Genomic DNA, 60,948 nt, shown 5'->3' on the forward strand with positions numbered 1-60,948 from the left:
GACATCTTGTTAATGAGAAAAACAAGGCGGAGCTTATGCAGAGGGCTGGGTTGTCCTTGCCTAATTATGCTAATGTGTAGGTGTGTGCTCTATGCTCAAAGACTATATAATGAGAGTCAGAACAATCAATAAAGAGTCTCTGGTATAATTCACATTGAATCGTCTGGAGTCCATGCGGCATTGCTTATGATCACACTGATCTGTGAGGGCCTTGACCACATCTCCTGCAGCAGCTAACAGGTAGCTGCACACTCTATAATTTATTAAGAAGTTTCTCTTAATGATGCAATGCAAACTTTCCCAGCCAAGCTGTGTTCACTTACCAGCAAAGGACACATCTGTGATCCACTCTGTGCAACCACTGTTCTTTGCTGCCCCTTAGCAACATCTGACCAAAGAAGCACTGGCTCTCTTTGGCTGTTTACAACATGCTACCCATGAGCTGTGAGTTTGCAATCATAGCCACAGGGGAGCTAAGGAAACTAGCAATTTATTGATTAGAAATGGATTCCTGCCTCGATGTATGTTTTATACTTCAGGCATTTGGCAGTCTTAAAATCCTGGTGGTTTTGCTGATGTCATATCCTGGAAGCCTTTGCACTCCTTCATCAGGTTAAAGTCTTAGAGCATGAGCTGTGAAGAGTTGTTATAGGTCACTGATAAAAAGCTTTCACGATCTGAAAGTTTGTGCTGAGAGCAGAGAGTTGGTGTGTAACCCACTGAATTTTATTATTGCTGTACTTTGGCCTCTAGATAGTTCATGTGTGCTCTGGAGTTGTGGAGACTGATGCATGTGTAAAGCAAGTGTTTTAGCAGAAATGGGAAAGATTAGGGAGAGGTTTTCTTTGTCTGCTTAGAAGGAAGTATATATGAGGAGATGTTTCCCTGACCTGGGAGATGCAACCTTCTGTAGTAGTATTGGAATACATTTTGCTGCAATAACTGCTGGGTTTTTATGTTCTCTGCTAGTATTGAGTTGATTTTGCTGCTTCTTTTTTTTTTTTTTTTTCTTTTTTTCCAAGGAAACATGCGGGGCCTAGGAGCAGATGCCAGTTTAAAACTAAATTCAAGTTTATTATACATTGAAGTAATAAAATTCACTTTCTGTGCAAGCTACATCATACCCCTGTATAGGTGTGCAGTTTTTAGTGCTTGGATATTTCTTGTCCTCTCTTTGCCATCACTCACTATGTGTTCTGTCTGTTTCTATACACAGCAAATCGCCCTTCACTACTGTGTATCATCCTGCTTCTGTAAGCTGTTTATCCAAGATTTCCAAAGCTTCTGGTCCTTACCATATCTACACACCTTAATAGAAGTGACCCTTTGCAGTCAATGGGAGATGAGTTTGCTTAGCACCTTTTAAATCAAACCACTTCTGTTTCAGTACCTAAATATGGGTTTTGGAATATAGCTTTATATGTTCAGTATAGGTATTTTTAAGGTAGGATGGGCTTCACTTGGAGACCTTTTTAAAGAACCTTCCAAACTTATATATGCTGTAGTTCTATTAATAATCACAAGAACCTTCCAAACTTATATATGCTGTAGTTCTATTAATAATCACAAGAACCTTCCAAACTTATATATGCTGGTTTTGTATTAATAATCACAATTATAATACTTGTCTTTTTCAACAAAATAGTAGCTCTGAGCTCCTCTTGGAGCTTTTTAAAGAACCTTCCAAATTTATATATGCTGTAGTTCTATTAATAATCACAATTACAACACTTGTCTTTTTCAACAAAATAGTAGTTCTGAGCTCTTCTTGGGGTGAGGCATTAATAATGGGAATAATTATTTTATTTGGCAGTGTCAGTATTAGGACCTGCATACCTCAAGCATTGTGTTAGCTCACTACATCTCTTTTTTTTCCTGGGGATTATCCCAGGTAGCAAACACTTCTCATAGTTAGTTTACTATAAACGATAGAGCAGAACATGGCAGTGCCCCAGCCAGAGCCAAGGCACCATTATCTGATGTTATATGACTCTATATGTGACCTAAAGACATATGAAGTATTTCCCCTGTGCTACAACTGTCTAAACCGCTCAGTTTGGGTTCTCACTTCTCACCCCCATGAGTCAAACCCAGCAGCCTGCTTTACTACCTATTAATTTGTAGATTTAATCCCAAGGGCACATCTGCACCCTTGTGAGAAGGCGTGTCTGGTCAGCTGTTGCCACAGCGATGGCACAAATAGAAAACAACCAAGAAGAAAAGAACCTGAAGCTGCATGTACACTTTGGTGAATTTGGGTGTTTAGGGGTTTCTATTTGCTCCTGCATACACTGCATTTGGAAGCCTTGATATGCCTTTTCTCTCATTCTAGTGAAGTATGCCAGAAGAAAAAGAAAATACTGTTTGTGTTAGATTTGCTGTGTAAATTTATGTGTTTCTTTATGAACACAAAAGTTTCTGCAGTGCAGAGCTGAACCGTTACAGCTTATTACAGTGATCTGAATTTAATGAAGTTCATTGTTTTAAGGTGCTTTAAATTGTTTCTTTAAAAATGCAGCTAGGTAAAGTAGCTGCTAATTGGGAAACAAGACAAATCCTACAAAGATACGATGGGGCCGCCAGGGGGAAAACATGAGATAGTTGCTTCTTATAGAAAATAGAGCATCACTTAAATGATTCAAAATCCAGATGACTTTCCTTCTTAAAAAACCCGAACAACTCAGCAGCAAACCATGTCTCGGTTTCTTGCGGAGGGTAAAGATTTGCGCACAAACATCAGCAAAGGGCAGCGTTCTGAGCTGTTCCCTGCCAGTTGCTGACAAAGGCAGTCCTAATGAATCATTCTGAATTGTGATCATGTGCTACCAGCCCACAGTGAGCTGCCAAAGAGGAAGTGCAGCTTGTTTTCTTTCATTTTCTTGATTCCCGTGCTGTGGGAAGATGAAAGAAGAAGGAGGAGGAGGAGGCAACAGCGGCAGCCAAACTTAATAAATAATTCGGACGATTCCTGATATCAAATGGAGGCCCCTGAGTGGGACCCACTGAAAAATGACACCCTTCCACCGACTCTGACGCCAGCTGTCCCTCCGTATGTGAAGTTGGGCCTGACCATTGTATATACTGTCTTTTATTCACTGCTTTTTGTGTTCATCTACGTCCAGCTCTGGCTGGTCCTTCACTACCGGCACAAGAGGTTCAGTTACCAAACTGTCTTTCTATTTCTATGCTTGTTTTGGGCTTCTCTCAGGACTGTGCTCTTTTCATTTTACTTCAAAGACTTTGTCACAGCAAATTCTCTCAGCCCCTTCATCTTCTGGCTTCTCTATTGCTTCCCCGTCTGCCTCCAGTTTTTCACCCTGACCCTGATGAATCTTTACTTCACACAGGTAAGCAAGAGATATTTGGTAAACTAAATCTGACAGAATGGTAAAGCTTTTTTGTTTGGTGTTTGTTTGGTTTGGTTTTTTTTAAGAATCGTGAGCAAAAATGTAATTTACAAATGTACCTTGGCAATACAAAAAGCAAATTCTAGGTATTTATTTAGGAATTTTAACTTTTGACCTATATGCAAGTGATCAGTGTTACAGTGAAATTGAAGCCTGAAATGGTCATTTCAGGGATGAAAAATAATATATGTACTGTCTCTTAAGGGGGTGTTGTTTAATTTAAAAACTGGGGGGAAATTGCATAGGAGAGCTTGCAAGCTGCACAGCCAAAATGCTACTCTATTCTTATTCTTTATCACTGCTGTTACTATTTGACTTTATATACCTCCTGTCTTGGCAGGCATGATCTCTATATGCAGTCATAATTGTAATTTCTCATTTTGATTACAAGCCCACCCCCAATTTTTCATAAGCTGGCTAATATGTTTCTGAGTGAGATTTCTGTTCTTTGTATCACACTCAAAACTATTGATCAAGTCTTACTGCAGACCCACATTCCTATAATGTCATGTATGTATAACAAATAGCAGTGGCTCCAGACCCCAGTAAGCACTAAGTGCTGTGTGATCTAAATTAGCCCTGTAGTGGGGTAAAGGAAACAGCAGCATCATACCAGAAAAAGGTGGTGAGAGTGTATCTGTGCTATGGGCAGCTAAGAAACCGAAGGAATTAGGGTGAACAGTGCTCTAGATAGCTGCAGTTACAACTTGTTTGGAATTATTTATGGTGAGCCTGGGTATCTTGGCAGGACAGGATATTGGCATGCTGAGACAAAGACAGGCTGCTGGGCTTGCCTGAGATTTCACAGGAGGCTTGCAGAAGGGCAGGAACTGGATTTGCTACCTTCCCAGTCCCACTACAGTGGCTGGAGCAGGAAGCCAAACCTTCACTGAGATGCCCCTTGTCCAGTTTTCCAGTGCAGGAGTAGTTGACCAGGAGAGCACTCGCCAGCCCTGAAGCACCCTTGGCAGTACTCGGGATGTTGTGATGTGCTCCCCTCGGAACCAGCTTTGTGGCTGGGTCTAGGTGCATCTGTATGGTGTTTAAAAGTGCTCTGTCGTGATTACAGGCCTGTCAATTCTGAATAGCCTGGCTGGAGATATCAGGCTGTTCATGAGAGCTAGCATCCCAGAGCTGAAAGAGCAGCAATGATAAGCATGACAGCTGTAAGAGGATCACCTGAGTTGTAGAGGATATTAAATACTTAGAACCACAGACACAGTGGTTTGCTTTTCTGGATTCAGTGTCTGAAACACCTGCTACCTCACCCTGCTCCATTCTCAGGGATTTGAGATATATTAAGGGATTACAGGAGCATTTCTTCTACATATTGCTCAAATCTAGTTTAGCCACCCGGTGACCTAGCCATAGACATATAGGGCTGCTGTGGAAGTCTGGAGGTAGAATGAGGCATCCTGGGTCTTTGCAAAGCTGAGCTGAGGCTGGTGGTAGCACAGAGGGTGCACAGCAGTCTGCACTCTGTGCATTAGAGTGCTAGTACTTGGGGTCTAAGTGTTGTGGGTAGCTCATTCCTTTTGTCTAAAGAAGACTTTTAAAAAGAACATACAAAATGCACACAGATGTCCTTTTACATTATTTTTGGCATTGTTGTCTGGTACTATTCGGGAAGTGCAAGTTTAGTGGTTGGAAACGAACAAAATGCTAAGGTTCTGACTTTGAGACAATTTCTGCTTTGTCATCATGAATCCTCACAGTCTTCCTCTGAGCCCCTTTGTAGTAGTTACCTGTCTTGAAAAGCTGCTGTGAGGCTCTTGAAATTTTATTGGCAAGGGTCTTTTAGAGTTTGTGATGTGCATCATAATTTGTAAAGATTATGGGGCACCGTAGACAGGCATATTATTAGTATTGTTCCCTTTAGAGCTGGTTGCTCACAGTGAATTCTCACATCAAATATCTCCCTAGCCAAAACAAAGCCTGAAGAAATACAAGCACAGGCATTACAGGAATATAATGTCAGACACAGAATAGGTGCAAGGTTTTTTTTTTAATTCACTGTTATTAGTTCTTTAGTTCTAACCATTGTAAGGTGGCTTGGCTTGAAATTCAGCATCTTTTTGAGACTGTATATTTAATATGCATCTAGCTTTCCTCAGCAGGCAAGCAAGAACTAGTGTGAAAGGGGTGGGGAAAGAGAATTTTGTTTTCAGCAGTGCCTTATAACTTCACAAACCTGTTCAGAAACAACTTTTATCCATTTATTTTCTCTAGAAGGCAAGCAAGAAGAGACTGCAGCTGTGTCTCCTTGCTTGAAAACCATACAGTTTAACTAGAGCTTAGCTAGAGGGAAATAAGTGACCTATGTATACAGTGAGGACAGAGGACTGGGAGAGACTCCAGAGAGTCTCTGGAATTTGCAGGTGTTTATTATTATCTGCTGTACAGCACCCACCAGTTCTAAACCTGGCACTGGTAGGAAAGCTTTTAGACAGAGATGTAAAAAGAGAAAGTGATTTTAAAATATTACAAATCCTCTTGGCCAAACCTAATTTGGCAAGTGCCTGAAGGCATTTGTTTTGGAATAATAAGCTCTTTTGTACCTGACAGAAACTTAGCCAAAACTATTCTCTTTTTAAAAGGTATCTCAAAGCAATGGGAATGCAAATTTCAGCTGTATTTTGTGTGTAGCAAGACAACTAAGCCATGACATTGGCACACCAGAGGTTGTTTTCAGACCTGAGAAATCACCATCAGCACATTCAGCAGAAGGATCTGTAATGTGTTGAGCCAGGTTGCTAACCCGGGGAATCTGTGTTTGAAAAAGGAAGTTGCAATCAAAATAGTTTTGACTAAGAGCAAAGGCTCTTTGCATTAAGAGTCAAGTTCGGGGTCCTTTTGTAAGGTCTTGATGCCTTACATAAGGCAGAATAGAAGGGGCGTTGCAGATAAGGCTTATAAAATGCCAGCTCCTTTCAGACATCACATGCTGGCAAAAAGATGTGTGATTTCTAATGGGAGTGCTACATGTAACAGATCTTCTAATCTTGTGTCCGTATTCATTGTCTTCTAAAGAAAAAAAAAAAAGGCAATCTACTCATCAGGATAAGTCTCTCTCTACTTAGAAATGGTGAAAATAAATCTCAAGTGAAGATGAGATCCAGTGGCACTTTTGTAAAACAATAGCACACCACCAGCAAATAGCTGCATTGTACTAAGCCAGAGCAGCTCCCTGATCCTGACCCATCAGATAGGGAGCTGAAGTGTGTGTTTTCACCTACAGAGATTAAAAGGCCCATAAATATTTGCCTCACACCTGCAGCTCCTGTGGGTTTATGTCGCTGCTTGATAAAGCAAACGTTGCATATCTGTAAATAACATATTTTCCACTTTAAGTGACTCCAGACAGTGAGAATCTCTGTCTAGCTAGACCTTCCCTGCCCTTAACAAAGGGGAGGCTGAGAGGAGTCCTCAGGCTTTACATTCAGTGCCTATGGGCAAAAGTGTAAAGAGGCTCTGGGGAAAAAGAAAGAAAAAAGTTGCCTTTTTTGGTCTATGTGAGGAGGGATGGGCAGAGAAGGGCTTGCTTTTCTTTATCCTGTTTGTTTAGAATTTACCTTTCCCTGGGGAAGAAGATACAAGTGAAGCAGGAGCAAGGCTACTAGGGTGAATGGTTACAGAATCAAAAACCGAGGTCAGGGCCAAAGACAATGAGCCATAGGGCATGGTGAAAACCCCAGACTTCCCCTATGGCCAGGCACAGCAAACTATTTGGTGGATTGTAGGTTTAATCCTCAGGTTGGGAGCAATCTCCAGGACCTAGGGAACCTGATACTGAGCTAAAGAACTGTGAGGCTATATGGGTGGAGAAGAGCTGCTAGGCAGATTTACCTCTCCTTCCTCCACCCTAACCATCTTCCCTTTTCTCTGGCATCCAGACTGAGAAGCTTACCCTGCCTCCCAGGCAGAGCTGATAAAATCAGGGACTTTCAAATGAAGAGAAATTGTACCGAGTAAGACAGTTTGAAGAGGAGCTGGCCACACTGGAAGTGCCTGGCAGGGCAGGATAAAACCAGCACAAGGCTTTCAGGGAGATTATGTGCATCTCAGTGGAACTGGGGCATGTGTTAGCTCTGCGAGGAAAATCAAGAGAACTTCTCATTCTCTAATTACCATTTCAAAAGTTAATCTGTCAGAGAAGAAAGAAGGCTTTTATATTTGGAGATATATATATATATATATATATATATATATGTATATATATATATATATAAGTAGAAATGAACGAAGATTATTATTTATTTAAGGCATTCTTTAGGCCTACACAGGAGTTTGATGTAAAATATTGTCTTCAGCACTGGATCTATAGGAGACAAATTGCAACTGCAGACTGGATGGCTATCATCATCTGACATGAAGAATGAGGTCATTTGACTTAGAAACTAATTTGATAGGAAAGCTACACATTCAAGTTTACCATGGCTGCCAACCCTGCAATGATCTCTGTCCTTTCAGGGCTATTTTTGCCAATTTACAAAAGGCTGAGTATGGCAGTGAGTCATGTTGCTCATGCCCACGCTCTAGTGCTTAAAGAGTAGAGGGGAAGTGTGCATATTTTGGGGAAGCTGACCCAAATGAAATAATGAACACGGGAGAAATAGAGAAAGAGGAAGGTGGGCCTGGGACTGGGAGATAGACAGCAGAAGAAAGATAGGTGCAGATGGGGAGGGGCTCTGGTCCTGCATGAGCTTGTGGTGTATTTTCAGGGTGCAAAGAGAAGTTTGCATGGAGTGTGGAGGAGGAAGAGAGAGGCAGTGGTGAAAGGAATCAGGAAGAAAAATACAGACTCTGCTCCTTATAGAGATTTTGAACTGGTAAATAAAGCTATATTTTCTTTTATGTGTAAAAGGCCATCACATAACCCATAGCTGAGGCTTTTTGGTAAGCTGGGCACCAGTTCCTGTAAAACTGATTTGATTAGCTAGCACTAGTGGTACATGGAAGGTTTATGCCAGACATCACATAGAATCATAGAAGGGTGTGGGATGGAAGGGACCTCCAAATGTCATCTAGTCCAACCTCCTCTACAGTAAGCAAGAGCATCCTCAACTAGATCAGGTTGCCACATCAGTTCAGCTAAATTAGAACATGGATTGCAAATTGTTCCAGTGAGTTTGCCTCCCCCCACCCCGTTCCTGACTCTGGGAATATGGGACCTGACTTTGACACCTTCTTCACTAATACTTAAATGGCCAGAGTGGCTCCTGATATAACTTTCACAGCTGGAGCTGGAACTCTCTTAAGTTAAAGCAGCCTAGCCCTGTCTACTTTCTCTGCTGCCCAGCAGCTCTGCAGAGCAGTTTTGCAGACAAGCCATGATGGACTCGTAAGCAATATCCATTGCTCCTCTGCTGGCACCTGGTAAGAAATTGTTACTGTCAGCTGTTTACATCAGTTCCTGCATCAGGAATTTTCCCTGGCTGTATCAAGAGTCCTTTTTGTACTGCTGCAGTTCTTTATATGCCAGACACATACCTCAAGGGAGTGGGGGAGGGGGTGTGAGAATCTCATTTGAGGTTTCCAGTTCTTTGGCAAAAACAAGGAGTCAAAACAGGATATTTCTCCTTTAAAGAAAAAAGCAAAAGGGGAAATGCTTTTATGAAAGAAAACTAACCCTTTAGACCTTTGAAAATTAGCAAGAGATTTCACTGACTTTTCGGTATTGCTGTTCATTTCAGGTCTTTTTTTCAGTCTGCCTTCTGCTTGCTGTTAAGTCTATTCTTAGGAATAGCCTAGTTTGCTCTGGTTTGCTGGAAGACTTGCTTAGATGACTCAGATGTTGACTGGAAGCTTTCTCAACGCTGTTGCGGGGAGGGGCTATTGAGCAACCCATTTCTTGAGCTAAATGACTCTTAAAAGCAAAAAGCTGCACCCACACATGTAAGTTATATTGAGATCAGCTTCTGATATCTTTACTCCCACTGAACAGCTCTTTATTCTGTGACAGTTGCACTGCGTCTAGGAGGCTATTCAGGAACTAAGGCTCCATTACTGTTTCAGCAAGGTTTAAGCAAAGCTGGCAGAACCTGGCTGGCTGCATTTCTGTCACAGAATCATAGAATCAACCAGGTTGGAAGAGACCTCCAAGATCATCCAGTCCAACCTAGCACCCAGCCCAGTCCAATCAACTAGGCCACGGCACTGAATGCCTCATCCAGTCTTTTCTTGAACACCTCCAGGGACAGTGACTCCACCACCTCCCTGGGCAGCCCATTCCAATGGCAAATCACTCTCTCTGGCAAGAACTTCCTCCTAACATCCAGCCTGTACCTCCACCGGCACAACTTGAGACTGTGTCCCCTTGTTCTACTGCTGGTTGCCTGGCAGAAGAGACTGACTCCCACCTGGCTACAACCTTCCTTCAGGTAGTTGTAGACAGCAATGAGGTCCCCCCTGAGCCTCCTCTTCACCAGGCTACTTTGTAGTAATGTCCATGTCTTATAGTGTAGTTTTCATTCTGTCCAGTGTTAATGTTTTACATAGTGTTCATTGTCTTTCTTAATGGTCATTTTACTCTGATAAAATTCATAAGCCTTTATTGGCTAGGAGAGGCTAACCAAATGTGTACTGACAGTAACAGCTGTATGGGTGATCTCACATCTGGAGATCCTGCTGTATCTGCAGCAGTAATGTCATACTTCATTTCAGCTAAGTTATCCACGGAGCATTTGCTAGGTAGGGCAACCTTGTTCTTGTTTATGTGACAGGAGTGCACCGTGACATTATAGGAGTGAGTGGGTCCTTTTTGGGTAAACCACAGGAGATGAATTTCAGGAACTTGTGAATTTTCTATATTTTGTGGCCTCAGCAAAACTCATTGCCCACTGTAAATTGCTTGTCTTTTGTATTTCTTTGCATAGTCTCTGAATATTTCTGTTCAGTGCTTCTCCTGAAAGCTGGCAAAGATAACAGTACAATATAGAATCATAGAATGCTCTGGGTTGGAAGAGACCTCCAAAGATCATCCAGTCCAACCCCCTCTGCAGCAAACAGGGGCATCCTTAACTAAATCAGGTTGCCCAGAGCCCTGTTAAGCCTCACTTTGAATATGTTCAGGGATGGGGCCCCAACCACTGCCCTGAGCAACCTATTCCAGTGTTCCACTACCATCACGGTAAAGAACCCATTCCTGACTTCCAATCTAAATCTGCTCTTCTCTAGTTTAAAGCCATTGCCCCTTGTCCTATCACTGCAGGCCTTTGTAAACAATCTCTCTCCATCCTTCTTGTAGGCCCCTTCCAGGTACTGGAAGGCCACTATTAGGCCTCCCTGGCACCTCTCTTTCTCCAGGCTGGACAGGCTCCCTCAGCCTGTCCTTGCAGCAGAGGTGCTCCAACCGCCTAATCATTTTCATGGTCCTACTCGGGACCTACTTCAACAGGTCCATGTCCTTCCTGTATTGAGGGCTCCAAAACTGGACGGAGTACTCCAGGTGAGGTCTCACCAGAGAAGAGCAAAATGGTGGAATCACCTCTCTGGATCTGCTGGCAAGGCATCTTCTGATGCAGTCCAGGATCTGATTTGCCTTCTGGGCTGCAAGTGCACATGTCTGCACATGTCCAGCTTCTTGTGCATCAGACCCTCCAAGTCCCTTTCCACAGGGCTGCTTCCTCTCACCTCATCCCCCAGGCCATTTTGATAGTGAGGATCTTTCTGGCCCAGGTGCAGGACCCTGCACTTGCTCTTTTTGAACTTCATGAGGTTCACCTGAGCACATCTCTCCAGCTTGTCCAGATCCCCCTTGGATGACATCTCATGCCTCTGGCATATCAACAAGACTACTCAGTTGGGTGTCATCTGCAAACCTGCTGATGGTGCACTTGATCCACTGTCTGTATCGCTGACAAAAACATTAAACAGCAGAGGTCCCAGTATGGACCCCTGAGGGACACCACCTGTCACTGCTCGCCATCTGGATTTCAAGCCACTGAACATTACCCTCTGGATGCCACCATCCAGCCAATTCCTTATCCATTTAACAGTTCAACCATCAAATCTGTAGCTCTCCAACTTGGCAAGTAGGATGTTGTGGGGGCCTTGCAGAAATCCAGCTAGATCACATCTGTAGGCCATCCCTTATCTGTTGACATAGTCACTTTATCATGGAATGCCACTAGGTTAATCAGGCAGGATTTACCCCTAGTAAAGCCATACTGGCTGTCTTGAATTGCCTCCCCATCCTCCATGTGCCTTATCATGGCATCTAGGAGGATCTGTTCCATGACCTTCCTAGGCACAGAGGTGAGGCTGACAGTTCCCAGGGTCTTCCTTTCTACCCTTTTTAAAAATGTGTATGATATTTCCTTTCTTCCAGTCCCCAGGGACTTCACCTGACTGGCAGGACTTCTCAAATATCACGGAGAGTGGCTTGGCAACTACGTCAGCTAATTCCCTCAGGACTCTGGGATGCATTCCATCAGGTCACATGGACTTATATATCTTCAGGTTCTCCAGATGCTCACACACCTTGTCTTCACCTACAATGGGAGGGACTTTGTTTCCCTGGTCTCCAGCTTGTCATCAACATAAGAGTCATGAGGAGAGAGGTTGCCAGTGGAGACTGAGGCAAAAAAGTTGTTGAGAATCTGTCTTCTCATCCTTTTCCTCATTATTGTTACCAGTTCCCCACTGTTGCTCATCAGTGGGGATAAACTTTCTTTAACCTTTCTTTTCTGGTTAATGAACCTGTAGAATCCTTTCTTGTTTCTCTTTACATCCCTTGCCAAGTTCAGTTCCAGCTGTGCCTTGACTTTCCTGACCTCGTCCTTACACAACCAGGAAACATCCCTATACTCTTCCCAGGATGCCTGTCCTTTCTTCCATTTCCTGTGTAGCCCCAGCTTGCCCAGTCAGGTCGTGACTCAGCCATAATGGTCTCTTGCCTTCCTTGCCTGATTTCTTACATGCGAGGTTTGAGATCTCTTGTGCTATATAGAAAGCATCCTTAATAATCTGCCAGCTCTGTTCCACTCCATCATCCTTGAGGGTTGTTTCCCAAAGGGGTCCTATTCACTAATTCCTTGAAGTTTGCTTGCCTAAAGTTTAGAGTCCTAATTGTACTTCTCGTGGGCTTCATACCCCTTAGGGGGGTGAACTGCACTAGTGCATGATTACTGCACCCAGGCTGCCTTTGACTTTGACATCCCTGATGACTTCACTTGCATGTGTGACAAACAGGTCCAATAACAAATCCTCTTGTATAGGGCTGCTAATTTATTGTCTTAAGAAGTTGTCATCTAGGTACAGTTAGTGCTAAGCAGCTGAATGATGCATCACAGGAAAAAATTTCTATGTCAAGGCAGCTGTTATGATGAATAGGAGTTAAATGACAAGTTGTTCAAGAAGTGCTGGAACAAGTGAATCCTGATTTTATTCCAGATCTGTCTGATGCTTGACTTTGTGCTGTTTTCATATGTGGGACATTTCTTATAATACTTTGCAGTGCAGACACTGTCATACTGGGTGATGTGTTGGAACATTATGAGGGGTTCTTCTCACAGAGTTCATATATAAGATGCATTTACAAGGTTTCTTACTTCCATCAGGTCACTGAGTGTTTTTTGAGAGTGATAAAGGATCATGTCTTTGATGCCTCAAGTATTTTTCCATCATTTCTCTGACCAGAGTATTTTAAGATTAGTGGAGTGACAGACAAATAGGCACAAGCCTACACATGCATACTGATCATGTAAGTCCCATTTCCTTGGGAAAGCATGCTAATCAATTATGCAAGATACAACTAAAGGGCATGCAAAACCAAGTGAAATGAATAAGGCAGGATAACTTGAGGAGAAAAAAATTAGGCAACAACCCAAAATAAGTCATGCAGCATGTTGTTTTTTGGTTGTTTTTTTTTTACTCCTAGCCAATCAGTCTGCTTTGATGTTGATTTAAATGAACATTGCTAAACTGAGTGTGCTTGGAAACCATGTTACCTTATGAAAAAGCAGTGATGTTTATTCTTTAATAAATAAGATACATGCTAATATGTTTTTCATATAATTTCTGATAGTGGTTGAACACCTGTGATGGTATTACCTAGGTATACTGCAGAAAACATGTCAGGACTTTGTCTGTAACAGCGAGGTGACTACTGGGCCTGAGCTTTCAGTAAAAGGACTTATTGTTCTATAGTGAACAGGCAGTCAGCAGAAGCCAAATATGCCTCAGAGCAAACCAATCAGTTTGGTTCTTGAAGGCATCCTTTGGATGATGTGTAGGTGGTGGAGTCGCCGTCCCTGGAGGTGTTCAAAAAAAGACTGGATGAGGCACTTAGTGCCATGGGCTAGTTGATTGGACAGGGCTGGGTGATAGATTGGACTGGATGATCTTGGAGGTCTCTTCCAACCTGGTTGATTCTAATTCTATAATATCCCATTTCAAGCCAGGATGCTATGATGGGGTCTTCACGTGAATAGAGCATCTGAATCAATGTGTTGTTATGGGCTGTTCTGCATGAGACACATGGACTGTTAGGTCATGTAAAAGCCTAATGACTTGCCTCTATGATTCTACTGCTGTTGGTCCTCTTGTGAATCGTGGTATAAAGGAAATTCCTCCCAAGCTGGAGTAAGTGAAAATAACAGTGTAGACAATTGCACAAAAATAATAGTGTAGACAATTTGTACATCATGGCCACCTGCTGAGTGGTTTTAATACTTTCTTAGAGCTTGACTGACATGGTTAAACAACAAATGCTAATCTTTTAAGTAATGAAACCTATTATTTTGTTTCTTGTGACCTGTGAGACAGCATCCCTGCAGATCACAGTCTCTTTGCTTTCATGTACCTTATGTTTGATGCAGTATTTTTCTGTTTTGCAGGTGATTTTCAAAGCTAAGTCAAAATACTCCCCAGAGCTACTGAAATACAGGTAAGAACTATGAAAACATTTCATGTGTTAAAGAGTAGCTGTATTTAACTATTTGTGGTACTCCTACCTTAGCTCTTTATATATCAGTGTTTTATAATGGTGGTTCTGGGGCCAGTTTCTTCCTGCAATGTTTAGAAGTCTGTGTCATTTCACAAAACAAGCACCATTTTTAGACGTGCATGTATTTCAAAGGCAAATATTTCAAAAGCAGGTAGAAAACACTCATCCTGGTGATTCATTTACAGGTTCTCAACATTTGCATTTCTAGATGAATTCAGATCCAGTGTTTTGGTAAAGGTAGCGCAGGAGTAAGTGGGACTGACTGGGTATGTATTAAACCATCAGGTCAGTGGTAATAAGAGACTTAAACACTTTGGGGAAGTGAGAGGAGAGTTGTGAAGGGAAAGAACTAGAGAATGGATTTAAGTTTGTGATGTGTTTGGAAGCTCTTCTGGGAGCTCACACAGAAAGTCCCATGACTCCACAGAGTAGAGGTTATGCTAGCTTTGTATTTAGGTGAAGAGATTTGTTTGGGATCTTGCTGAGCATCAGGAAATGACAAGAATTACTTGAAAGCTCTCCAAAGGGCAGAAATGTCCAGAAAGATGAGGAAGAGCTCAATAAATTGATGTTTATTGTGGCAATGCTTAAAAGCCTCAGGCAGTGTTTAGACAGAGGGGGAGGGAGAGGTTGTCTCTGTTCTAAAGAAAATTTACAGTCTGAATTCAGAATAGGAAAGCAGTAATTTGAAACAGAAATCTGACCTGTTACTTGCTGACTGCTAGGAGAACATGATACTGTATCAACAGGTCAAATATTAACATTGCCCTTTCCTTGTGAAGTTTGTTCATCAGTTGTGTTTTGATACAGTTGAAGAGACAATCATCTGGAGCAATGCTTTAGAAACAATGTTTGGTAGAATGGTAGTACAGTGAGAGCAGGCTTGAGGCAACCCGTACTTGAGCTCCAGAGGGTATGGGACATGTAGGGTGTGATGGCCAACTTAGGGCTGTGGACTCCATGTCGAGCTGCAGCTGATGCAAAAATTGTCAGGTTGAGAACAGAGGCTGCATTTATTTTGGTGATCTCAGGAATGCCATTTTGCAAACCACAAGGGGCAAGAGCTGGATGCTTCCTGGTAAACACCTTCACATCCATTCACCTCCCTCTACACTCTGGCTTCTGTGGGAGGGAAATCCAGAAGTATGGGCTGGCAGACAAGCACAGCACACACATCACCTGACTCCCAGTTCCACCATGCCTCTCCCTGATGGTACACATAAGCAAAGGAATAAACAGGACAGCTTTGCACAAGGTCTGGGCTGCAGGTCAGGGTGGTACGAGGAAGGTTTGTGAACATGTTCCTAACTGGCTTTAGAGACAAAAGTTAGAAGCTTTGGACCCGATCAGCTACTGATATTTGTAGCAAGGCTTTATTCTTGAAAACTGCTTGAAAATGTCTTTCTTCAAGCAAAGGCAGCTTGTCATATTCAGTCAATGCCTACAAAGTGACAACATTAGCACCCTCTTGTAGTACTTGGAGCATTTCTGATATATTGTGACTAGAATTACTCATCTATGCAAATCTATGCTTCCCATAACAGTTCCATGTCCACCCTGACTCTTGCCTGCTGCATTTCTAACAGAGATCACACTTGGATCTGTTCTGGCCTTTTCCTCTTTCAGCTCTGTTGGTAAAGGACTTCAGTAGTATTTTGTTTTAATACCTAGATCTCTTATTATGAACATGGTTAGCCTGTGTAGAAGAGCCCTATAAATAAAGCTGTCCTTGTTTCCTATCTTATATAAGGTAGTTGAAGTGGTGTAATATGTGCACTCCCACAGCTGAGGGCCTGAATCTCAATTGTAACAGGGTAGTGAAAGATAGAATCACAGAGTGGTTTAAGTGGGACCTTTAAAACTCTGCCCTCTCTCTCAGTGGTAGGGACATCTTTCATTAGATCAGGTAGCTCAAATCCTGATGGAAAAGAGGATGATGGATGGCCTACAGCCAGAGCCTGAAGTCTGCACTTACTGAATTTGGTTTTTTTTTTCATTTCTGATTGTGCAATTTTTTTTTTGGGGGGGGAATCCCCTTATTTTCTTTAATCTATGTCAGACATTGTTGTCCAGTATTGGCATCTAGAGATAACTGGTATTTCTGCAATAGATAATGGCAGCACAAGCAGGGAAACAAGGAGGCAGGACTGCAGTCTACGTAGTGGCACAGGAGTCAGAAATCAGGATCATTTCAGATACAGAACAAACTGATAAAAGGCTATCAGAGATTCAGAATCTTAAGCAAACTTAGCACAGCCTACACAATGTTAGTCACTGTGGCAAAAGAGCTCAGGGCAACACCTGTGCCATCTCAATTTCATACTTAAACAGTCCTCCTGCACTTCTCCCTGGGCTGGGGGGTTTCTTACAGTCTCTGGGTTTGGATGAGGCTTGCTGTGCTGCATGTGTGAGCCTTATTACACACAGGCCTTAGACACTGCCTGGTTTCTGAGGAAAGCACATACAAAACACAGCAGTTTCAAAGAGATTTTCCTGTTAAACGAGGTGAATCTTGCTGTGTTCATCTGAAGTTTGACTTCTATGCTCAAAGAAAACCTTAGACGTGTGTTTGTACTTCAGAAAGAACCAGAACAACTTAGCATGTGTCTTCCCAGGCTGAGCCTGATTACACACAGATCCTTTGAATAGTGTAGCCCAAAAAGTGGGGATTAGACACAATAAGCTTTTGAGCAGTGGCTGGTGCAACCTGGAAGCACCTCTCCTGCCCTGCTTTTCTATTTTGTAAAACATCCCAAATGCTCAATCATGCCTTGTAGGTGCCCTTGTAGTTGAGATATAAGGATACATTCTGTCTTTACATGAGTTAGAAATGCTTTCCACAGCTGCAGAGACCCTAAAAACGCCTGGAGAGACACAGCCTGCATCTCCATCAGTTCTTATTCAGAAGTTCAGCAACAAGGCTTCTATTGTCAAAACAGGCACTTATTTACCCAGCCACATCATGTTAATAAGGGGAATGGAAGATCATTATGTGAAGAGATGCACAACTGTCTGGCCACGACAGTCTCACCCTGGCACATAGAGGAGTGTGTGGGCATGAAAGCATGACAATGCTTTTATTTTCACTTTTGGTTTGCTAAACTTCATGAAGGAGAAGCCTTGCTTAGAAGTCTCTGAGCCTTGCAGATTGCAAGCCAGCATCATAGAGCCATAGAACTATATGGGTTGGAAGGGACCTCAAGGATCATCTAGTTCCAATCCACCCTGAAATGGATAGGGACACTTTTCACTAGATTAGGTTTCCCAGAGCCACGTCCAGCCTGGCTTCCACAACCTCTTTGGGCAACCTGTTCCAGTGTCTCACTGTCCTTATAGTGAAGAACTTCTTCCTAATGTGTAATCCAAATCTATCCTCCTCTAGCTTGGATCCATTTCCCCTAGTCCTATTGCTACCTAACACTCTAAAAAGTCTCTCACCAGCTTTCTTGCAGGCCTCCTTCAAATACTGGAAGGCCACAATAAGGTCTCCTCAGAGTCTTATCTTCTCCAAACTGAATAACCTCATCTCTCTCAGCCTGTTCTCACAGGAGAGGAGATCCAGCCCTCTGATCACCCCCATGGCCCTTCTCTGAATATGTTCCAGCACATCCATAATAATAGAGACTCCAGAACTGAACCCAGTACTCCCAATGGGGTCTCACAAGAGCAGTGTGGAGGGGGAGAATCACCTCACTTGACCTGCTGGCCACACTGCTCTTGATGCAACCCAGGATACAATTGTCTTTCTGGGCTACAAGTGTACATTGGCAGCTCATATTGAGCTTCTCATCCACCAGCACCTCCAAGTCCTTTTCTTCAAGGCTTCTCTCAAGCCAGACAGTGCCCAGACTATATCAGTGCCTGGGGTTGCCCCAACCCAGATGCAGGACCCTGCGCTTGGTCTTCTTGAAACTCATGAGATTAGAGTGGGCTTACCTCTTCAGCCTGTCAAGGTCCCTCTGGATGGATCTCTTCCCTCCAGTGTGTCTGCTGCATCACACAGCTTGGTGTTGTTGGCAAACTTGCAGAGGGTGCACTCAATGCCACTCTTTATGTCACCAACAAAGACGCTGAACAAAACTTGTCCCAGTACTGATCCTTGAGGGACTCCACTTGTCACTGGCCTTCACATGGACATGGACCCATTGACAGCCACTCTTTGGGTTCTTTACCCACTAAGTGGTCCACCCATCAAACCCATATTTTATCAGCTCAAAGACCAGGATACCATGTGGGACAATGTCAGATGCTTTGCTCAGGTCCAGATAAATGGCGTTGGCTCCTCTCTCCTTGTCTGTTGATCTTATGACCTTGTCATAGAAGGCCACCAGTTTTGTCAGGCATGATTTGCCCTTGGTAAAGCTGTGTTGATTGCACCAAATCACTTCTTCATTATTCTTCTGCCTCAGCAGTGCCTCCAGGAGGATCTGCTCCATGATCTTACTGGGCACGGAGGTGAGACTGACTGGCCTGTAGTTCCCTGGATCACCCTTCTCACCAAGAGCGGAGTGAAGTGGAAGGTCTCTCTGCCTAAGATGAAGAAAAAGAGAGCATATACTTACTGTCTTGCAAGCAGGCAGCATCTAAGAGTGTACTTTTCCTGTAAACCTGAACACCATCAAAATATTTCACCTGCACTACAATAGGGGAGCAGAAATGAGACAGTTAAATAGACTTCAGGAGAGGAAGGAGAGGAATATGCATGACCACCACTGAAAGACTCTTGACATATTAATGAAAGCCGTAAATGTACCATCACTACAACTGGGGACTGCCTCCTGCTATGAGAAAGTTCTTTCAGGACCGCAATGCTTTCAGCATTAAACTTTGAGGTTTAAAGGAACTGTAGCTACCTATCCTAAGAACAAACCCCTGCACTGGAAGGCTAAGAATGAGTACAATCTTTCCCCCTTAAGAGAGAGTTTCCATGATTGTCAAGGAAAAGACAACATCCTCACTCACTGCCAGATGTAGCTGGAAAGAAGGGCATTGATTCACCAGCAGGGACTTTCAGTCTTTTGGTTCCCCCTGGAAACTCTAACACACTTTAAGGGTCTCAAAAGAATACCATTTCCTTTCTTGCCTGCTAAAAAGAAGTAGATTATTCCTCAGCTTTGAAGATGCATTGGTGTTACCCCGAAAGGATATGGATGTGTGAAAGAAGATCACCATTGGGTGAAGTATGTTTACAGTCAGAATTAGATTCCTCAGGGACAGTCTGCATGTTTGCTGTCAGCCTATTTCAAAGTTCCAGCAGACATAAAAAGCTGTGGGCAGTGATGGCAGATTAGTACTCTTATCAGTAATTTCCTTGGTCAGCAATGATAATGAAGTAAGCAAACACCTGAAATGGAAACATGACTGCATGAGTTTTTTTGGTTGGTTGGTTTTTTTAAATGAAAAGCTCCACAGGTGTGTGTAGGAGTAAGAAAGAATTAGAAGTAGCTTTTCTTGAGTATATGGTAAGCATACCTTGCAGGTATCACTGCTGGGTAGGTGTGGAAATTACAGCTGGAAATAAACAGTCCAGCTTCTGTCTGCCACGTTTCTGTTCCAACTCTGCTCCTGTGATTGTGCAAAACAACTTTTTGCCTGGCATAGATGGCAAAATGCCAACCCAGAATCACTGTGCATAAATGTATTGATATTTATTTCAAGAGGTTGCCCATGGTCAAGTTATTTAGAAAAAGGGACAGAGAAAGATGCTGGGGAACCACTAACTCAGAAATGTTTCCTACTGTTAGACAATGGTGTAATAGAACCAGGGCCAAAACATGTCCATTCCAGAAAGCTCAACCTTTAACAAGATTTCTCCTGTCAGTGAGCAGTCAGAGGGTTTGTGTTGTATATGAAGTGCATGTTCTAAGAAAGTTCACATGTATTTAAGTAGTTTTTAAGAACTGTGCTATTGTATTCCTGTGGCAACAGTCTTCCATGTTTTGTTGCTGACATCAGTGTCTTTACTTACAGCTTGTTGTGTAACTGTAAAAACAGGCTTGAAATCACCTAGGTTAATCTCTCTAGCAAGCCGAAGCACTATGATTTAGGCTTGAGTGGCTGGTCACTCTCAGCCCAATGTGTGCAGCTTTCATTGCTCAGTGACAACTTCCATCTCGTGACACACTTACTGAACAATGTCACTAAACCTGTTTTCTCCTCACTCTCCCAGGTTGCCCCTCTACCTGGCTTCTCTTTTCATAAGTCTCCTCTTCCTCTTGGTGAATTTAACATGTGCAGTATTGGTGAGGACACAGAATTCAGAGAGAAAAGTCATTGTCTCTGTCCGGGTGGCAATTAATGACACCTTGTTTGTGCTGTGTGCCGTTTCACTCTCCATCTGCCTGTATAAGATTTCCAAGATGTCTTTAGCCAACATTTACTTGGAGTCCAAGGTAAGGTACATTTTCAATTCTTTTCAAGTACCTTCTGAATGACAAGGGCAGTGTGAGGCAAAGCCACACAGTTCTTTAGATCCCCTGAGCCCTGGTAACCATAAATTTCCCTTCTTGTGCTTTGGATGGCTGTCCTGCTCAATATCCAAATTAAGTACTAAGTGCTAGCAAGAGCGCTTCTGGCTAAAAAGTGTGACACAAAAAAGGGCAGTTTTCAGGCAGAATTCACTGAATTTCTTGGCTGGATTTTCTCATAGTTGTTTGTCAAGTAGATTCTGCTTTCTATCTGCATCTGAAGATGACTTAATTTTAGTAATGCTATGTAGAAGTGGCCTATATTTTGGTATCCTTCATCTTATAAATTAATAACTAAGTGAAATGTTTAAGGTAGCAGCATGCTAAAGATAAGACAGAGGAATATGAATACAACTTTATGCATTTTCATATCCTCCTACAAATAAGAATAATGTGTTTTAAAAGAATGACTGCACTATAAATTCAGTCGAGTGGGGAGAAGGGGACCAAAGTCTCTCACATTAATCTAAAAAAATGTTCTTTCAAGAAACATTTTAGATTTACATCTTTGGATACATTCAGTGGTCAAGGCACAGGGTGGCATCCCATTTGTTACAGAATCAGGGGTGGTTTGTGTTTGTAGATAAGGGAACAGAGCTTTGAAAGCTTTTTGGTTTAGCAGTAGATCATTAGATCTTAAATAAAATCATTAGTTAAACCACTAGCACATTTATCTTTACCACAACAAAACTCATCCAAAAATGTAAGTTTCAGCTACTCTTTAGAAAAATCTTAGAATAAAATCCCTCTCTGCATTATTTAATCAGATGAAAGGAGTACTTCTCCTGTTTACTCAGATCTGGCCATACCGCACAACCGAAAGTTCAGGGATGAATTTAAAAACACAGCTTGGTTTGTTGATTGGTTTTCCCCCCACCCCAAGCCTGTCACTTGCTGACCAAAGGGCATGGGCAATGGATTATTTTTACTAGTAAGAAAAGTTTTTTTTTACTACTGCAAATCACAAAGGCCTAGATCCCTGTAACAAGCAGTACTAACCTAAGGGAGGCTTTGTTGGATTACTTTGTTCTACTTCCTCCTCCTGCAGGAAATCTGATTTTCTTTGCTTCAATCTGTTTCACAAAATTCAGACAAACTCTGACATTACTGCAGGCAGGAAAGGGCAGGACACTCACTGGTGAAAGCTGGAATGTGGAAAAGAAAATTCAAGAGTACTTCGCTTCTCTCTGCTGATCTGAAATGGGAATTCCTCTGAGGACTTTCAGTAGAATTTGACTGCACAGAGTTAGGGATACAGATGGTTGGAATTGCCAGTGAGGAAACATCCTGCCACTGCTCTGCTGAAAAAAAGCTAGCTAAAGAAGAAAAATCCCTTCCCTACAGTGGTATAACAGCAGTAGCATTGGAGAGAATGTGTGCTCTACCATGAGAATAGGTAGCTATGGGTACTGGCAGTCTTTTGTTTGCATCTCCCATCTGCTGGCATATGTCTTCTGACCACAAATGAAAATGTGTTCACCTAGACGCTGCAGTGTGCAGGGAGAGCCTGGTTCTCAGCACCAAGGAAGTGCACAGCCCTGCCCATAAGTGGTGAATTGGGCCAGACCTGTGCTGGCCAGAAGCATCACGCAGTGGAACACTCCACAAACTCAGGCCTCCTCCTCTTTCCTGTAGGCCTCTGTGACTGGAAAAGGATTCCTTTGGCTCTACTTTTACTGTTGCTCTATCCCTCACCCAAACCACCAAATATATTTGACAAGGCTCAAACGCAGAACACTTTAATTACCTTTTTGGTGTTTGGTGGGTTTAAGTTTGTTAAACCTTGAGTATATTTAACTATAAGCTGTTACAGAATGGCAGCTACATAGGGAAACCCACACACAGTAATGCCAATCCCATTCTCCACTTCTGCTGCCTTTAGTCTGTGAGTGCCACTGAACTGGGAAATGGTGCGTGGCAGTCAGCTGCTTCTCCCTGCACTCTCACCCTCGGTTTCCATGACTTGCTGGTACTAAAAGAGAATAGAGAACGCCCTACAAAAGATTTTCTTTTTATGGCATTTCTTATCTGCTGCTCTTGCCACAGGTTTCACCACTGCCTGCTACGTCTGTGGCTTCTATTGCTGCAGCACAGCAGGCGCTTGGCCCGCTCTAAAATGGCTGCAGGTTACGGCCTGGTGAGCACCGGTAGTGGTAGCCTATCATTGCCAGCATTCACTTGGAGAGACTGGCTGTGCTCGGCAGTTGGTAGCACTTGCAAGCCTGATTGTGCCATGAATCACTGTTACTTTGCCAGGAAAGCAGGCAAGCTCTCTTTTGTCAGGATTTTGTGACTGGTCCCCCAGCCTGCCTTTGCTGACACTCACCGCGGAGCGCAGATGGAGCTGCTGGGTTGACAGAGCCGCAGGAATAAGTAGCCACCAAGGAGGGTGAGCAGCAGAGGGGCCCTGCCGCTCTCCTGAAGGCTGGGGGTTCAGGGCATGGTGCCGCGGGGACTTTTACCGGTGTTTGGCTAGCCATTGTGTTCTGGCTGCGCTTTGCTCGCCACAGCGCCCTGGAGCGCCGCTCCTCGGCTGCAGACTTGGCAGCAGAGCGCACGGGCGGAGAGCAGGGCGCAGAGCTTCCTGCTTCCCGCGCTGTGGCACAGACAGGCCTGTGAGGGCACCGGCGGCTTCCTCCCCAGCCTCTCTCACAGACAATCCACCTTAGCGGTGTGGGTCTGCCAGCACAGGCAGAGGGCAGTGCTGGTGAAGCAAGTAACTGCGAGGTATCCCACTCCTCTAGAAGCACGCGGTGCTTTAAGCTGTTTTTCTCCTTCGACTGTGCAAAGGACTACTCCAGAGACAATGCATGAGGTTTACTTAGAGCTTCTCTCGGGGCCAGTCCCGTTTTTGTACGTCTGCCTGCTTCTGTGAGCAGACTTACTCTGATCCCTGCAGCCATGGCTTCTGGGTTTCTTCCTTGCTGCTGCAACTCCTGTGCTGGTGTCTCAGTCCTCCAGTGACCCTTCCCACCTGACACAGTGGCCAGGTGTTTCACTTGTTCCTCATGATGGGTTAGGCTCTTTCCCTGCTCTGTCCATTTTTCTCTCTGGGGCTTAGGAACTGTTGTTAGCTCACACACTGTAGTCCAATTCTTCCCCTTGTGCCCAAGTTCCCACTCACAGACTGCCCAGCCGTGGTCACTCTGCCCACAGGCTGTGCTTCCACTTGGTCTTCTCTGAGTTGACACCAGGTAAGGCAGGATGAGCTGTGCTTAACTGCTGACTGTTACGATCCCTGTGCTTAGGAAGTAGGTGCACGGCAAGCACAGCAAGATTGCATCGTGCTAGCTAGCCAGAATGTGATACAAGATGCTCTGTAGCTAATCTGGAGCTAAAGGGCAAATTCTCCTGCTCCATCTGATACCGAATGTAGCTCTTAGGTGTTTTCACAGTTCGGAAAGCAGCACTTGTACAATAAATTGTAGGAATTAGTCACAGCCCATCTTCATGAGGGCTGCAACTGCTACCACTGCCTAATAAAATGGAAACAACTGCACTAATAAAATGCAGGAATATACATAAGTATAGTATCATATCATAGGATATACTGATCAAAGAATGAAGATGTCAGTTGCATCACACAGAGTAGGATGACAATCCTTGAAGTCCATGCAAAGCAATGATTTTCTCAGCTGCTTCATGAATAATAACCTGTATTTAAATCTCTTCCAGGGCTCATCTGTGTGTCAGGTGACAAGTATAGGAGTGACTGTTATACTACTTTATACCTCACGAGCCTGTTACAACTTGTTCATCTTATCTTTTTCCCAAACCAAGAAAGTCAATTCTTTTGATTACGACTGGTACAACGTATCAGATCAGGCAAGTATGAAAACATTTGCTAATGAAAAAATGCATTCTGCAGATGATGGCTGATTTCAAGACAAAAGGAATGAATATATTAAAATCTTTCTTTTTCCTTTTTTCTTCTTTTTTTTTTTTTTTCTTTCATTCAATTAAGACTGTATTGTTCCAGGAATACTAATTCCCAATAACTTCAGCATAAGAAGAAAAAAATTCTTTGGTGCTGAAAGTAACACTACCCAAATAATTTGGAGGCCGGGGGGGGGAGGAGGGGAGGAAACAACTTAATTTTATTCTTTACAAGGAAAAAGAAAAGGCTTTTACTTTTTTTTTTTTTTTTAGTGTTTTTTTTTCCCATTAGAAAGAGAGTAACATACTTGGAGAGGCAGAAACACAATACCTGATTCTACTTGAATGCTCTGTCCAAAAGTCATCATCAAATCTACTGCCATCCAGGGATGTGAAGCTACTTAGCTTAATTCTGTTATTAGCATGTTAACTTCTGTAGTTTGAGGATAAGACTAAGATTCTACCCAACTTTTAGCTGCAAGTGACAATTTGGATTGAAGCTAACAATTGATAAAAACATTAAAGGAAACAGCAGGTGATTCATGCTCTGTCTGAAAGTCATCATCAAATCTACTGCCATCCAGGGCTTTGAAGCTATTTACCTTAATTCTGTTACTGGCATTGTTAACTTCTGTAGTTTGAGGATAAGACTAAGATTCTCCCCAGCTTTTAACTGCAAATGACAATTTGGATTGAAGCTAACAATTGATGAAAACATGAAAGGAAATAGCAGGTGATTCTTCTTTGAGCTTTCTGAAATTGGGGCATTTGGCTCCTTTTTCTTCTTCAAAGAGTGTAGTTAGGCCCTTGTAGTTTTCCAGCTCTGTCAAGGCTAGGCAAAATGGCAGGCTTGAGTTGACCAGTAGATGAAACTGTAAATAAGGAGATAAACAGTAGGATAGGATTGCTTAGAGAATCTAATTATGAGTTAGCTGAGTAGGGTCTGTCAAGAGACCACTACTCAACCCTGCTCTGATGAGGAGGAGTGCAGCTAGGTGATGCCATTCCGTGTAACTAGAACAGGTTTAGGCAGAAGGGTGAGTGGCATCTCCTGACACCTTCCCCCTTGTTGTCTGGGTCTGCAGTGCTGCTCCTGCTCCTGCTGACCCCTGCAGGGACACTTCTCGTGTTGACTCCTATTTCCCCTGTGGAGTCAGAGGTTGCTCACAGGGAGCTAACTGAAATTGCCTACTACTGATTTTTTTAACATCTGACCTGACTTCTGACATTATGGTTGCCTGGATTTTGGGGTAAATTATTACAGCCATATGTAAACCACTTGGAATCAATGAGCTCAATTTGGTACCAGAATCAAAAGCCACATAAAAGTAGAATCCAATGTTTGTACCCATGGTCTAGCCTTGAGCTCTGTGGTAAAGGGTTGGACTTGATGATCTGTGAGGTCTCTTCCAAGCCTGATGATACTGTGATACTCTGGTCAGTTGTCAGGAACATCACCCTTCTCTCTTCCATACAAAACACATGAGAAGACAGGATTTTCCCTCTGGAACTCTGGTGAATGGTGGAGGGATCCCTAGAGAGAAGGTCAAGGTTAATGCTAGAATAGCAGCATGGTTAGTCAAGCTAAAAATATGGACCAATTTGAAGGGATCCAAGCCTTAATTCTTACAAGCAGATCGCCACTATACCTTTGAAGACCTGCGCATTGATTGTTCCTATATTATTTCCAGCTGGAAAAGGACTGGTGAAATTGTTTCTCATTACCAGGATTTGATCACTTGGTTTCCTGCCAGACTCTGAGAATAGGAACTCTTGCATTAGATTTTAATGATGAAAAGACACGAGAAGGAGAGGCAGGAGGAGAAGATGTAGAAGGAAAGGGAAGACCCAATAAGATAGTACCCTGATTCTTCTAGTATGCCTTTGTCAGCCAGGTTAATCTGGCTTTACCAAATGGAGTTTCTGGTCATGTCAGGTATTCTAGCCACTTCAATATAGATTATAAGGAAGGTGGCTCCTACACTCTTACATGAGCTGCTATTTTTAAACACTCTCCTCTTTAATTTTTCAACAGGCAGATCTGAAATGTCAGCTGGGAGATGCAGGTTACATAGTGTTTGGAGTGATCCTTTTCATCTGGGAGCTTTTGCCTACTTCTTTGGTTGTGTATTTCTTCCGTGTTCGAAACCCTACAAAAGATCTAGTAAGTGGAATTTGTTACTGCAATGTCCAGGTGGGTCTGGAGGGCACATGTTGTGAAGGAGTTTTTGAATCTTTACATTTTGACTTTTCAATGTGCCCTTGGCAGAACAAATGCAATCCAAACTTCCTAATTCTTTATACTGACTCCTCATGAAAGAAGCTCATATTTTCCAAGAAGAACAAAGGTGTTTCTCAGGCAGTGGACCTTAAAAATGGAGAACCTTCTTATATTTAGGGGCATTTTTCCTTTGAATTAATACAGTACTTTATTGGAGTAAATGGAAAAGAAGTCTATTGTTCAAACTTAGAGTCTTTTCTCACATAGCAGTGAAAAGGACCATGTGCTAACTGGTCAAATTCTTTCAGCTGTGTACTCATTGAATTGTTTCCATGTCAAAAAACAATAGCTAGAACAAGCACTTGCTGATGTTTTTGTTTGCTGTTTCAGCAGAACAGAGATTAAGGTGTAAGTTGTAAGGAAAATTCCATCTAAATATCCTTAATATCCAAGCAGTTACTAAATGGACAAATGTCTTTTTACAGCTATAGGCAGTATCCCCAGGTTAGTGTATGGGTTAGTTAGGGTATGGTGGTTGACAGGCACCTGGTATCAGTCTTGTATTCAACAAGACTAAGTGCAGGATCCTGTGTCTGGGTCAAGGCAATCCCAAGCACAAACACAGGCTGGGCAGTGAGTGGCCGGAGAGCAGCCCTGAGGAGAAGGGCTTGAAGGTGCTGGTGGACGAGAAGCTCAACATGAGGCAGCAGTGTGCACTTGCAGCCTGGAGGACCAAACAGAGCCTGGGCTGCATGAGGAGAAGTGTGGCCAGCAGGTCGAGTGAGGTGATTCTTCCCCTCTGCTCTGCTAAGACCCCACCTGGAGTACTGCATCCAGTTCTGGAGCCCCTATTAAAAGAGGAATGTGGACATTCTGGAGTGTGTCCAGAGAAGGGCCACGAGGATGATCAGAGGGCTCAGAGGAAAACTGGAAATTACTTAGAAACAGAAATGAACTTTAACAAGGCAAAACTGAACCTCAGTGCAGGTAAGCCACAAGAGGGAGACCAAGGGCCACAGGACTTTAATGTGTTCAGGGGGCCAACTGTTGGAGCAGTTAAGTTTCTAACAGTCCAGCAGCTGAAAATGCCCAGCCAGAAGGCATAGGTTTAGATTTTAAACAAACTTTCTTTCAGTTAAACAAACAAAACCAAAGCCAAACAACCTAGTAATAATTCTGATTTTTTATAAATCAGAAATGTTCTTTGTTTTAATCAGGCACAAGCACAAGAAATTGTGGCTTTACATTTCATTCACAACTTCAGAAACAAAAAAGTTTGAGAAGGGGCAGTCTGCATTCAGCACTGCTTAAAGGTTAAGCTCCATTCCACAGAGGACTGTAGCCAGGAACAAGTTATCTGGCTGCTCTGGTGCTAACTCAGGGTAACTGCAGTACGTGGTTCTTTGCCTTGCCATACCTCAGCCAGATGAATGTTGGAAATGAGCCTATTTTTCGTTCATCTTTGTCAGTTATTTAATATCTGAAAAGTAGGAGAAGGTTAAACTGCTCTCATTCTTATGATCAAAGGGAAGATATCATTCTAGTGCATCCACAGGTGCAGGAAGCCCTGTTTCTTGGGGACAAATTCGTGCACCATAAAAGGCTCACATGGGTCCTAGCTGTTCCTCTGTACTGTTTCCAGAATCAAACTGAACTTCAAAATCTATGTTTTCTGTTTTGATTCATGGAGAAACAAAGGTGAAATTCTTTGTAAATGAAAGATTTACATGTAGACCCCTTTGACTGTCTTATCAAAAGATTTTTTTCCCTTGGGATTTGACCTTCATAGCACTGTAGGGTAGAGGCTGAAATTGCTCAGAGGTTCTAAAGGGCTTTTCAGCTGTGGTTTCATTAAGCTGGGTGGCATGATCAGTTCCTGAGGTAAGCGACATAACTTACACACCAGGATGGAAGGTTACAAATGTGGGAGGCAAAACAAAAACTCTTTAGGTGTTTCATATCTTTCAGCTCCTCAGCTGCTTCCCTACTGCTCACATGAAGTCAGTTGGCTAAAAGCACTAAGTTGCCCAAGGTGGACAGGAATTCAGCAGACACGTTAAATATGTGCTGGAAGGTGGTTTCAGAAATGGGTCATACTGGTCAGCTAGAAAGGAAAAAAAATGAAAGCTGTTAAGATCAGTAGATGATCCCTAAACCGCTAAACAGAAAAAGCAAAAGTATATCATTTGTCTATGGTAAATGTAGAAGTGCCTGGTTTACTTTGGAAGCCATGAGGTAAATCTGAGGTGACTTCTTTTAGGAATCAGGCACCAAGCAGTTAATTTTTCCGTTGTAAGTACTGACTGAGATTCTCCTTCCCTCAGGCCAATGCAGGAATGGTCCCAAGCCATGGCTTCAGTCCCAGATCTTACTTCTTCGACAACCCTCGCAGATATGACAGTGATGATGATTTAGCATGGAATATTGCACCACAGGGGGCACAGGGCAGGTGAGATACAAGAGGAAACAGCTTCCTTCCTGTAACAGAAACTGGAAGAGGAAGAACTCTAACACTCTGATGAAGACTAACATAAATTTTCTATCTCCAACTGTTGCATAATTGCCAGGGGGTGGGGGGAAGCAAAGGGGGAACCTGAAGCAGAAAGGCAGCACTAAGTAACTGGAGGGATCCAAGGGCCCCACAGTCTACCAGGACACAAGAATGACACAGTTACATAATTTAAGAGTTACATCATTCTTTCAAAATCTCAGGTCAGATGTTCGAGTTGCATGTTTCACCCTGTTTTTCTCCAGGAGTGGCTTAAGAAGTGTCACTTACTAGTTTAAGTGTGTGAGCAAGGCAACCTAGCAAACCAGCTGTCTCTCCGCCTCCAGGGAACCCAGGGAAATCTCAACAGTGCAGGCAAGAGCTTGCAATGTTGGTAGCAAGAAGCCTCTCAGCATAGTTTGCCCTGCAACATGGCTGAATGTCTTAGGGTTGACCTGAAATAAAAGAGGGCATTTGCTTTCCCACTTGCTGAAATCTTATGTGGATCCACCTAAATGCTGAAATCTAATACAACTCAGAACCAGCACAAAAAGGCCATTTTCTTTGTGTAACTGTGAACTTTAGGTAAGGTTTCGCTTCTGGAAAGGAGCAGCTGACAGCAGTTCGTAGCACCCAAACCAGAGAAGGGCAGGCACTGGCAAGATACTATCCTGCCCTGAAAGTCGTGTTACTTGCTGTTCCTGCGTCTACACTATGCTAGTAGTTCATTAGTGCCATCAGTCACCTTACAATGAAGGCTAACTTGCTTACCACAGCTGACATACTCAGATCCAGTTCACTCATTTAGCCAAGATTGAGCTTGGAGACAGCAACCACACAAAGTATGATTCAGTAAAGTTGGATACTCACAATTTACAGTTACCAGTCATTCCAACCCTGTATTAGATTTTCCACATGAGGATGCTGGTGTCCAGCCTAGAGCTAGAGGCAGCCTCCCTTCTTAGGCATGGACACATGAAGGAGGGAACGAGTCACCTGTGTTGTCTCATACTGCTAATAGAAGAAAAGGCAGCATTCCAGGGCTGCCAACCAAGCAACGGTTCCTTGTACGTGGACATAGGAAATTTAGGTCTTGCAGCACAGCTTCTAGAGTTTCCAAACACATTCTGGATTAGTGAATCAGAAAGGGGAGTGTCTTCAGTGAACCAGAGGAATCAGGAAACAGATGAGTTGAAAACACCTGGGTCAAGGTAACTGAGAGATCAGAAAAAGAAATAGCAGCCTGAAAGCCCTGGTTGGGGTTTCATTTTTGTACTTCAGTGTGAGAACTACGTCTACACAATTATGTGTTGCCCATGTTCACTAACCAGTTGCCTACAAAACTAACCTGCCAGTCACTAACTTCTCCATTATCTTTTTAAGTTTCTCTCCAGACTACTATGACTGGAGCCATCAAAACAACAGCTTCATGGCTTACATAGGATCCCTCCAACACGATCCAGCATTGGACACAGACCGGCCGAGCCCTATGTAACTCCAATCAACTACAGTGTTCTAGGACATTCCAGTATTAAAACAAATGCTCTGGAAAACAAAGCTTAGCAATTTTTCTTCACCTTTTGTTTTTTAGAAGTGTTTTTTATGCACAGATAAATGAAGAACTTGTCTTTGCCACAAGCCTTTCATAGTTGAAGAAGTATAAGCTAATGATTAAAATTTTGAGGACTGTTCTCATTAATACCTTGTTCTAAGCCACAGTGGGTTTGGCTTTGAATAGAGTGGTTAGAAGGTATAATTTAATCATTTTATGCTCATTTGAAAAGAGCACATTTCATGAAGCAAAATGGCATAATTATTTTCTAAGTATTTTTATTTTTACACTGTGTATTAGGTGAGAAATGTGTGATTATGATAAATATACTGTAAGCACCAGAATGGGTTGTTCAAACAGAGGACAGCAGAAATTCTTACACGACACATAAAAGCCTGTAAGGGTAAAATAACCCGAATAAATACTGTCTTTTCAAGCCATTGCTACATTTTCTTTGGATCATTGCCACTTACTCAACATGGCAAGGCATTTGGAGGCTAAAACTCACCTGTATTCTAGTTAGGATTTCTAAATACACTGCATTCTTCTGAGAGCAGGGAAATCTCAGTGGCTGTACTAAGAGAGTCGCAATACAACAGGGAGCACTGAGCTGCAAGACAAGTGGAAAACTTCTAAGTTAAAGATTCAAGTTCCATGATCACCTCTGGCAATCGGTTTTAGGTACATGCTAATACCTAGCCAGGGAGATGGATACAGGTAACAGTACTTAATTATTAGAAACCTACCCAGTGCAGTTTGGGAATACAGCAAGACTCAAGTGGACTTAGAAGCTACGTTCTGCATAATTAGCAAAGCTGTGCATCAGCTTTAATATTGAGAGATAAATTTGGTGGTTTGTGCTAGAAATTACAATGGCTTTTATCCACCATATGTGACATTTGCAAATAGCATGCCTAAAAACAGTTAATACTAGCCTAACAGGAACCCTAATTCTCCTGCAGGTCTTTTTATTGCACCTGACACTGACTAGTATGCTCTCGTGTGAACTCTGTACTTCCAGCATCTCTTTCTCCTTTCCCCATGTGAAACAAATAGTCATTCAAGACACATTTCCCTTAGAGAAAAACTGATTTTTATAGCAATCTCTGCTTCTACAAAAGCAGCTCATTTTGAGGTGTGTCACCAAATAGTGGGCAAGCTCAATACTTTCCTCATGTGCAACTTCTTCAATAAGTTTAGGAAATGGAGAATTCTCCTATGCATTTCACAGGGTGCATGCAGGAAAAATAAGAGATGGGGAGTAGATATGATCTGGTCCTGCTTTAAAGCCAAATGTATAGAGTGCCATACTCATATCCTAAGTCTTCCACGGGTCTTTGGGGTTTGGGCCTGGGCCTGTACCAAAAATTAATCATTGTTACAGATGATTATTATTAATTTCTGTATGAATATTACTTTTTTATTATTATTAATATTTAAAAATTGGGAAAATTCCCTGAGGTTCTTTGGATTTTCAGTCGAGAGGAAACAATTGCACAGAATTAAACAGCTTAAACAATCAGAACTTGGGAAATAAGAATGCGAGAACAGGAAAAAAAGTCTAACTATGCCTATAGTCTTGGCATTCGCTCCAGCATATGTACTCACGATGCTTTTGGTCCCTAAGTCTGCTGTATCAAAGATATTGTCAAACTCGTGATGATCCCAGGGTAGAAGACAAGTATTTCAGGCAGAGGGAAGAAGATGCTGCTAAGCCACTAGTGTGAGCTGCAACACCTGGCTGCATTTAACGAGCTGCAAACGAGAAGAGATAGGAAGGCTCTGTGCTGAATGTAGACAGGCTAATGTAGCAAGGCACAGTGCAGAAAGGCAATGCAGAAAGGCATGGTTTCTAAATCATCCCCCTTTATATACTTGACTTTGAAATCCAACTGGCCAATAGGCACTAGCACCATTGTTCTGGCCAATGAATTCAAAGCTTCCTGCCTCCTTTGACCACGCAGGCACGGTCAGGGCAGCGCAAGACACCCAACATGAGGTGCTAAGTCCCCTAGCCCTCAAGGCTTTGCTCATCTACTTACTCGCTCGACAGGAGAAGGAGAGCCAGGTTAAAACTGGCTGGCAAGATTTATGCCCTACCAGGACAGGGCCTTTGTGAGAAAAATTAAAGCACAAGCCCTGCCTCTGGCAGAAGCACAGTACAGCCTGCAAACTGTTTGCCCTCCAGAGCTTCCATTAATTTCTTCACTTCTTCCCAAAGGTTCCTGCAAGCAAAGCAGCCAATTAAACTATCAGCCAGAGATTAAAAAAGGTGCCGCAGGGGTGGAAGAAGAACAGAAATGTTGCTAAGCCCTTTGGAGTTCTACAATCATGTTTGTACAAAACTGCCTAGAGACCTGGTGCAAGAAAAGTCTGCATGAATTACATTTTTTCACAGTAGACAGAGCTGCACAGCAGAATTTTAATTATGAGAATTCAGCACTTGAACCAAATTTCATCCCTGTGCAAAAAAAAAGGCAGGCAAAAAAGTGGAATGACAAGTGACTACAACCAATCACAGTAATCAACTAAATGCTCTCAAACACAGATTTAAACAGCACTTACTCACCTAAACTGGGGTTGAAACACGTGTGTCAAATTTTATTAATGGAATTTGTTAAAATGCATACACAGGATGAAGCAGAGAGCTGCAAAACCCTCTCAGGGAAATAATGGCATGTGAAGAGCCCAGCCCTGCTGAGAGAACCAACCAGGAAAACATCTTTACAAAACTGATTTTGTGAAGTGTTCCGAGACAGGGTCACAACAGATCAAATTTCACTCCAAAACAAGCTTTTTAACCTCTTAAAACAACTGCACTCCAACAGGGACTACATTTGGCCACACTCATTACAGGACCATATTTTAGAATTCATAGAATGGGTTGGAAAGGACCTTAAAGATCATCCAGTTCTATCCCCCTGCCATGGGCAGGGCCACCTCGCAGTAGCCCACATTGCTTAAGGCCTCATCCAACCTGTCCCTGAACACCGCCAGGGAGGGAGCATCCACAACATTCCTGGGAAACCTATTCCAGTGTCTCCCCATCCTAACTCTAAAGAATTTCTTCCTCATTTTCAGTCTCAATCTCCCCTCTTCCAGTTCAAAGCCATTGCCCCTTGTCCTGTCACCCCCAGCCCCTGCCACAAGTCCCCTCTCAGCTCTCCTGCAACCCCCCTAAGGTACTGGAAGACAGCTCTAAAGCACCCCTGGAGCCCTCTCTTCTCCAAGCTAAACAACCCACGACTCTCTCAGCCTGTCCCCATAGGAGAGGTGCTCCAGCACAAAATTCTGTGGCATAATCACTCAGTATCTCTAACGCAGTTGATCTGATCTCCACTGGAACTGTATCAAATGCAGTACCAGAGGACCTGTTGTTTCTGTAGTTCTGACATGGTGTGCTAACACACACAAATGCACTGTAATCAGTGACAGATATACAGGTTACACTCATCTTTTGAGCAGAAAGTGAGGATGAAAGCCTGCCCCTCATCATACGCTCAAATGACATGTAAATAATTTGAGTTATACAATTTTTATCAAGTGTACTTAAAAGACAAATTGAAAGAAAAATAAATTCAAATGAAAACCCAAAAAGTACATTCACAAAAGAAGTTGTAGCAGAAAATACTTTAATTTGCATTTTATAGGTTCAAACATAGTAAAGATTCAGAAGTGTTTAGATCTCAGTAAGCAGTTCCAACATTGATTCAAATTTTAATAAATATTACATTTCAATAGGCTTAGCTATATGGAGGAACTGTAAAGTGATGGATTGCCCACTGCTACTATAGAAACATAAGAATCTAAAATTATTTACAACATATTACAGGTCATTTCCCAGAAAAGCACAAAGCAAGGTCAGATAAAGGTGACCCAACCATCAAAACACAACTCAAGAAAAGTGTGGCACAGTGTATTTCATGCACGTACAATGACAGACAGCACAAATCATCAGCTGAAGTAGGAAAACACTTCTGTTATTCCATCATATGCAAGTCACTGTTATAAATCTATATTCTTACCTTCCTTCTCAGGCACTGAAAGAGCAAATTGTTCAGCAAATTTTCAGCAACAGCACCCTACATTTTACCTATGTGCACTAAGTCTTTTTTTACCCTTTCACATGAGCCTTCACGATGCTGGAAAAATTAAATGGTTTTGTCTGTCTTGTCACCACTTCTGGGATTACAATCATTGTGTCATTTGTACAGGGAAATGTACTTTCACTCTGAAATGAATGACAGACAATGTTGACAAGCTGATCCCCAAGAGGGAGATGGAAGTTAAAACAGTTTACAGGTCACAGACAGCATAACTAACCTTATTCTTGAGTATAAAAAAGGGATCTGGAAAGTTCTAAAATTTCACATAGAGAGAATGTAGTCATCTGACTCACATGGCAAAGCTTCACAGGCAGCATAGTCACAGAATGTACATCAAATACAGTAAAAAAGGATAGTGACAGGAAAGTTGTTTCAATTAGACCTGTAATCAGAAAAAAAATCATCTTACATCCTAGTTCTACAATGACAGTGAAGTGAAACACTTTCCATATTTGATCACTGAGACGTACCTTCAAATGCAACAGAACTTTCCCATATGCAATTTGCTGTTCAGCTACATTCCCATGTTTTCATGATAGAAAGGAAAGAAGAAAAGCTTCCCATTATGTCCTTACCCAACTGTATTAGCCTTGTCTTCATTGTGCCAAAGATCAGGTGTCCAGGATGTGCATGCCTAAATCTCTCACCTGTCCCATAAGCAAATGCATATGCTAGTACATGATGCTGCTTCAGTGTCCTTAGATGTAGCCAGGCACAGGTGGACAGAAAGAAAATTAGCAAGGTGCATCCCTAGAAGGTTGGAAGCCATTCACCCTCCCCACAGAGCAAAGGGGGGAAAAGGTTAAGAAACAACTCTGAGACTCAGGTCCTTCCTGGGGCAGCACAGACAGGAAATTTTTTTTCCAACTAGGAGATCCTGTCTAAAGCTTTAGGCACTACATGTTATAACAAGAGATAAATCCCAGTTATACAGCATTCCTCACACCAGTGAGCATACAGGTTCGTGCCCTCGCATGTCCATCCAAAAGCTAAGACATTAAACAGCCAAGTAAAAACCTGAAATGTTTCAATATATACAATTACTCAGAAGAGTCAGATAGGGTGCAGCTCCTTTATCAAACACTACTCTTTACATCTGAGCTGGTTATCTGGATTCCTACTTCCATTTAGTTGAGAAAAATAATCTCTAGGGTGCAAATACAGCACTTGGAGTAGGCCAGATGAATGCACTTAGAAATCACCTGGTTCTTCTCTGTTCACTAGAAAAAGGAAGCCTGCGGTGACTTGCTCAGAGAGAGATGCCCACAGATGAGACGGGCTACTAAGTAAGAACGTAACTTCCTCAGACCAGCACCACCTTTCTCTCAGATCACATTAAATTACCTACTGGCTGAGACAGAACATCTGACTGGATAGCAGTTCATTGACAATTTGTGCAACTAAGAGTAAAGCTCCGTGGGGGTGGTTTGTTTGGATGTTTGGTTTTGTGTTGTTGTACTCTCTTCCCCAAGCCCCAAACCCCCTCCACCCCTCACTGCCGCATCCCACTTCCATTTAGCTTACCACAGTTTGACTTGTGATTGAGAAACAGTAATTTTTATAACAGCAAGTGTCAGCAAGACAGTCCATGTCATTGACAGTCAGGTAGAAATTTTAGGCTAATCTCAAAATAAAGGACATAGAGCATATCCCAGCTCTCAGAAAAACTCAGCTGTAAAGGACCACATTAAGGAAGCCAATACACTTACAATCAGTTATATAAACAGCTCACTAAATGTATGGTAGGGTGAAAAATGTTTAAGAGCACTTTATTTTGTGAAGACTTGTTTTAAAAACAAGTGATGTATCTACACTGTACCAGCACTTCATACATTCATGACTTCTAACTTCACTTTGAAACTTGCTGGTTTAAAAAAAAGAAATTACTCCATTTTGAATTTAAAGCAAACATTTGGTTGCTACTCCTCAGTAGCACTGTTTCTGAATTCTGGTTTTTGGATGATGGTCAGGTTATCATTGGCGTTTGTAGACAATGGTACATGTGTAATTTCCTATTTCATGGAAGTTATGTTATTAACATACCCGTTTTCTTAAGCTGAATATCCTTTTCAAGAAGGTACAGTTAGGGATTGCATAGATAGAGTATGCAGTATTAAATGTCAGTGTAGTTATGAACTTTTAAAAGCATCATATTCAAAAAGTGACTACAAAAACAAGCTCTTGCTTTTTGTACTGACCTTTTAACATAGCACTAAAACATTAACCCATAAAGAGCAAATCTTTTTCCACAGCTGAAGTGTGCTCTTTTATCATTTTAGATGTTAAAGACAATTTGTGAAGACTGAACTCATGATTACAATCTCAAAAACAAAGCAGGGTAGATGTGAACTTCATTGACCCTGGCTTGTCAGCTAGCAGCACGCCACTAACCATCTCACTCAACTCCAGCCCCATGCCCAAGCAAACACAGATAGCCAAGGGGCTGCAGAAAAGTCACTTCAACTGTGCTGCAGAGAAAAAGTATTTAAAGAACAAAGGAAATTCTGAAAAGCAGCGCGTATGGGAAAAAGGTTGATACTGGCATGATGCAAAGGAACTCAGTATGAAACAAAATTTTCTGCTCTGTAAATTTCCTGGATTTAAGTAATTAAAATTATTACAGTAATAAGCCAGAAATCCACAAGAGCTTTATCTTCTTTTCTGGTTTTGGGTTGTTGGGGTTTTTTTATTTTGTTTATTTTTGTTTTGTTTTTTTTGTTGTTATTTTGTTTCTCCCTCTCCTCTTTCCTTTTTCCTTTCTTTTATCCAGAATTGTCATACCCAATTCTCAAGAGTATACTGAAGCTCATACTCAGGAGAGGCAAAAGGTGAAGTGCCTGTCTCAGGAGAAGCCAGGTCAGGGTGGAGGTACATATGTTTTCATATAAAACAGATGTCTCAGGAAGACAAGGAAATAAAATTTATGAAGTTTTAGTACAAGAAAACTGTGAGCAGAGAACTTCAAAAATAAACTGATCAGCATAATTTACACATCTTAAAACTATGAATTTCATTCATAAATTATCTTTTCTAATTAATAACCATTCCTAGTTTAAACATAAATATTCAAGTTGGTATTCAGTTTTGATTTTTATCAGTTCACGTGAGTCCTGAAAGGATCTGTTCCTTCTGCTCAATGCAGTCATGTAAATGGTCTTCACTAATGGGTTGTGCAAAGGCCTTCATTACCTAGTTTGTTGTAATAGAACTTTAAAATTCTGCAATTCTCTTATACTCGTGGAAAGCCTGTAAAACAAAAAAAAAACCTTAAATGTTAACAATTCAACTGCAAAAGAAATGCAAATCATCATCTTCCAGGGGGGCTTTCTGTTTGTTTGGGTTTTTTTAAAGCACAATTTTGTTCCAAAGATTAACACCCTGAATACAGTATCTTCCCTCAAAAGATCCACCATCTCACTCTTCATTATACCTACACAAACCCTATGAGCCTCTCCTATGAGGAGAGGCTGAGGGAGCTGGGGTCGTTTAGCCTGCAGAAGAGGAGGCTCAGGAGTGTTGCTGTCTGGAACTACCTGAAGGGAGGTTGTAGCGAGGTGGGGGTTGGTCTCTGCTCCCAGACAACCAGCAACAGAAGAAGGGGACACAGTCTCAAGTTGTGCCAGGGGAAGTATAGGCTGGATGTTAGGAGAAAGTTCTTCCCAGAGAGAGTGATTTGCCATTGGAATGGGCTGTCCAGGGAGGTGCGGGAGTCACCTTCCCTGGAGGTGTTCAAGAAAAGACTGGCTGAGGCACTTAGTGCCACAGTCTAGTTGATTGGATAGGGCTGGGTGACGGGTTGGACTGGATGATCTTGGAGGTCTTGTCCAACCTGGTTGAGTCTATGATTCTATAAACTATTACAGGGATTAAAGTTTATATATGTTTAAGTCTTCCTGACTTCATTGAATATCTAAAAATCTCTAACCAGTGGTAGCAATTTTAAACAGGAACAGATTACTACGTTCAAGAGCTGAAGAACTAGCATGATGAACTAAGTAAGTTCTACACATCTTTCAAAGCTGTTAAAATGTTTTGGGTTTTGTTTCATCACTTCAATGGGTAAAAGAAGTTAATTGAAGTTTTAATAAAAATAACCAATTTATACTCCAAAAGTCAAAAAACATAAGAGAAATGTAAAAGGTAGAAGAGCTGTAGTTGCTGCTCAAAAAGGAGACATAATTAAAGTGTAATGCTTCTGACTGTTTAAGAGACTTAACATCAACATTTCACAAGGTGGAATTTATGAGATTTGAGATAAAGAAATGAATTGGCTACCAACACAGTACACACTCAGTTTGAAGGCATTAAGTTTATCAATGCCACCAACAGGACTTCAGCCCTTTAAAAAGCCACATCTACAAGCACAACGCTATCTTTCCACAGACCATAAGTGCCAACGCTGCAGTTTTATGGTTTTTGTTCTACACAAATGATTAAATCTTACCTTCCAAAGGCATTTACAAGAGCAACTATTTCTTGACGTGTGAGCTGAAAACCTTTTGATGGGCTATTCTCAGGAAGGCTCTGTATTTCCTTCTCAGAAAACAAGATCTTCAGAGCAGTTCCTAAGCCTTGTGTCTACAAAAAAAGTTGAGTGTTTTACCATCAATAAGATCACCACTGGCCCCATTTAATTTTGTTTGAGAAGAGAAAAACATGAATAGACCAGAGACATTAATTGAGACAGGGCAGAAAGAACCCCAAAAATTCAGAAGAGACAACCAAGTTTTTTCATGTTATGCATTTCTTTGAACACTTATCAGAATAAGCTTAATGCTCTGCAGCAGTACAGTAGGCATCCCAAGTCATAACTATTCTTTGTTTGGACTTCATGCTAAACTTGAGGTTTGAAACCCTTGTTTTCAATAAAAGAAAAATGTTTCCAGAAACTAAAATTGATTTTCAACTCTCAAGTTTTACTGTACACTTTTACATATTTGCTGCCTTCTGTGTAAATTATACAAGTTTTAATGATTCCTTTTTCTTGTGCCTCAATTTGCTACAGTAAAAAAATACAACAATTTGCTGTATTTTTTGTCAATTAAGCAAGTGCTGTATTTCCAGGAAGGTTTCCCACAGGTGATTCTGCAAGGTTCATATGATCACTGAATACAGGTAAAACACTGACTGCCAGCAAGACTTTGCCATGTAGTGTCTGCTTTAAAGGGAGACTACAAACCATACCTTTTAGTAAACTAAACAGCTAGTGACTAGATAAACATCTTTAAAGAGTAAACTAAACACACTTCTCTCTAATACCTAAGTAAGGATATCAAAAGACCAGCCATGTGCAGAAGGTCTGAATGCTAAGGTAAGATGCATCCTGCCTAACTGAAATACATGTTTATCTTCTGATCTTCACACCCACATCCCCACCCTCCTGCAAGCACACACATATGAAATAAACTGTACCTGCAGTTTGCCCCACAGCCTGCATTTGTCACATCCAACACAATCCATTATGCGGGATATGTTCTTGAAATGCAGTCTGAATTCCTCCTATCAGTTAAAAATAAACTGAAGAGTTAACTTCAACTACGTCTCACCTTCACAAAACAAGCAAACAAAAATATTATGTAGTACCACTAGAACTTCAATTGTTTATTACCAAAACTGAGCAAAATCACTACCTTACATAGTCAGGCCACGAGAAAGGTCCATGTAAAACCAGAATCTTTTTTTCCAAGCAACTGCTAACAGTAAAATCCTCAAACCACAACCCCTGGCCCCACTGAGTTTCTACCAACGGTCTCAAATTTTTCTGAGCTACAAATACTGTGTCCTTACCTAATTTTATTTCCATTATTCAAATTCCTTTTGAGCCAGTCTATCTTTTTGACAAACAGGTACACAAGTTACAGTTCCCAAGAGACATTTCCCATGTAAAGCTATAAGGAGATTGTTGCTTTGCAGCTTCATAGTGGAAGCACACATTAATTAAGATGAATTTAATATTTAAGGTCAGAAAAAACCACTAGTTGGGCTGATAAACTACTGGCAGCTTTCTACTAGCATTTTTCCTAATGCTGATGGAATTCTGTACTACCACTGAATTAAGTATTAAAAGTGTCATTAAATATTAAAAGAGACCAAGCCACATTTCAACTGTGGAACTGTTGTGCCTACCAATCTGAACAGCAGGATGTTAACAATTAAAGTTATGTATAAAAGCATCCATAAAAGATTCCTGCACCTAGAAACTGATTTTTCCTGTTAATATTATAATACATTACCTTACCCTATATAAGGAATCTGTTTTTTCCAGATAGTTATGTGAAAAAGAGACTATTTAAAAAACACCACTGCATCTACTGAGGCTGGTGAGAGGCCTCGAGCAGAAGCCCTACAAGGAGAGGCTGAGGGAGCTGGGATTGTTTAGCCTGGAGAAGAGGACGCTCAGGGGTGATCTTATTGCTGTCTACAACTACCTGAGGGGAGGTTGTGGCCAGGAGGAGGTTGCTCTCTTCTCTCAGGAGGCCAGCACCAGAACAAGAGGACAAAGCCTCAGGCTGTGCCAGGGGAAATTTAGGCTCGAGGTGAGGAGAAAGTTCTTCACTGAGAGAGTCATTGGACACTGGAATGGGCTGCCCGGGGAGGTGGTGGAGTCGCCGTCCCTGGGGCTGTTCAAGGCAATGTTGGACGTGGCACTTGGTGCCATGGTCTAGCCTTGAGCTCTGTGGTAATGGGTTGGACTTGATGATCTGCGAGGTCTCTTCCAACCCTGATGATTCTGTGATAATGCCACCTCAAATCATTTGCCTCTCAACAGTCCTGCCAGCAGATCCAAGGTATTAAATGAGAGATTTTTGTGCTTGGCTCAGGATTGTATTCTTTTACGCTAGATTAAGAGGCCCCACATACAATAAAAACCAAGATGTAAGTTTTTTATCCTGCTTACTCTGCTCTCAGCAGTATGCTGCTGGTAAGTAAAGAGGTTTGCTAAAATAACACAACTTAATTCCAATATGGGTGTTTTGGATGTCGTTCACAAAATTAGCTTTACCTTTAATGACTTGGCTCCTTTCTTATCTCCAGCAAACATGGACTTTTCATCAAAGTGCATACGGAAGGACCTAGTAAAGACAAAATGCAAAATAAAGTCCAAACACTGGTGTAAATGACAGTGTTCCAGCAAGTCTGAACACCAGTGCAAACACTTTTCAGAGTTTCCAGCCTTTGCAGAATAGATCTGATCAGCATCAGTTTTACCATTTGATCACTGTCACTTGAAATCTTTATTTGCAGTTTGTTGACGATTTTCTTCACTCCATTTCTACTGATCAAGATGTCTTAACATAAACTCAGACTGTCTTAATATTTGCCCCTCAGCAGATCACTGACCACATCTCAAACACTTAATGCAATTACGGTTAGAGACAGGAACAAAGCCACACAGCCGATTAGCAATCAAAAAAGTGAGAAGATGAGTAAAGAAACCAGGCTAAAGAACCTTGCTGAAGGAGATAAGGATAGCTACAGTTTCAGAGGTTAAGCCTATAAAAGCTGGATCACTCCTAGAATCAGTAAAACCATATGTATTATTTTTCTTCTCAAAATAAATCATGTGTACATTAATGAAGATTCAGAAAAAGCAGCAAACAGAACACTTTTCTTGTTGCTGGGTTTGTTTGTTCTTTATAAAGATTGGGATATTCAAACTCCAAAAATATTAACCTCTTCCCTTCAAATGCACAAATCCCTCTCATTCTGTCCTATTACTCATTTGATTCTATGATCATATGATTCTATGATTCACTCCACTCTCCTCCTTGTTCTGTTCTACCCAGAAGTCATCAACTCTCACTTGTGAATAAAGAATTTCAAACTATTTATAAAAGAAACCACTGTGCCTTACTTTGTATCCCTGAATATATCTAGTAAGAGAGCTTTAGATTCAGCATCTTCGTGGCCATTTCCAGTGTAAAGGTCAACAACTGAACGCTCAAAGTACGGTGCAACCTTTGACAAAGCACGCAGCTCTATCAAATACAAGAAATAGAGATTTTTCAGCCTCCTTGGTCCTTCTCCTTTTGTTTCCACGGGGTCAAACCGGCGAGTGAACTCCTTCACGTTCGGTCCCCAGCGAGGCTTCCCCCAGGTTTCTGCAGGGGTTGGGGGGGAATGGGTAGAGAAAGTAAAATATACATAGTTAGAAATAGAAAGCAACGAAGTATACAACAAAAATGTTCAGGAAAAAACCTGAACAAACATGTTAGATATTGTAGAATCCCACTCAGCCATTTTATCTAGACTTAAATTACCTTCCAGAAGATAATTTGCACAAAGATGCAAGTTGATGCTAGCATGAAGTCCAGAAATGAGTTTATAAAACACTCTTTTCTCAAGGCAAAGACCTATCCAGGAAAAAAAAAGACAAACTAAATACCAGAAATAAGGTATTAAAATAGCCTTACATTTCAGTGAAGGAAGTTTAACTTCACTGAAACGATTTAACTTCCAAGAGCTACAGTTACAGTACCTCAGTATTTTTAGTAAGCCCTCATATGCATCATAGGAAACATTTCTCTCTTTTTTAATATAAAGAGGTATTAAGAATGAAATTTGGCATTTCTTACTTGGTATTTCGGTGTTGTAATACTAATTGTCATTTAAATGTGAACAAAACTAATTCCTTTGCCTTCTGAGCATACATTATGTATGTTAGTCCACATAATGGGAACAGAACCATCAAACTTAAAGCTGTTTTCAAATAAAAAGGCCTAGCAACGTTACTATTAGTAGTGTTCCTGCTTGAATGCCTAAAATGAACAGAAAATTCCCAGTAACTGGTATAGAACTCCCCATTTATAAAAGATAAACATTGAATGGTTTAGGGACTATAACATCTAAGTGGGTGAGATTTCTAGATACTACCAAGAAAAATGCATTCTTTGATACTCACAGGTTGTGCATTATTCATTAGAAAAATCTACACTATGGAAAGTATATTGGGGAGATGAAAAAATTTCTATAGTGTTTCATCTAATGTATTTAACACTTTATTGACCATTCAAGAGCCTTTACCTTCTAGCCATGTGTAGAAAGATTCTCCTGTAAATACAAAAATATATGATTAAATGAAGAATATTAATTTTCAGCATTACTGCTCATGCTAACATTAGCTGCTGCCTCACAATAAAGCTACATAATTTAGCTATTAAATTGAGAATAGGCACTGAAGTGGCTGAACTTCATGGTTACTTTATGCTGAGGTCAGAGTAAGAGAAATGGTTAGGACATTCAGAAGTGGAAGTGCAAGCCTGATTATATGTATGCATTAGTGGTGAAAGACATGATGGAACAGTGCAATTGTATCTGATACCATTTACCTTACAGCTACTGTCTGAAGGTTTCCTGCTGACATAGATCTTCACCTGAGAGCTTTCAGCTGACTAAAAAAATCGTAGTCTCTTGCCCCATAGACAAGATCAAATGCTTCTTTCTCCACACATTCCCAAGATCAAGGGCATTCAACAAAGTACACAAAAAAGTCCCTCTTCTTTCAAGGGATCTGACATCAGTATCAGTGGAACTCTGGAGAAGACCTAGGAATCCTTTAATTTATGCATCGCCAGTTATCTTGCTAATAACTTCATCACAATACATATTCTGTGGCTTTCATCCACTCCTTCCCCCTACTCCACATGAAAGATTTATCCCTTCAAATCCTTATTTTATGACCTCCACTTGCACAAAACCATTGTACAAGATCATTTTATGATCTTCACTTGCACAAAAACATAACTTTCCTGCCTTCTGATACAATCGCAATAAAGTGAATAAATCAGATGTCAAAAACTCTTTAATGCTTACCTTACTTCCACAAGTCAAGCAAAATAAGATGACTTACCATCATCACCTCCTTAGGGGGAAAAACAGAATAAATACATAAATATTAAAAAGATATTTTCCACACAAAGTAGTAATAAAATACAAGCTTTACTACAAGCACTTAAAAAGGACAAGAAATCTTATCTACAAAAAAAAGCTACTTTCCATCCACTTCCTCCTTAAGGCCATTCAAGACTAAACACATTATAACAATGAAAGTCACTAAGAATTTCAAGTCTTATCTTTCAAGAGTATGTAAACCATCTGCTACTATGTTTTAGCTTCAGAAAGATAGTTAGGAAGCTTTCTTCAGTTTACAGTATTCAACAATCTGGCCAGTGGTCTTTTATTTTTTAAAATAATTATTTGTGCATATTAGCAATAAATCATCACAATATTTATAAATACTGAAAGCAGTCCTCATTTTCTAATGTGCAGTGATGCTTTCCAATTCATTCTATTGGCTAGTAGTTAACTTTTAAGGGAAATGAGAAACACTGACAGGAGAAAGCTGATTCATTTGGAACACAAGGTTACAGGTTTCAATTTAATTTGAAAACTTACAGGCTAAGTCACTGGTGTTGTTTTTCTTTTAAACATTTTTGCAGATAACTGAACCTTCCTAAGCATCTACTCTTTCTTCAAATAATGCAGTTGCTTGTGTATTTGTATTACACTAAACATTATGGTTGGAAAATATACAGATACTTTACACTAGGATGACTATGAACTAAAAAGATTAACTTACAAGTGCTAGATAAAAATATCAAAGGAAGAATACAAGAGTGCTGAAATTTGTTGCATTTCAACCTCCTCCCATCAACAACAGAAAATTCCCTGGGATGCTTACTAAACAGTATGAGACTTCAGCTCCCCTGACATTGATAAGCCTATTCATAAAAGTAAGATTAATCACGTACGTAATCAAGTATCACAAACCATAGTCTAAATATTAAACTATTAAAGATGGACAGCTACTTCTACAGAGGGAAATAAAAAAGCAGAAAGTACACCTATGGACTGAAGATTGGAATTTGCATCACTTCTGCTGCAACAGCCACTATGCTTAAAAAACTGCATTAGAAAATAAAACAGGCAAGACCCACCCCTACTAGGCGCCAGTGGATTTAAAGGACGATAGACAGATCGAGGCCTAGAAAATAAGTTAGAAAATACAAAAATCAGGTTTAAGATAAACTGAAGAGCAAGTGTATGAAATAGGTTTCCTCTCCCCCTCAATTACTTGAAGCAGTTTTCTTCATAGATGCTGTTCCACACTCTCCAAGCAGAAGGTCCCTTGTATCCAGTGTAACGTTCTGGATTCAGCAGCAAATCCACATACTGCGCATCTGGAGATCTCTCATCTAAATAGAATATGCAAGAAAAGGTTTCCTAACTGACCAGTTAAACACTTAATTAAACCCCCACAACACTCACACAGCATTAAATATAAATAATAGGTCTCATACAATACTGCTCTGTGTACCAACTGGATTATAAATGCCTTGTACATGAAAATACAGCAATAGACATGCTAACTAGAAAGCTCAAAAGTATATGATTTATTACAAAGTCTCCTGTATGAACATAATGTCTAACAGTTCAGAGCACATTTTATGTGGCTTCTTCAACTCTGCCATAAACACTTCTCATGCAATGTGTCCTCTCACCCTATACTAGGATAGAAACAGGGTTTTGTTTTAAACAGGCTTCAAATTCAGGGTTTATTTGACTGGCAATACTTGGTTGGAGAGACTGCTTTTCTGACATGGGTATACTGCTACAGGGGCTTCTTAATACAAAGTCAAAGAAATGCATCTTGCATTTGTTACATACTGCACACTTCTTAGCTAAATGCCTTATTTTCACCAGATACCCTGGCTTACTGGCAGAAAGTCTGTATTGCATAACTGAAACCTCAAGCATAACTGCTCTCTCTGTTATGGAAAGAAACACATTATTTAAGCAGCATTTCAACAAGTTATACCTTCACCTCTAAAGGTCACTACAAACTCAGGCACTGTATCCAAGGAAAACTGTGAAACAGTTATCAAAAGAAACTAAAGTTTTGAGCTACAACCAGCAAGAAAACAGGAAGATTTTTTTCCTCTTCAAACTTCTAGGTCAAGTGCAACTCATGCTTAAAAACCCCCACATACAATACAAGCTAGTAGTCCAGAGACCTGTTCATGGAGATAGGCCAAGCAGTGCCACTGAGTATCTCCTCAGATGTTGAAAAAAGCCACAGAAACAGAGTGAAAACTGCTCTAGAAAGAAGAGATGATTCTGCACAAGCAGTTAAGCATCACTTCAGCAGCAGCAGCAGCAAAAACAAGAGACAGACACAAGACGCACAACAACACAGTGCCAGATGAGACAAAGTTCAATTACAGCTTGTTTTAGTTCTTTAACAGCATGGCTAACCTAAGCAGTTCCTACACTTCCTGGTCACTTCAGGTCTTCATTTTTTCTTCTTGTTATCCACATACAACTGAGTCTGTGGGGCAGTGCAACAGAAAGATGGAAAGCTGACCTGGATTATGAACTTGAAAAAAAATCTAGATCAATTCCCTTAAGACTGACAAAAAAACTAATGAAAAGTAAAACTAACAACACAGTTTAGTGCTATGGTTGAGTAACTTAGGAGTTCTCTCATCATCAGAAAGGAGAAGAGAACAAGAGTTTAACTCCTCACAGTCACTCCCAGTAGTTATTCTCTCACCCCTCCCTGCTCCAGCTCAGAAACTCACCTGATAAGCCAGACCATCACAACAATCTGGGAGATAGGAAGATGTCAACTTTCCAGCTGCTCAAGGAAGCTAAATCAGCTCACCATGCAGAGCCAGTGCAAAAAAAAAAAAGGCACTGCAAGAACACAGCTGGAGTCAGTACATCCTCCTTCAATAGTGCATGATGTAAGGAGAAATAGAAGTAGAATCAGGATGTACTTAGGTTAGTATTACTCCTAAAACAAAGACTCCTAAACTGTACTCTCCCCCACTAAGTCTTCCTAAAAATGTAAGTAGGCAGCTTGAAGATAGCAGAGACAACAGCTTGTAACAGTTCAGATGTACAGTAATGCTCACTGTTTATCACAGGAACATCTTATATAGAGTATTTTCACAGCTATGCAGCAGAAATGCTGAAAGGGAACAGCAGCTGCTAAGTCCATTACAGCTGCTACTTTCTCGACTGGCACCAAACAATAGCCTAAAGGTAGATTAAAGCATCTTGCATTATATACTATCTTCTTAGCATAGAAGACTTTCTAAGGTATTTATATTAAAAGTATTTAGAAGTCAATTCTAAACTTGGCAATTCTCATGTTTATTTGAAGAGTTTCTTCAAAGTTTGAATGTTACAAGTAAATAAAAAGACTCACATATGTACGGCAGAAGGAAGACACAATATAGCATTTTAATGTTTTAACAATAAGGAAGTCCTTACAAATAAGGACAAATTGTAATGCAGAAATAATTTTGAAACTTAGCAAGGCTGGAAGAACAAACAGTCCACACAAAGAGTAGAATAGTAACAAGAATTATAATACTAAGAAACTGAGTTATCTGAAACTAATTTGTCTTATATTTGACCTAAATTCAACTCTTCTGTGTGAAGAAGCTTTTTTTAAAAAATATATATGCTAAATCCTTACCATTTACCTTTATTTATTTTCACAAACATCTCCTGTTCACCATACTAACAGGAGGCAAACAGTGAATGTGCATTGTGTAAGCTACCAAACGCTCCTCATGAAAAAGCGTTCTTTGCATGTAAGGCAAGAACTGTTAAATTTCCATTTAGCACAATATTAAAACACTTTTTAAATGCCTGTTTGGAGAGAAACTATAATCCCTAATGTTTTTTTAAGAGACAGTAAATAAAACATACAATCTGAAAAAGCTTAAACATTTTACCATCGAGTTCACAAAAATGATCCTGTGAATCGTCGTATCTTGCCCAGTCAATGAAAGCTTCCTTACTTTGGTTACTGAGGGGAAAAAATACATTTTATTTTAACCTTTTAAATAAACAAAATCAGGAAGAACTACATAATCCACATATAGCAATTAACTTGGAATTGATTTCTGAAGTACTGTATCTGAAACTTGCAAATATATAGTTACCATTTGTTAGCTGCCCAGAGATTCAAGCAGACATGAACTTTAATATTTTAAGAAGTTATCTGAACAAATGTTAAGACATCAAGAAAGATTTCATCTTCATTTCAACAAACTGTGCAGCAGCAGCAACTTCACATCCTTCAGTAAAAGCTTTGTAAGATGTGTTCATAGCATACATTTTTAACACCTTTCAAGTACTACTTTAGCAGCTGTCCCTCTGGGGAGATAGGAAGCATATTTTCCTAACCTGTACTTTCAAAGATATCTACAACAGTTAACCTTGCTTTTCAGTGGGAGACTGGATGGCTAAACACTCCAAGTTAAATTACAAATATGATTCCATTTTAGTCTTTTGAATAACAATGCTAGTCCATTCACTTTTCAATGACATATTTTACAGAAAAAAGTGGCCTTTGAAGTTCCCACACAAAGAAGCACAAACAGTGCCAGAAGTTGAATGCTTTATTTTATGCATGCACGCAGCACAGAACTACTAATGCCACTCTACCGACAGCAAAACATAAGAGAGATGAAGATTGGAAACTGTGCTCCAGGATACAGTGGAGTGCCCTGAAATAATGAAAACAACCTATTTCCTTTGATCAAATTTGTACTAGTGCAATTCTGACATTTCTGACTTGCCAAATCACAACAGGAAACTTCATAGCTAGCATTAGGGGAGGAACTTCTTCAGTAATTACTGGGAGGTAGGACTTCATGAATTTCATAACCACAGGAAATAGAGTTGATAAAGGAAAATAACTCAAAATCATGAGGACGATGTACCATCATATGTGGAGAGCATGGAGATTTGCCTACAAAGCACAGACTCTTCTTGCACTTGCAGGATCCATTACCTGCCCTATCCCAAATTTAATTTAGATCTTCTGCTCTCAAAAAAAGAATTCTCTTTAGTTCTCTAGGTGCGTACTCCGTCTCATATTTCTTATTTACCCTAAAAATCTTTGAACAAAGGCTTTATCTGGTTTGGTTTAAAAACACCACATACCAGGGAGCAGCAATTGCTTTTTCAAGACAGTCTGATTTTGAGAGGAAAGAGTTTTAACATCACCATCAGGTGCAACTGCTGAAATCTGAGATCAAAGACATCACACTTCTCCATCAACAGTGAAGAACTAATTCCTCTATTTCTACTTTTTAAAGGCAGAGACTCTAGCAGAGTGCAAGTTTTTCTAAGTGCTGTTCCACACACTTTCCTTCTCAGGAGCAATGCCATCCTGCAGAATTCCTCCTACCCTATCTTGACTGTACCATGCAACTATCAAGATCAGGGAATTGATCCAAGCTAAAAATAACTTTGCCAACAACAGAAGTAACTCATAAGCTCACTGATCTGGTTCACTGAATGATCACAAACAGTGTAACTGAGGGACACAGCAGGACAGAATCCCTTAATCCAGCAGAGTCACCAAGAACAAAGACTGGTACTGGTAAAAAACAGAAAACCAAGTAAGTTCAGTTGCAAGTCTCCTCGGAGTCTCAGTGCTGTAAGGCACTGCTTTCAAATACTAACAAAGTGAGGGTTTTTTTGCTCTCTTTTTCTTTTGGTTTGCCTTTTTTTTTAAACCAGGAAGTCTACTTATCACTTAACACCTTTACATGTTCTCACATCATTTCACATTTGCCTTCTAACAGGCTACGAAAAGAAAGAAGAACAATAACCAGAACATTGCAAAAACATTACAGACAAAATTAAATTATCCCTTATTAGTGTTTTTGTACTACTGTTATAAACTTCAGAATACCTCAAAGTACTGTTAACTGCTCCCAGTTTGTTAGCTTGCTCACAGTCTTCCAGTTCTTTGGAATTATTTGCCGCTTTTGAATACTGTAAGAAAGTTCATATTTAGATTAATTATCCTCAATTCTGTAAGAGCAGAAAGGTGAAAGTTATTTCTAGGTTTAGCAGTAAATTGGCTAGTACTAGAGAAAACCTTCAGATTCTAAAAGCTCTGAGTAATTCTGGGACACTTCTTATTTCTATTTTTCTTCACTTAATATCATTGTGTCAATTTCATTCTGTGGATTTAACTAACACAGAAAATTCAGCTAAACATGTAGAAATGTTGTTAGTTTTGGTTTTGTTTGTTTGTATAAATTAAATGGGCTTCTGAAGTGTTCCAGATAGTTATTTACATTCTTCTGAAAGAACACTGGAAGACAAGAGGTCTCATTCCTATAAACATACCTTGTATTTTGCAAAACAACATGACAGTAGCAGCTGTGTCAGAAACGCAATCACACACGAAAGTAAGCATGTAAAGCCATACACAAGCAGTTATGTTCCAAATTTCATCACTATGTCAAGACTGAAGGTTTGTGATAAAATGCCATACAGCTACTGTAATTTTTTTTTAAATCATTAAAAACTTAGGAATTAATGACAACTTACTTTATTAGAGCTCCCAGCCTTGATTCCAACAGGTATTTTACTCTAAAACCAAAAGTATCAGTTTTTACACTTCGTAAAAGTTATGCTTGATTAAAATCTACAAATTAAACATCATTCCCACACAGGTCACAGCAAGCTCATTTTAAAATATTTATCTTCTTCCTTTACCTTCACAACATGTTACATCTAAAACAGTGCTAGAGTTCAGAACAGACTTATTTAAGTTGTTTTACTGGAAAAATCACAGAATCGTAGAATTAACCAGGTTGGAAAAGACCTCTAGGGTCGAGTCCAACCTATCACCTAACCCTTCTAATTAACTAAACCATAGCACTAAGTGCCTCATCCAGTCTCCTCTTAAACACCTCTGGAGATGATGACTCCACCACCTCCCCAGGCAGCCCATTCCAATGGCCAATCACTCTTTCTGTGAAGAACTTCTTCCTAATGTCCAGCCTAAACCTGCCCTGGCACAGTTTGAGACTTGTGTCCTCTTATTCTGTCACTGGGTGCCTGGGCAAAGAGACCAACCCCTGCCTGGCTACAACCTCCTTTCAGGTAGTTGTAGAGAGCAATAAGGTCTTCCCTGAGCCTCCTCTTCTCCAGGCTGAACAATCCTATCTGCCTCAGCCGCTCCTCATAGGGCTGTGCTCCAGTTCCCTCACTAGCCTTGTTGCCCTTCTTTGGACACGTTCAAGCACCTCAACATCTTTCTTAAATGGAGGGGCCTAAGAACTGGACCCAGTACTCAAGGCGTGGCCTAACCAGTGCTGAACAAGACCGTAAAATACATTGGAGGTATTTCTGCTTTTTGTCACTCTTACTTAAATTTAAGATCTCATTAGTAAATATTGTTAGTACAGTAATAGTCACCGTGAGTTAGCAGTTTTAAACCAAATAATATTTTTACAGTCTATATTATTTGATCCATACCTCAGGACAAGGCTCTACATGACAATCTTTGATAGAACAATGGCCATCATCAGCCCAAAATGGGCATGGTCTCTTCAGGTTGACCTAAACATAGAAAAACCAAACGTTTACAATCAGCACTTGCTGTTCTTCATAATCTATATAACATGACTGTTAATGTACTGAAGTTTCTGTGGGGTTTTTGGTAGTTTGTTTTTTTTTTATGGTAAGGTAGTTAGCATAAGGATTAGTTTTCTGACTTAAGACTTACAGTTTTAAGTAATTTTTATAAGCACATTTTTAGTTCTTGAAATTTTGCACTGAAACTGTTTTAGGGTCTGATGCCATCTGTGGGGTACTAGGCTTAATTTTACTGTATGTTTTATAGAACTCTTTCTGTGTCTGACCACAGGATCAAATTCAGTATTTGCAGCAGTTTCTAATAAGTGGTACATCATTCAAGATGTAGTTTGCTGGATATAAACAGTAACTTCAGTTGAATGTCTTCACGAGCAGTATTTATCAACTGAAAAACAGTAGCACAAGCTGTGCTAAAGGAAAACAAAAGAAGAGAAAAAAAATTAGTAAATTTTGGGTTGTGTGGCTGGTTTTGTGTGGTTGGTTTTTTTCTTTAGATTTTTAAAACTTTCTATCTGGAAGGTAGTGATTGCTACTGAGCATAAATGCTTTGCATTTTATTTATAAAGTTAGATTTCAAAGCTGGTGTACTTCTGCAGTTTTTTGGCTGATCATGCAGGAAAACCTTTAGTCTTCAGACTAAGAGTGGTAAAATGTGTTTTATCATTAATGTTTCTGTGTGTAAGGCTAACGTAAAGGAAAGCTGGATTCCTGCCCCCCCCCTTCACACTGACTTTCACATTGACAGTCCAGGTGAAGTGTTTGAATTTTTTTGCCACACACTATATATCTGCAGTACTCCCTATCTTTATTGTGCCATTTAGTAATGATCAGGAGCACTAATCACAGAATTTGCTGGTAGTGTTTATAAACTGGTTACTTTTCATTATTTGTATTTGTACTATATCAGCTGTCTAATTTGAAACTCATTATGGTACTCAGTCTTCCTTCTCTGGTGATGAATGATAAACATTGATTGTTTTTATTGCTCAAAATCTGAAATCATCCAAGCACTTAGTAAACTTGTGCACTAATCTGTCTTTCATCAAATTTTTCTTCATCAGTGCAGTACAAGCTCAACTATTTTAGAGCAATGTGTGTCTGATTTGCCTTCTTTTTAGTAGTTATTTTACTGTTTTGAATTTAAATTTGAAGTGAGAGATTGTCTTTGCACTTTAATATATATGTGTTTGTGTCCACTGGAGACCGTTACTGCCAACAATTCCACTGCAGCGAGCTTCAGTTTATGCCCAGGAGGGAAAGTAGTTAAATTAACCAACAAACACCAAGAAAGCCTCCTAAACTTGAAGTACAACATTTAACTTTTTCTTTCCCGGTGTCATCTCTCTCCTAATTTGATAGGATTTCCTAATACTGAGAGTTATTTCTTTTAAAGTTGCTATAACAAACTAAGTGTTCTTACTATACCTTGTAGGTTAAAAGACTGGGACTAAACACTTCAGCCTAATCTTCAAAGAATATGTTTTCTCTTTTTATATAGGAAGGCTTTTCTAAATAATGTAATTCATATCCTGTACTTTTGGCTTTACATAAGGATAAATACAGACAGGAGACAAAGTTTAAGCATCTAATACAGTAGTGCCAGAGCAGCCCCTCAGGCAAATAGGCAACTGAACTCTAAATCCCATGCCCTGATGAACTTGGAGTTCACTACACAGTAAATGAAGGTTTCCCCAGTAAGAGAAACACACTACTCAATCTTTTAACTTGGAGAAGAGCTGAAATAACTGAAATGTTTTTCAAAATTACTCCAGTAAAACACTTGTCAGGCTTTGAATACATTTATACTGGCAAAGTACATTTATACTGGATCAACAATTTGCTTCAAGTGGTCTGTTTTTTTGGGCAGGGGGGGAATACAGTAATAGAAGCCCAATGACCACCTTCACTGAATTGCCAAATCAGAGCCTGAGCAATAAAAAAAAAAAGAGGCCAAATTCCATTTTTTCCCCAATATTATAGGTACTATGCTAAGCATATAGAAAATGAGATCAGTATGCCTCTGACACAAAGCCAGGACAATATGAAGAGTCCGAGATGAATATCCGGATTTTACTCTCTCTCCAGTCTATTCTCTTGACACCTAAGATAAATCAAAACTATGTACCAGAAACAAAGAAATGATCTTTAATGTCCGAAGGAGAAACTGTTCTGTACAGGTACTCAAAACAAAAGCAATTACCTCTTCAAATGGTCTGTCAATATAATTAAAGTTCTCTAAAGAACAAAACAATGTTTGACTTGTTCAACTAAATTCTAAATTCCTCTACCAAATCTTTCAGCAAGTAAATCTTCCTCTGTTTTTAAAACACACATACAATTTAACTGCTATATGGCATCTGAAGGAAAGACTGTTTTCTAGGTTTCCACACTGATGTACTTAGCATGACCGGCAGTTACAAATTCAGCTTTAAAATGTTAGAGAGATTCCTCAGCCAAATAAACCCAAACTAACAAGATATTAAGCAGATAGCTGTCATCACCCCTAAGAAGTTGTACCCTCTTCTTGTCACAGGCCAAACCACCTTAGCACAAATACATTAAAAGCAGGGATGTGTGGTGAAGGGTGGATTGCACATTGACCCTTGGAACTGCCCATCTATTAGTAAGAACTATTAAAGATGACATAGGATTACAACACAGCACTAAAATATGATCTGCATAACTGCTGTTGAAGTGAAAACTCTGGGAAAATATTACTCTAAGTGTACCTTGTAATATCTGAAGTAATCACGTTCTTGCAGTTTCTGTATTTTGGGGAAGATCTTGAAAGTATTGAAGTCATCGATGCTTTCTATGTCACACAAGCAATCATCTAGGACTCCTGCAAGCTATTTAAAAAATACATTAAAATTTAGTTTTTATTAAGAAATGCAGTATTAACTACAGAAAAATCCTCTAAATAGAAAAAAGATGGCAGTCAAAAGAAATATTAGCAAAACACAGTTCCATAACAAATTATTTATTTCTCATCATTAACATACTCTATAACATACCTCACATACCCAGAATTAGAGAATAAATGTCCAAAACACTTTCTCTGAGCCAGTTAGCCACATTAACACTTCCAGCTCTGAAATTCATTGACAGATTCAGCACATGGAACTTTCTGCAGAATGAGCAGTACAATTTCCCAAACTACAAGTACATGGTATTTTAGCACATCAGAGTTGCATACCAAGCATTCTTCACCAAATGTTCATTAGTTGAATCGTCCTACAAACTAACAACCAAAACAAAACTATCAATCCACAATCATGCATTGCCATCTTGGTTTTATAATTAAGCATCAAAACACTCCAGCTAGTTCCTTTAGAGATATGGGAGCAAGGAGAATCCTTACTTTTGTGCCCCAAAAAATCAGAAACCTCACAATTAAATTCTACAAATAAATACTAGGAAAATCAAGTGCAGGTATCTGCATGGTAAGGTTGAAAATCTATTGTGAAACTACAGTCCCAGCTTCCCAGTCCCATCCCTCTAATGTCAGAACAGCAATCTGGTTCAAGATGCTGCACCAGCTTAGGAGCGTCCCTATGAAGAGCAGTGCACAGAAGTGCAGAAGCCCTCCTGCCAGCACAGGAGAAGAAGACAGGACTGTGCAAGTAGCTCAACTAACTTAGTGACCTAAGCCACAGTAATACTTCTGCAGAGGTCCTGACAGCATCTTAGTAAAAGGCAGAAACATTTAAAGTACGATTCTATTAATATTTGTATGATAACATTTCATTAGATCTAAACTACTCCTAAGCACAGTTTCTTAAACAACTACAAATGTGTTTGAAAGGCTGTTCAAATGCAACTTTGAAGGCTCTAGATCATATCTAAGGCTAAGTAAGGAGATATTGCTGTTAACTGCTGCTGTTCTTCAGCCAGACAGGAAATGCATCAACATACATACTGACCTAGAAAACACGTAAAATAGGAAATCTCTTATATCTTGTATCTCGTATGGGCTTTGAACTTCTAACTATTAAAAGGTTACATGCAAAAGCAGATGGAAAATCTTTTTGCTTTTTTTTTTCCTCCACAGATTTCACAGAGATGAGATTATGAAATCATCTCATCTGTTTTATGCATGATAAATCATTTCACTACTTTACAGAACAGATACCCTTATATAACCAAGCTTGATTTAAGAGAGTCGCTAGACACTGAATTATGGTTTCTGCTCTTTTATGAAGTATAAAGGAGGCCTGAAAAATGCATTTCTTTCAGCCTCCTGTGGGAATAAAAAAGGTGAGGGTATGGCAATAAACTATTTAGTAAAAAATTAACTGTATGTAAATCCTGCTTTTCCTAAGGCACTAAATAAGATGTCACAATTCTGCAAGAGTAGATTAGGCAATGAAGTAAAATTAATTTAAGGGAAGTGACTTTACCCAAAGTCTTCCGCGCTGTTATGTTTGTCCTGCTAATGTTATTTAACTTCAAGCCCAGGCAAACAGCTATGAAAGGGCCTATGTGCAATTACAGGTTTTTCACAAAACCATGAAAGCTCACAGACTTTGTAACGGCCAACTTTGAAGTCAGAAAACAAAACGTTTTATTATTAATACTTAGAGAAATAAAATGTAGGTGCATTTTAATCTGTAATGATTTCATTAAAAATTCCAATTTTTTTTTATCAGTCACATACAAGTAGAAATTACTTTTGCAGTCTTCACAGGTAACACAATATCACAAAAGAAATGACAGAACATGTCATTACAATATTAAAAAGCAAAAAGATAACTGACCATTTTGCTCAACTGTTGTTAAACTGTATAAACAGATGAACCTCATGTGAAGAGCAATAATGTATTAAACTGAATGCAGTAAGAAAGATCTGAGAGATCTTCTTTGGACTCAGAAGGGTAGGAAGCTATTTTGATGACCGATTCATGAAGCTAGCCACTGCTTACAAAAATATTTCTGCCTTCTATGCAAAATTGAAAGAGACTTTTCAGGGGATATTGTTCCAAATAAACCTGCAGTAGTTACATTCAACATCAAATCCCTGTGGAAAAATAAAAAGCTGCCATCTTTTCATTCAATTAAGATAGAAAACTAATGAAGGCCATACACTTGCTCTATGTCTCTGACAAAATCTTGATTCTAAGAGCATCTTTTTAGAACATTATATAGCTTCAGAAATAAACACTCCTCAAAAAACAGAACTGGTCTGAGAAATATTTTTTTATTAACAAAGCAAACAAGTGAAATTCTCCATTTCTTCCTCATAGCTTTTTTAAAACAAGGAACTGTAAGCTCTCTGTATACATAAATTAGTAGAACTGTTTCCTTAGAAGGCATGCTCTAAAATTAAACTATGCTCTATCTGTACCAAATCACATTTTATTAAATTGCCTGATAGCACACATGAAACATCAATACACCAGCAGTGTCAGTTCATAGCACACTGATGTAGCAGCAACATAAGTTTCAAGTGCCCCAGTTAGAGGGTTTCTGATTAGTACAGGTATAGCCTTCAGTGCTCTCACTTTTGTAATCATGGAACACCAAGAACAAGCAGCTTTGGTAATTACAGCCTGTTAATTACATTGAACTTTAAGACAAACTCTGAAAGCATTAGCTTACTACAATTCATGTTCAAGAAGTTGTCCAACATTAAACATTTCTTCTGTATTTCAAATACACTTATCAAAGTATTTCCATGTACTGTCAAATATATTTTAGTTCTTGTACAGATAACAGAGCTGTACTGGAGACATTACACTTCTAACTTATCTCTTCCAAGATAAAATAACCTTTCAGAAGGAAAGGCCAATGTCCAACCTGTATCAATTTCACCTTATGAAATCTGGAAAGAAATATATTCAGCACTTGCAACATTAAAAGCTGAATAAATGTTCACACTTACAAGTCTATCAATACAAATAACCTTATTAGTATTATCAGGTTGCTATACTTTAACTGCTTCAACAATTAGAAGACCACTTGGGACACCTTGTTTTGCTCCTTAACATTTTACTTTGTCATTGTTGCAGAATGAGAGAAAAGATATAGGTAACACGATTCCAAGAACTAATTGGCTAGCTCCTCCTTTTACAGTGCAGGTCAAACTCTAGGTATTTAAATCCTGAGTACAATATGCTAACAATTTTATGAAACAGTAACAACCAACCTCTCTGCCAAGTATCATAAGAAAATTATGCCACTTTGCAAATGGCCTATTTAGAAATATTAATTCAATAAGCATCTCTATGCTAAAATTGCTACTAACATAAGTGATTTCTAAACCTAGGAAAACTTCAGCTTACAACAACTCAAAAAAATACCACAGAAGCTATGTAGACTGGACTAGTCACTGCCTCCTTCACTTACAACAGAGCAGGTTATACAAAACAGAAATTTACAGACCGTAAGAAAAATAACAGTCAGATAGAGACAAACTTTGCTCCACGTGGACACAGTATTTCTGTATGAACTCGCTCTCATGTCTTTGGCCCAGCTAAAATCCTCCCCTGCTTGACACCAGCTGTTATTTCAGTCACGGTCATACTGACGAATAACAAACTCACAACTCCACATACTTGTCCTTCTGAAGCTGCGAAGGCAGTTCACAGAAAGCATTCTCACCCTTCCCTGCAACGTGTGCAAAGAGACACGACCCACACACAAGCCAAGCCCGGGCACTGATACTACCATTCGAACATATGGCTTCGCATCGACTTCAGAAGGACGCCAAACTTTTTGTTTTAAACAAGAGTATGATCCAACCCAGAATTTCTCTACGGACACCAAGCAGTGGTACCTAGACTGCTCTGCGAGCTGGACCGTTATATAAGGTTCCCAGGTGAACCAACCTCTCCCCTCACTGTAGCAGTGGGGCATCACAGACCAGAGACACCCAACAGCCCGGTCCCGGGCTAGATCCCAACAAGTAACAACCAGAGAGTACCGAATAGGAAGGACGTGAGCTACAAACTTCATCGAGAGACTCTCAGGCTTCGCCACCGGGAAGGCTTCACAAGACACGGCCCGAAGCTGTCCTGTCCCCCGCGACCCTCCGAAGCGCCTCCATCACCTCCTGCAGCCCACGATAGGGAGAATCTCTGCTCTTCTTCCCCTCGGGCAGGAGCCCTCAGCTCAATTCAATGGCTGAGGAACCTGACGGTCGAGCCACGCTCTTTTCTCTCCCTCCTCCCCGCCATGTGAGACCCCGGCACTTAGTCCCATCTGCCGCGGGTTCCTACCTGGGCCTTCGCTGTCAAGACGCAGCTGAGCACCGCCAGCAACTGCGTTGCCAAGCGTGTCCTCGTCGCTGTGCTCGGGACGGCATCGCCACCGCTCATGCTGCTGTTGCCACCACTCCGCCCGCCGCGGTTGACGGGGGAGGGCGGCCCTCACCCCGCCGCGCAGCAGCCTCCGCCGCCGCCACAGGAAGAAGACGGGGAAACCCGAGCGTCGGGGGCGGTGGCAGCGTCTACTCCCGGCACGGCCACTCCTGCCTGGGGCAGGAGCTGTTAGGCGGGGGAGCTGTGCTCACCCAAACCTGTCCGTGCGCCGCCGCCGCCGCCGCCACCACAGCACCGACGTGCGCCCGGTCCCCGCACACAGCCAGAGCCGCCGCTGCCCGCCTGCCCCTCCGGCCGCCGCGCGGCATCCCGGGAGCGGTAGTCCGCGCGCGCGCAGGGCCGGGGCGGAGCCGCGCGCGGCGCGGCGCCAATGGCAGAGGACCACGCGCGCCTCCAAAACAAGCGGCGAGCGGGGCGGCGCTGGCGGCGTGCGGCCGGCCGGGCGCGGTACGGGCGCGGTACGGGCGCGGTACGGGCGCGGAAGGGAAGGCGTGACCTGGGCGATGGCAGCCTGTGGCGCCGTGCCCCTGGGGGTATCACCCCTACTGCCGCGGAACGTGTAGCGGAACGTGTTTCCCTGAGGCAGCGCCGCAGGCCTCTGGTCCCTCTACCCACCTTGCCCCACGGTTGGGCAGGAGGGAGCCGCCGGCGGGAAACTGAAACAAGCGGTGTTTACCGGTGCCTGTCCAGCCTTTGATCGCTTGTTTCGAAGAGAGGAAAGATACTAGGGACTTCTCTCCCTGTGGCTGCCAAGCGCCGGGAGGTGCCCTAGAGATTAGTTGCGCTGAGTACTTAGACGTGGATTTTTTTTTCTTTCAAGTTAATTTGCCCTTTATTCTCAGTACAGCTGCTGTTATGACAAGCTCTTTATATGAAGATGGGCACACCTAATCTGTGAGATTTTTAACAGCAACGAGTACTGAAAGATAAGGTTTCGTATCAAAGCCAAGAAAGAAATGGTGACTTGTAGCAGAAAATGGCAGTCCTATTTCTCCTTCCCTCCTTCTCCAGGTCCTTGTCCCATGTATCGGAGCTAACAGTCCAGCAGTTTCATTTCAATCAGTTCAGCTACTTGAATGGTTTAATGGTCTTTTCCTTTCCGATAGCAGTGTGCCCAGGCTACTTCGATAGTGGCATATAAAC

General features: G+C 41.0%; 2 protein-coding genes across 2 annotated transcripts; one reads left to right on the forward strand and one right to left on the reverse strand.

The window, feature by feature from the left end:
- Positions 1-2,644: 2,644 nt before the first annotated feature.
- GPR137B (G protein-coupled receptor 137B) lies at positions 2,645-31,395 on the forward strand. Its single transcript, XM_064158581.1, has 7 exons — positions 2,645-3,347; positions 14,246-14,295; positions 20,525-20,747; positions 24,498-24,651; positions 26,738-26,862; positions 29,244-29,368; positions 30,791-31,395. Exons 1-7 carry the CDS (start codon positions 2,979-2,981, stop codon positions 30,900-30,902), a joined length of 1,158 nt encoding a protein of 385 aa, XP_064014651.1. The 5' UTR covers positions 2,645-2,978; the 3' UTR covers positions 30,903-31,395.
- A 5,211-nt stretch (positions 31,396-36,606) lies between these two features.
- ERO1B (endoplasmic reticulum oxidoreductase 1 beta) lies at positions 36,607-60,088 on the reverse strand. The gene is made up of 16 exons (XM_064158582.1): positions 59,704-60,088; positions 55,216-55,335; positions 52,367-52,450; positions 51,434-51,475; positions 50,787-50,869; positions 48,814-48,887; positions 46,140-46,260; positions 46,003-46,049; positions 44,916-44,927; positions 44,090-44,116; positions 43,327-43,419; positions 42,921-43,167; positions 42,069-42,138; positions 40,478-40,564; positions 39,510-39,643; positions 36,607-38,311 (listed from the first exon to the last, which is right to left on the reverse strand). Exons 1-16 carry the CDS (start codon positions 59,800-59,802, stop codon positions 38,251-38,253), a joined length of 1,401 nt encoding a protein of 466 aa, XP_064014652.1. The 5' UTR covers positions 59,803-60,088; the 3' UTR covers positions 36,607-38,250.
- Positions 60,089-60,948: the final 860 nt, after the last annotated feature.

Source organism: Pogoniulus pusillus, chromosome 18 (genome assembly GCF_015220805.1).
Source record: "Pogoniulus pusillus isolate bPogPus1 chromosome 18, bPogPus1.pri, whole genome shotgun sequence".
Lineage (NCBI taxonomy): Eukaryota > Metazoa > Chordata > Aves > Piciformes > Lybiidae > Pogoniulus > Pogoniulus pusillus.

What these genes read in the sequence shown, in the direction of transcription:
- GPR137B (XM_064158581.1), top strand. Translation starts at nt 2,979, where the DNA reads ATGGAGGCCCCTGAGTGGGACCCACTGAAAAATGACACCCTTCCACCG. An exon ending in CAACGTATCAGATCAGGCAA is followed by an intron (nt 24,652 to 26,737) that starts GTATGAAAACAT and finishes TTCAACAGGCAG; the next exon opens with ATCTGAAATGTCAGCTGGGA. An exon ending in CCACAGGGGGCACAGGGCAG is followed by an intron (nt 29,369 to 30,790) that starts GTGAGATACAAG and finishes TATCTTTTTAAG; the next exon opens with TTTCTCTCCAGACTACTATG.
- ERO1B (XM_064158582.1), bottom strand. Translation starts at nt 59,802, where the DNA reads ATGAGCGGTGGCGATGCCGTCCCGAGCACAGCGACGAGGACACGCTTG. An exon ending in TGCAAATTATCTTCTGGAAG is followed by an intron (nt 43,168 to 43,326) that starts GTAATTTAAGTC and finishes CAACCCCTGCAG; the next exon opens with AAACCTGGGGGAAGCCTCGC. An exon ending in GGCTGTGGGGCAAACTGCAG is followed by an intron (nt 39,644 to 40,477) that starts GTACAGTTTATT and finishes CTTTTTTTGTAG; the next exon opens with ACACAAGGCTTAGGAACTGC.